Below are 72,089 nucleotides of genomic sequence, written 5' to 3'. Positions count from 1 at the left end.
AGAGGTAAAGCGTCCTGATTTGCCTGTTTTTTAATAACAAGTTCATGGACAGAATGCGGCATAATAAACTCTGTGAGCGACATTTCAAGGTTGCGTTCATTGCCAAATTCCACGATGCGAGAAATCTGTAGATTTCGGCGAAATTAAGAAAACACGTTTCTTCAATAGTGAGGTGTTTCGGTTTCTTCAATACTGGACTTTATTCTCTTCTACAGTATAAATAAGATGGTTAACGACGGGTAACCAAAAAGAAATCTGCGGTTAAAACTTACGTTAATGGTAACATTGCAAGACCTCCATTGTTGTGCCTGTAATGGCAATTGCCATAAAACAAAGTACAGCTAAGAGTTGTGTCATTCTTTAAATTCTGTGGGATTCTTTCTGATCTTTTGCGTATTTAATTGCGCTTGAAGCTCTTGTCGCTTAAATAACTCATTCATTTTCGTACGTAGCTGCTGTGCCGGACAGAGTTCGCCGCCAATTTGTTTTGTTCTCCCCAAGCCACAAGGCTCTTTATCCTGCTGCAAATGCCAAAGTCATAACTACGGTCACTCATTACCCAGCAACGTCATTGCGACCAGACGACCGCATGAAAACAAATCCTCTCAGGATTGTCCAAAGAAAGCCCAACACTGCGCATATCCTCTAGCGATAATACCGCAGGCTCTTATCTTTCAGTCACTATCGTCTGCCTTTATTTTTTTTTGTGCGTCCATATTGCGCTTCCTGTCAGCTTATCACCTAGCTTATCTTGGCACGGTCACCGGTTGTATTTTCTTGCTCTTTACACCAGCTGACACGTCCCCGTTGACGATAAAAAAGACGAAGGGGCCGTGCCCACACCAGAGCTGCCATCGCCTGAAGCGAGAACGCCAATCGGACACGAAGTTTTCCATTGTGAATCTCTGAGGAAGACAACGACCATGGCTCACAGGGCAGGTATTATTGCAGTTCTCACAGCGCTGGTCGCTGTAACCCTTGCAATTCCTGGAGGCTGGTCGACGAAGGAGCCCTCATCCAGCCCCAAGTACAAGGAACTGGCCCACTTCGCTGTCGCTCAGCGTACTGAAGGTCTGCAAAAGTACGACACAGTCCTCGAACTCACAAAGGTGGAGACTCAGGTACGTAATGAGCTTTGAAATATGAAACTGTGAAATGTTGTTGATGTACAGTTTATTGGTTTGCTTTACAGCGAAAGAAAATATTTTACTCTTACTCCTCCCAAAATATTATTGATGGATACGAGAGCTCCCGCAAAGGCACTTACTCTGTTTTTGCAAGGATATACAGTTTTTTTACTTTTATTGCGCAATTTTAAATGCAATAAATTCTGGCTTTTATCTTTCATTATGCACTTTAATATTATTTTTTATATTCATAAAGACCATACATTACTAGACCCTGCCAATACTACAATACATTAAGTAATGCGTTTGTGAATTAGTGTAGTCACACATCCCCAATTTTAGACATCCATATTTGCTGTGCCTGGTGTTCTGCCTTCTGTTATTGTATATCGTAACAAACACATTTCGTGCGCCACTTCTCATTGCCACGCATTTATAGAAATCCTCTAGATGTTGAAATTCCAAATACATTTATGAATCCCTGCACAGCCTACGCTAAATTATTAGAGTAGTCGCATGAAGCACACATAGCTCCGATGTGTCCCTTAAATTCTGTCCGTCCTTTGTGGCAAATCGGTTTTGTTACTGATGCCAAACAATAATAACCCAAGGCAAAAAAAAAAGGATCACAGAAATATACAGGCTTGAAGTAATGAAAAGTGGGCGAACAAGGGTAGCATTAGGCTGGACACCGCGTATTCACAAAGGGACATTCCTTCATCAGAGCGGTAACTCAGCGTACTAACTATACATTTCAAGCGGGCGAGGATTTCAGATGGAAAAACGCGTGCTCGTGCATGTTTACGGACAGCGTTGAATGGGCAGATAACGCATTGTAATGACCGTTCCCTGCGATAATGCCCTTGTTGCGCCGCATGTACTTGTATAAATAAAGAAAAAATAGCATAAAAATATAAATTGTCTGGTTCATAATCTGCAGGTCGTTGCTGGCGTTAACTACCGCCTAACCTTCACCATTGCCGGATCCGATTGCACAATAGGTGAAGTTGAGTACAATGCTGAACGTTGCCCGGCGAAGGATAATCAGGTAAGCATTCACATACTTCCCTTCTCAATGTTTTGAAGACAGAAAAAGATAAGAGAACAAGGCACGCAGTTCAACTAGAGTAACTGTCCTTCTGCCTACTCTGGAGTGTGTGTCTGTGGAGGGAGGGGGTAGAGGCAAAAGGGTAGCAAATCTGAGGATAAAACTATAAAGTATACGAAGAGAATCTACCCACATAAGTACTAGAAAATGTATCTGACGACTAAATTTTTCAGTCAGTTCCCGTTGTTTTTTTTTTTCAAAAATGTTTTCGTACCTACCAGAGCTGATGTTCGCTGACGTCATGATCCAATATTTTTTTTTTTTTTGCGTAAGGGGACGGTTTTCAATCTTTTCGAGCTTTGCGCTGCATGTTTTTCTTTCTGCAATAAGCGAGGACAATTATACAGAAGGTCCAGAATGACCTCTTTGTAGCCAACAACTTCACAATCTCTGATACGGAAACGGCGGTTGGCAGTGAGTCGCATATATCTTGCATTTCTGTGTGATGAAATAATTTGACATGTGAGGATATTTCTCGTACAAATAGTGCGGGATTCGGTATGAGCGGCCTACGGGCTCAAAGGGATTATGGGCCGCCTTTGACGTTCCTGCCACGCAAGCAAAAGAGCGCTTGCGAAAATGTTGTTGTTTCTAAAACGCGGCGGGGCGTTAGAAGTAATGACGGTCATGGTCACGTTTAGCAAACGTTGCTGTAAGACTATCTTTTTAGAAATATACGAACTGATGCAATATCGCTCTTTTGAACTCAGCATTCTGGGTAATTGTTCTTAAAGTTTTCAAAAAGACATTTTTATAATATGAAATTCTGGTGTGATACTGAATTCTAGAATTTCACGGGAAGGTGGCACGAGTTAAGCTGTTATTATAACGATGGTAAATTTACATCGCCGCCACCTATATGTAGAGTGTCCCAAATTGTGCACAAAGATTTAAAAATATGCAAATGCCATGTATCTGGACAGAATTAAGGTTATGTTGTTCGCCGTCGCTCGACGATACTCAGATTAGTTCTTGCATCGCGCCTAAATACATAATTAGCCTAAATTAATTATTCAACTTCTGAAACATAATAGACGAAAAGTGTCCATGAGAAAATTGTAGAGCAACTTGAAAAGCTCCCGATACAGCTTTCTATTGCTCTATACATGCTACGTAAAAGTGTTTTTTCCAAGCGTGAAAGACCCCCGCGAATACACGCAAAGTGCCTCCAGCGACCAGTCGCGCGGCAATGTTGCATGTATTCGCGGGCTTCTTTCACGCTCGGAAACGCACTTTTATGTAGCATGTATAGAGCAATAGAAAGCTGTATCGGGAGATTTTCACGTTGGTCTACAATTTTCTCATTGACAGTTTTCGTCTAATTATAATATTTGAGAAGTCGAATAATTAAGAGTAATTATGTAATTTTGCGGAATGCAAAACAAATAGCTGAGTATCTCTAATTGACGGCAAACAACATTACCTTGGTTCTACATGTCCAGCTACCTGATATTTGCATATCTTTATATCTCGGTACATGATATTTGAGATGCCCTGTACACCAGTGGACTTAAGTAGCAAGTAAAGTTATGTCTGATATACTATTGTAGTAAACGTAATGGTTCCTGAGCTGAGCGCACCGGAAGCTTAGATTTAGTGAATAATGCTTTTGAAACGCTTCTTGCGGACGCAAACACGCCATAATGTTGTACATTCACTGTTGTAGATCTGCGCTGTACGGTATTCCTTCTTCATTTTGTTGTCACGCACTATAAAAAAATTTGACGAAAAAATGGACAAAAAGTACCTCAGTTTCAGCAAGATATCCACAACCTTTTACCTAGCCAACTAGATTAAACAATCATGTTAGTGAGGTACATGGTGTTTTCCAACAAACATAAGTATTCATAGACACTGTGATGCACACATGGGTGCAATTCTACTTTTTTCGCAGCATAAAAATTCACATCTATTCTCGGGTACAACTAAAGAAGCAGGTGAGGCACCACCCAGATGACCGAAGCGCGGCACCCAATTCCCGCTGCAACTAAGTAAATAGTCCCGATGAAAAAATCGTGCTTCTAAAACTCGTATTTCACTATATACGGTATAAATGAGACTTTATATCTTGCTGGATGGATTGGTAGAGCTCTCCTGATTGTAATGCTACAGCACATGCCAGATCACGACAAAAAAAATAAGCCCCGTGCCTTCGGCAACGCTGCACGTCGTCTGCAAAATCCACGGCCGCGGGCGTGTGTTTAGAAAGTGCAGTCACTGGTTTAATTCACTTTGGAGCAAAGCAAAACACCATGGAACAAATGCACAGGACGCTTGTTTGCAGTGGTGTGTCGCCGCTGAATACTACTACTGCTGTGAGGAAGAATCTTTAGATGTAGACGTACGTGAGCGGCCTGATCGGCCTGGAGGGTCCAGCCAACTTCTCGCGCAGAGCTTAACCAGCCCAACACAGAGCTAATATTGCTTTAACCACGTGCAAAACATTTTACACATTTAAAAACGACAGCGTGTTAACGATTACGCTCCTACGCAAACCTTACACCAGAAGCAAAGTAGAGTACACTTGAGTAATGCTATGTGGGCTCTGTGATTGTCTGGTTGAGCTCTGTGCCACCAGGCGGCAGCACCGTTCAGGCCTTTCACATCTGCGCCTCCTCTCATCCCGTAAAACGCCCAATGCACTTGCGCTTGCGTTTACCCGAATGCCGGACACGCTATACTCAATATTGTGGCAGTAATCCTTTGGCGTGAAGCGACGGCCACCATGAAAGTAAACAGCAGTGAACAAACACGCTGGACGTTTGTTTGCAGCGGTGTGTCGCCGCTGCAAACAGTATTGTAAATCGCGTATTTACTGACAGACTTGTTTGCCTCTTCCCACAGCTTGCAAGATCACGCAGATAAACACGTTCATATTGTTAACGAGATACGGCAATACGCTGCAAATATTTCGGCTAACTAGTCAGTCTACGGAATTTTACAATGAACGTATACAAAAGAAAACGCAAACATGCTTCTATGTGTAGCAGTTTTGATGGGAACGCTTGCTTGAGGCAGTAAAATTACAACATGCCTACATTTCGTCCTCTTGCCAATGCTGCTTTAATCAGGGCATCCCTTTCTTTAGGTCACTCGAATTTATGCGGGCGTGCGGTCTGTACCCCAGTAAGAAATTATGACAATTATATTTCGATCATGTTTTTATTACGCCTTACTTTCAAAGAATATCGGGTCACCAGAGTCATAGAAGTAAGCAGCAACATATTTGTCGCTTGTTACGCCTGTCTGCCTGACATTTCTCATTTCGCTGCCTATGAAGAGAAACAGATGTATTCGGAAATACCACGGAATTTTGAGCACTAACCTCAAGGCCCTTTTTGGAGGTACCAGTAAGAGAGCGAGGAGAATGCTAAGCACCACACAGTCGACCTTTTTATTCGACGCACTACGTAGCAACTTCGGCATTGCTCCGAATTTCGTCATTCATTACTGTGTATTGGTGGAGTTTTCTTTACAGGATCCAGCTGTATATTTAAATGCCGAAAATATTCACCAACCTGAACTGTTCTGGGATGAGACTTCATCATTGACATCTGGTTTATTTAAACTTGCACTTGTAAAATTTAATACGCAATTGATTTTTGGGGACGCCGCCATAAAACACATTCGCTGGAAAACGATCATATTAAGCTTCCTTGCAATGTGAAGCTATCTCAGTATTGATATATTGCCGACGAATGTATTTTTTTTTCATTGCAGGCAAAGGCAACCTGCACTGCGGTGGTCTACGAGAGGCCCTGGGAAAACGTCCGATCCCTCACTTCCCTCAACTGCGCTTGACTTTGGAATTTCTTGCGAAGCCTAAAAGAAAACTGTGCACTGCATCCATCTTTCCCACAAACAAGTGATTGTAGATGTGTATAAGGTAACACAAGGTTATGCAATGCCATTAAATTATTAGCGTACGATGTGTAATAGTTACCAATGGTGAATTGCGCAGGCCAAGTAAAATAAAAGTTCGTGATTTAGGCGAGCCCTATTCATTGTGGCCACTTTATAACGGTGGATTGAGGGCAACAAATAAGGAATTTATGCATATATATATATAAATATATATATATATATATATATATATATATATATAAATTTCTTACTTTCCTTATCTATATTCCTTATCCTTGTCTGATGTATTAATTCCTGAGCTATATATATATATATATATATATATATATATATAGGAACTTCAAGGTGGAGGATGCGCGTACGAAAAAAAAACGATACTTTATCTCCGACGTTTCGGCCGGGGTCCGGCCTTCGTCAGGGAAAGCCGAAGGCCGGACCCCGGTCGAAACGTGGGAAATGAAGTATTGTTTTTTTTTTTCATCCGTGTGTCCTCCATCTTCAAGTTCCTGTTCAACTACCGGTTCCCGGCGTTACCTCACTTCATATATATATATATATATATATATATATATATATATATATATATATATATATATATAGGAAAGTAAGAAGCGCAACTTGATTTGATTTGATTTAGTGATTTCCATTTACACACACACAAACACGGCTTGAGGTAACCTCACCCCCTTGATTAGAATATGGCTGCATAGCGTAACACATCGAACACTATATGTATTGTATTTATATAGTGGCCATAAAACATTGCAGTTACACAATATATGAAAAACAATGAAATATTTCCAGACATAATAACAATGCAAACAGACTACGGCATTGAAATGATTAAATGATATGCACTTGGTGGCAGACAAAAAAAGAACATGATACATTATGAAACATTCACAAACGCGCTCTAAAGAGATGAAAGCAATGAAGTTTTAAATCCTGACATCGATAAATCGCGGTTATCTTAGGTTAATTTACCTAACTGCTTCGGTCGGTGGACCGACCTTTTTCAAGGGATACAGGAAATTCTCGCAACAGTCTCTTTATATCTTCAGGTAGAGAACACGCATGCAAAAAAAGAACAGAGAAGAGAAAGAAATAACAAAAATAAAAAAAATAACAAGAGACCACGAGGGAGACAGCCGATGGCCAGAAAGATTATTTGTCGGTAACGGGGTTCTTCACGTTGCGTTCCTGTCATCATTGGCAGTGGACAGGAGTTTGGTATGGTCCCCATTAGCGTGCTTTTACACGTGAGCCATCATTGGCAGTGGAAAGGTCTTTGACACGGTCCCCGTTACACGTGATTTTACATGATCAACGACGATTCACGGTGCATTCTCGTCAACAGTGGCAGAAAACATGTCATTGACACGGCCGCTGTTACGCGTGCTTTGACATACATGATTGACGCTGCTCCCTGCCATTTTGAGCTGACCGTGCAAAAAAAGAAGGCACGAAGACCTGGTCGTGCCAGTCAAAGAAAAGGGAAAAACACGTTAGAAAAATCCCTGTCGAAAGAAGAAGGTGTACTGAAGGGACTGGGCCACGGTGCTGGTGAAGGAAGAAGACAAGCAACGCTTGCTCGCCCGCTTCGCCATAGCTCCCTTTTGACTTGTTTAAGTCTACCGTTCAAACGCCAGATCGAGTGCTGCTAGGCAAACATCCCCATTGCATCTGGTGGAGGCGCTGGGTTTCTCTTCCACATCCTGGAACTCCGCAGTCGGACGCTACCACGAGCTCCTGCGATGAATGATCCCGGACCGTCCCAGGCTGCTCCTCCCATACCCCCGACTATTGTCTGCCCTGGCGTCGTCCGGCAGCGCGATCCTGCTATATTTAGCGGAGCAGAGGACCTCGACGTCGAGGACTGGCTGGCCGAATACGACCGTGTAAGAGCATATAATAAGTGGGCCGACCGCGACAAGCTCATTAATGTAGGCTTTTATTTGACGGGCGTGGCAAACCTCTGGTTCAGAAATCATGAATCCAATTTTACCACCTGGTCCGCTTTCACAAGCACTTTGACGGAGGTTTTCGGCCGTCCCGCCGTTCGCCGCCTTCGTGCTGAGCAGCGATTGCGTGATCGCGTTCAACGCACTGACGAGAGCTTTACCAGCTACATTGAAGACGTGCTCTCGCTCTGCCGGCGCGTCAACTCATCCATGGACGAAGCTGACAAGATAAAGCACGTCATGAAAGGCGTCAATGACCACGCCTTCCAGATGCTCGTCGCCAAGAGTCCCCAGACGGTTGCCGAGGCAATTCAGCTCTGTCAGCAGTACGACGAGCTGCGCAAGCAGCGTGCCACAACACGTTGTGCTGCTCAGCAGGATACCGCGGATCTCGCTCCCTTGGATTTTAGCCGCGACGCTGCCTACATTTCTGCTTTAATGCCACAAATAAAGCAGTTCATCCGCCAGGAAGTCGCGCGGCAACTGTCTCTGGCGACTAGCCCTCCTGAGCCGGTGACTTCCTTGGCTCCTTCGCTTCGTCAGGTGCTTCAAACGCAAGTTGCTGAGGCGCTACCACCTGCCCCTCATCCGCAGCCCGTTGTTGGACCACTGACGTACGCTAACGTTGTCGCCCGGCCTTATGTTCCTCCGGCTCCTGACGCCTACCGGACCACCGGAACTTTCGATGTGCCGCCACCACCTTCACGCCCAGTTCCCTTTCCTTACTCGGCCGCTGGAGCCCCTGTCGTCAACCCGTGGCGCACACCCGATAACCGGCCAATATGCTATTCCTGTGGTTTCCCGGGCCACGTAGGACGATTCTGCCGCCGTCGCAACTACCGCTTCCCTGACAGGGGGAGCGCCTCCGGCTACATGCCTGCTCGACTTCCGCGTCATGATGTGTCTAATCTTCCTCCGGACTCGTCTTCTAGTCGCCGCCCCTTCGATTCACGCCGGTCGCGCTCCCCACGTCGTCGATCCCTTTCCCCCATGGTTCGTCGACTCAGTCCTGCCCGCGAGGAAAACTAACAGTCGCAGTTCCCGAGGCAAGAATTGCGTTTACGTCGAACACTTCAAGGCCTCATTTTTCTCCTGCGAACGAAATTGAACTGTCCGTCGATGGCGTCACCGTACACGCACTTATTGACACCGGAGCCGCCGTTTCTGTTATTAGTGAAAAGTTTTGCCGCCATTTGAACAAAGTGACCACCCCACTTACTTATCTATCGCTGCATACGGCAACATCGCATTGCATTCAGCCTTCAGCATCATGCACAGCCCGCGTCGTCATTCAAGGCGTTTTGTATGTTGGCGAATTGTCGTTCTATCCAGTTCCTCGCACGACGTCATTCTTGGATGGAATTTCCTATCTCTGAACCAAGCTGTTGTCGACTGCGCTCGTGCCGAACTTACGTTATCAGTGCCGTGCTTTGACCCTGACGACCACCATTCTACTAAAGTTGTTGCTGCCACGGACATCGACATCGCACCTTTCTCAGCCGCTCTGGTCCCTGTGTAGTGTGACTGTCGCGAACTCATCTGTTTTGTTTACGCTGTCAGCCTCTTGTGCGAGCCGTCGGAACCTTGTGCTTCCTTTTGCTATCGTCGCTTTTTCCGGCGGTTCTGCTGCCCTTTACGTGTGCAATCCTTCCGCGTGCCCTTCATCCATACTCCGCGGCGAGTGCCTGGGGAGCTCTGAATATTTCGACTGCGTCCTCCCGGCTACAATTTTTGACGATGCGGCATCCCTCGCACTTTGCGCCGTCACTCCTCCTGGCGCGACCGATGCCCCTGTGGACGTCTTCGCTCATGCCGTCGACTCGGCACTCACACCTGTCCAGCACGGGGAAATTATCAAGCTCCTCCAGCGTTTTCGGGCCTCATTCGACATTGGCCAACCGTCCTTGGGTCGAGCGTCAGCAGTCGTTCACTATATCGACACCGGTCAACAAACGCCTTTGCGCCAGCGTCCGTATCGTGTGTCGGCCGCTGAACGCCGGATCATCAACCAGCAGGTTGACGACATGCTGCAGCGTGGCATCATCCAGCCCTCTAACAGTCCCTGGGCATCTCCGGTTGTCCTCGTTAAAAAGAAAGACGGCTCCATAAGGTTCTGCGTCGACTATCGCCGCCTTAACCGCATAACGCGCAAAGATGTCTACCCTCTGCCGCGCATTGACGATGTCTTGGACAGCCTACAGGGTGCGGAATTCTTTTCTTCACTGGATCTGCGCTCCGGGTACTGGCAAGTGCCGATGGCAGAGGCCGATCGCCAAAAGACAGCCTTTGTAACACCTGATGGCCTATATGAATTCACCGTCATGCCCTTTGGCCTCTGCAGCGCGCCTGCCACTTTCGAACGAATGATGGACACCATTCTCCGAGGCCTGAAGTGGAACACGTGCTTTTGCTACTTAGATGACATTGTAGTTTTTTCTACGACTTTGCAAAACACCTCAGCCGCCTCGAGCAAGTCCTTGCGTGCCTCACCGCTGCAGGACTGCAGCTAAATTTGAAGAAATGCCACTTCGGCGCTCGCAAGCTTACTATCCTCGGTCATGTGGTCTCAAAAGACGGTATCCTCCCGGAGCCTACGAAACTTAGTGCTGTATCCGCGTTCCCGAAACCAACTACCCTGAAAGAGCTTCGCAGCTTCATCGGCTTATGCTCCTATTTCCGCCGCTTCGTCCGCAATTTTGCCTCCATAATCCCCCCTCGACTGCGCTTCTTACCGGCCGTTCCGAGCTACCGGACTGGTCCCCGGCATGTGACGACGCATTTCAAGAACTGCGCCGCCTTCTCACTTCACCGCCAATACTGCGCCACTTCGATCCTTCTGCTCCAACTGAGATTCACACGGAAGCTAGTGGTGTCGGGCTAGGTTCTGTTCTTGCACAGCGCAAGAATGGCTTCGACGAGTACGTCGTAGCGTATGCCAGCCGCACCCTTACCAAAGCTGAGGCGAACTACTCCGTTACTGAAAAGGAATGTTTGGCCATTATTTGGGCTATCGCAAAATTTAGACCTTACGTGTATGGGCGCCCTTTTGACATCGTGACCGATCATCATGCCCTATGCTGGTTGTCTTCACTAAAAGATCCAACTGGTCGGCTCGCTCGTTGGGCATTGCGCCTACAAGAATACGAAATCCGTGTTGTTTATCGCTCCGGCCGCAAGCATTCAGACGCAGACGCTGTTTCCCGGTCACCCCTGTCACCTGATCCTATCTGCTCGTCTATTTCCGCCTGCGATGCCTTCGCCCTCAACATTTCCGACATGCCATCAGAGCAGCGCAAGGACCAAGGATCTGTTCGCTTCTCGACTTCCTGTCTAGTCGGTCGCCAGCGCCGATCTCTCGGACGCTCCGTCGCCAAGCCACGCACTTTATTATTCGGGATAACCTCCTCTACCGCCGCAACTACAACTCCAGCGGTCGCAAGTGGTTGCTTGTTATTCCCCGACAGTTCCGCTCCGACATCTGCGCCACGTTCCACGATGACCCACAATGCGGCCACGCTGGGGTATTGAAGACATACTCTCGCCTCCAGGTTCGGTACTACTGGCGTGGTATGTATCGTTTCGTTCGCCAGTATGTACGGTCATGCCCCCTGTGCCAACGCCGCAAGACGCCACCTAAACATGCTGCCGGCCCCTTGCAGCCTTTACCATGCCCCGCTCGAGCGTTCGACCACGTCGGCGTTGACCTATACGGTCCGCTTCCCAGCACTCCCAGCGGCAACCGCTGGGTTATTGTTGCTATCGACCACCTTACGCGGTACGCTGAAACTTCAGCCCTGTCATCTGCCACGGCAAAAGACGTTGCTCGTTTTATCCTTCAGAACCTGGTATTACGGCATGGAGCACCTCGAGAATTACTGAGCGACAGCGGTCGCATTTTCCTCTCTGACGCCATTACAGCGTTGCTAAAGGAGTGTCGCATCATTCACCGCACTACCACGGCATACCATCCTCATACTAATGGCATGACAGAGCGTTTTAATCGCATCCTTGGCGACATGTTGGCCATGTATGTTTCATCTGACCACTCGAATTGGGATCGGATTCTGCCTTTCGTAACGTACGCATATAATACTGCAACGCAAAACACCACTGGATTTTCACCTTTCTTTCTTCTTTACGGACACGAACCTTCATGCACAATGGACACAATTCTACCCTACCGGCCGGATGCTTCGGAGTCGACGACTGTTTCCCGAGCGGCTGCATACGCGGAAGAATGTCGCCAGCTCGCTCGCTCGTTCACATCCCAGGACCAGTGGCGCCAAAAGCATCGCCACGACACGTCCACTACAGCTACGTCCTTTACTCCCGGCTCGCTGGTCTGGTTGTGGGTGCCGTCTACTCCACCGGGCCTTTCCTCCAAGCCGCATTCCAAGTACCATGGTCCCTATCGGGTACTGCAACAAACATCCCCAGTCAACTACCTCATCGAGCCTATGGACGCGTCTTCCGACCGGCGTCGTCGCGGCCAGGAAATTGTCCACGTCTCCCGCCTAAAGCAGTGCCATGACCCCCCTGTCTTCTCCTGCCCCTAGGTCGCCAGGATGGCTCCTCTTTTGGAGGGGAGTGATTGTACTGGAGGGACTGGGCCACGGTGCTGGTGAAGGAAGAAGAACACAAGCAACGCTTGCTCGCCCGCTTCGCCATAGCTCCCTTTTTACTTGTTTCAGTCTAACGTTCAAACGCCAGATCGAGTGCTGCTAGGCGTACATGCCCATTGCAAAAAAAATAAACTGCAAATATAATGTGAATAGCGTGGCGAAATGAACATGAAATAAAGAAATCACAGCATATCCACAAAGTGAATGATGATGAGTGGGCGAAGCACCGGGGGATCATTCGGGTAAACCAAAGCTACTGACGAGAGATAAAGAGAGCGCGCGTCGGGAACGAGACACCCAAGGTAGTTTTATCAGCTGTATAAACTTGGGACATGCAGCAGCACCAGCAACGCGCAGAACTGTTGTCGACGCCGTCGGCGTTTTGCCCGCGTCCGCACCGAACGCGCGCAAAGTGGAACCGGAACCGGAAATGGAACCGGAAGTGGAAGCGGAACGCTATCTAGTGAACACTTAATAAAACTACAGGTGGCTACATACTACTACTACTACTACAGAGGAGGGAACGACCCACACCCGAAGGAGCTTCGCCCCTAAAAACAAGGCACAGTAATGTGGGTGGGTCGGTGCGCTCCCCCAGTGGAGTAGTGGACGTTCTTTCAACATCACTAACGCATTCGGCTTGCCTGTATATTATCATCATCAGCAGCATATATTTATGTCCACTGCAGGACGAAGGCCTCTCCTTGCGATCTCCAATTACCCCTGTCTTGCGCTAGCGTATTAGTGCCTGTATATGCGGGGATTCAATTATTATTTAGCTACTCTAACTTATGGGCTAAGAATCGAGCGGTTTCCCACGTGTTCCTTTAAAGCGAAGCTGTATAGGCTCACAAGTATCGGCGGAGTTGGTGGTGGTGGTGTCATGTTGAAAAGTGGGCCGACCCTGGCGATAGTGTAGAAAGGGTCCAAGCTCAATACCACATACCAGAGACAAAAAAGAGAGAAACATCGTGAGAGAGAAAGAAAGAGAGATAGAAAGAAATAGAGAGAGAAAGAAAGAAAATCACCACGAAGGTCAGATACACACATGACAAGCTTCGCTTACGCCCATTTTCTCAACAGGGGAAGGACTGGTGTTAAGGGAAGCTTTATAGGTTCACAAGTGTCGGCGCCGGTGGTGGGGGTATCACGCTGAGAAGTGGGCCGATCCTGGCGATAGTGCACAAAGGGTCCGAGTTCAATGGAGCATACCAGGGACAAAAAAGCACGGAGAAAAAGAGAGAGAGAGAGAATGAGAGAGAGAAGGGGAGAGAGAGAGATAAAGGAAGATAAAGAGAGATAGAGGGAAGAAAGAAAGACGTACAAAGAGAGAGAGAAAGAAAGGAAATCATCACGAAGGCCAGATACACACAAGACAAGCTTCGCTTACCCCCATTTTCTCGACAAAGGAAGCGCTGGCGATGTTTTCTAAATACGCGTGGTCCATTGAACAATATATATATATATATATATATATACTGTGAGACCACGAAGTCGAAGATCCCGCGCCAGCTGGAGAACCGTCCCTTCGTGTCTGGCATGCTTCGTGTCGGGCTGCTGGTACTGTTGATTGCCCTTGCCTTAGCGCGTGACAAACTGGTGAAGGTGCTGGGTACTATAATCTATGCACCAACCCCTACGAGCAGCAGGAGCCCCAGTCCTGTACCGGAGGTTACGCCTGTACACGGCGCCAGCAGAAGGATCCATACACAAGCCCCTGAGTTTGGACTCCTCCCCGAGACAATGGCAGCTCCGACCACCCCCACCGGTATGGAAGGCACTGCGCCAATTCATTGTACGCTACTCAATCCGCGTACGCCGAAACCCTTCCACGGTGCCATGCATGAGGATGTTGAAGATTGGCTGGTGCACTATGAACGTGTTGCCTTGTTCAACAAGTGGGACGACGCAGACAAAGTGAAAAACGTATATTTCAGCCTTAACGATGGCGCACGTGTTTGGTATGAGAACCGTGCAGATGCCCTAACTTCCCGTGAAGAATTCAAACGCCGTGTTTTTGAGACGTATGCGAGCCCTGATCGCCGAGAACGAGCTGAGCGTGATCTCCATTCTCGTACACAAATGCCGAACGAAGGTGTCGCAATGTATGTCGAGGACATGACGCGCCTGTTTCGACGAGCCGACCCCAGCATGTCGGAAGAAAAGAAGGTGCGGTACCTGATGCGCGGTGTGAAAGAGCAGCTGTTTGTCGGTCTTGTGCGCAGTCCTCCCAAGATTGTATCAATAATTTCTTTCCGAGGCCGTCACCATGGAACAGACTCTTCGGCAGCGGGCACCATCATACGAACGCCAAGTGAACGCTGCCTCACCTACGGACTTCTTCGGAGCTCTCGGGGGCCATGTCGATTTCTTTTGAGAGCTCATTCGTTCCGTAATCCGCGAAGAACTCCAGAGACTGTCGCTACCCTCACAGCCGACGCTCAGCTCGTTGTCCAGCGTTGTCCGTGACGAAGTGCATCATGCGCAAAGAGTACCAGCCTTCAACACAGAAGCTCAACCGCTAAGAACTGACAGCCCCCGCATGTTGTATTCGCAAGCTTTGCGGCAGCCTGCTCCACCTTCCTCCCCGCTTCGCACCGCGTCCCCGGCCATACTACAGCCCGACCAAGCGGCCTCCTATTACCACGACCACCGACAGGCCCGAAGGAAATCAGACGTGTGTCGGGCACTGATCGCTGTCCCCATTGCTTTCACTGTGGCGAAGCTGGGCATCTCTACCGACAGAGCTCATATTGAGAGCTCGGACTACGCGGATTCCCAGCAAACTCGCCGCGACCTAGGTTCGGCCAGCGTCCTCCTGCAATTGAAGAATACGTTGCCCAGCAGCGCGGATCCTCATCAGCTCGACACCAGTCACGATTCCATTCGCCGCAGTGAATAGGTACGGCGACTCGCCGTACCTATTCGAGCGTGGTGCAGGGTCGGTTGCCCAGCCCGCGCCGGGAAAATTAACCACAGCGGCATTAGGGGGCAAGGCCGCTCTGTCTGGACGTGCTCAAAGAACCCTACTGACGCGTACGCGGACCGACGATACATCGACGAAGGCAGTACCTGCTGATTACAGAATTTCCTTGGACATCCCTGTATTGCTCGATGGTCGTGAATTGGCTGCTTTAGTGGACACTGGAGAGGATTATTCAATAATCAGCGAAAAACTGGCCACCGTTCTAAGGAAAGTGCCGATGCCTTGGAATCAAACGCCAGTTCGTACAGCTGGCGGGCACATCGTCACACCACTCGGCATGTGCACGGCACGAATAGAGATTCGCGGCTCTACGTTTGTTGCCTGGTTGAGCATTCTCCCTCAGTGTTTTCGAGACCTCATCATCAGCATGGACTTTCTCAGGGAGCACGGAGCTTCATCGACATTCGACAACGCCTCGTCACTTTCTCGACAAAAAACGCCGTAGCGACGACGAACACCATCCACCCTCCAGCACCTCTTCGTGTCATCGACGACGCGGTCACGTTATCACCGCGTGCAAGTATCGTGGTTCAAGTGGCATGTGACAGACTCTTACACGGTGAAGCGGTCGCAGAAAGCAATCACTCTCTCCTGCTTTCTCAAGGTGTTTGCGTAGCAAGAAGCCTTATTGATCTTCATGATGGCCACTGTGAACTTCTTGTCACGAACTTCAGCTACGAACACCGCCACCTTTTCCCCGGTACTGTCGTCGCCTACGCCGACCCGATCACCGATGTCACTGAATATTTTGCTTCTGAGGCAATCGGCACTGCTGAAGCACCTCTACGCAACGTCGACATTAGTGCAACGCTTCCTGAAGACAACAAACAACCCCTGCGTGAGCTGTTGCTCGAGTTCCGCTCTTGCTTTGCACGGTCTTCGAAGATACGTCAAACGTCGATTACGAAACACCGTATCATCACCTATGACGACAAGCACCCCATACAGCAGCAGCCTTATCGTGTTTCCCCCACTGAACGACATGCCATTCAAACGCAGGTGAAGGAAATGCTTCAAGACGGCGTAATACAGCCTTCATGCAGTCCCTGGTCATCGCCAGTCGTGCTTGTTAAAAAGAAAGATGGCACGCTTCGGTTTTGTGTTGACTACATGCAGTTGAACAACGTCACAAAGAAATATGTGTACCCGTTGCCTCGTGTCGGCGATTCTCTGGACAGGCTGAGGCGCGCGAAGTATTTCTCCTCTATTGATCTGAAAAGTGGCTACTGGTAAGTTGAAGTAGATGAGCGGGACCGCGAGAAAACTGCCTTTGTGACTCCGGACGGCCTTTACGAATTCAGAGTACTCCCTTTCGGCCTCTGTTCCGCTCCAGCCACATTCCAGCGAATGATGGATACTGTTCTCGCTAACCTCAAATAGAAAAGCTGCCTCGTCTATCTCGATGATGTCGTTGTCTTTTCGGAAACATTCGACGAGCACCTTCGACGCCTTCGGAATGTACTCGAACCCATTCGATTGGCTGACCTTACCTTCAAGCCGTAGAAATGCCATTTCGGTTACGAGGAACTGAAGTTTCTCGGTCACGTCATGAGCGCGGCAGGTATCGGGCCGATCCGGGGAAGACTGCTGCCGTAGCTGCCTTTCTAGCTCCAACCGACAAGAAAAGTGTCAGACGATTTTTTTGGGCTTGTGCGCATATTATCGACGCTTCATTGAAAATTTTTCGAAGATTGCAGAGCCGCTATTTAGCCTTATGAGTGGCGGCGCACCATTCCTCTAGACTGATCAACAACAGACCGCCTATGCCGAGCTACAACGTCGATTGTCTTCTCCTCCCGTGCTTGGGCATTTCGATGAGGACGCTGACACAGAAGTACGCACTGATGCCAGCAATATTGGTCTCGGAGCTATCCTGGTGCAAAGGCAAGACGGGACTGAATGAGTTATAGCCTACGCGAGCCGCACTCTGTCACGCGCGGAGTCCAATTATTCCACCACAGTGAAGGAGTGCCTCGCGGTCATTTGGGCTACTACAAAGTTTAGGCCGTATCTCTACCGGCGGCCATTTAAGGTTGTGACCGATAATCATGCTTTGTGCTGGTTGGCCAACCTCCGAGACCCTTCTGGACGATTGGCACGTTGGAGTCTGCGACTCCAGGAATTTAACATCACCATCGTATACAAGTCCCGCAAAAAACATGGAGATGCTGACACACTATCACAAGCACCTGTTGAATCTCAGAATCCTGACGAGGAAGATGACAACGCCTTCCTTGGAGCCCTCAGTGGGCCGGATCTGCCCGCTAAACAGCGATCGGACGCTGAGTTAAGGCCCATCATCGATCACTTAGAAGGCGACATCGCGTCCATTCCTCGCCCTATTTCGCGACGCTTGTCGTGATTTTGCCTACGAGAGGCCATCTTATACAAAAGAAACGCAGGTGCCGGCGACAAACCGCATCATCTAGTAGTGCCGCAAGCCCTTCGCGACGACATCCTATTAGCCTGCCACGACGAGCCGACATCTGGTCACTTGGGCTACTCAAGGACTCTAGACAGGGTACGACAACTGTACTACTGGCCTACACTGACTGCTTGCGTCAAACGCTACGTGAAAGGATGTCGTGAATGCCAGCGCCGAAAGTCACCACCCTTCAAGATTGCAGGCCTTCTACAACCCATCGACCCTCCGCGTACGCCGTTTGATCAAGTTGGAATGGACCTTCTTGGACCATTTCCCTTGTTTTTCTCCGGCAATAAGTGGATCATTGTCGCAACCGATTACATGACGCGTTACGCTCAGACGAAGGCAACACCACGCGGTACAGCATCTGAGGTTGCCGAGTTTTTTTATGGATCACATTGTGCTTCGGCATGGCGCACCGTCATTCATCACTGACCGAGGGACGGCGTGATCCGCATGTGTGGAGCACAGTGTGTTAGCGAAAACTCAGTTGCATTTCCGACACCTGATCGCACAGAAGCAAGGTAGAAGCAGTAATGGTTTCGTATTCGTGCGCGGTCGCTGAGGAGAGGTATGGCGCGCCGCCGTGAGCGCCATCTCGTTTCTCTAAAACAAACTGCTCCGCGAAAACGGTCAATACGGGCAGAATCAAAATAGTCAGCTGCGCTCCGTGTCTCTGTCATTAGGTGACTTGCAGTATTTCTGGCCCCACATTCACAAAATGTTTTCTTTTGTATCGCTTAGCTTCAAGGCGCAATTAATCATTTGTACAATAGCACTTGATTGTAGCACTTGACATGTAGCACTTGACTTGTAGCACTTGACTTGTAGCACTTGACTTGTAGCACTTGACTTGTAGCACATGACTTGTAGCACTGACTTGTTATCGGCGTCTGGAAGCTATTGAGAAAGCCCACCGCGAAAGAACGATAAGGAAACAAATAATTGTGGTCACATGACTTTCCGCTGGCCTTGACCGCTTCCTATGTCTCCACTACGGGATACAAAGAATCACCTTACGAAGTAGCTTCGCGTTATGATAATGATGACGATGGTGATCTATTTGCATCCATCTTTTAACCGGGCCATGATAAATAATCAACTAGTCTACTTGATTTAATCAGGTATGCTATACATTTCTTCCGTTGTAGCATCTTGGATACACTTCCCTTATAATTTTAATTTTTTCCTCCATCAAATCTTTTCTATCTACCTTGTACCGCTACCTATGCCTGTAACGGATCCGGTAGTACCAATCTGTACCCTAGTTTTTACCTCAAATAGTCTAAACATCTCTTACTTATCTCGGCTCCTCACCGGTTAATGCTTCTTTCCACTTTAAATCTACTCGCTTGTGGAAGGTGTGTGTTACCTACGGGTCTCACTGGTTTAATCCCTCGCTTTCCATAGGGATGAGCGGAGTCTACTTCATAAGGATGGGTTGAGTCTACTGAAGGCCTCCTTCTGGACTTTAGCCATGTTCCCGAGTCTTTTTTTTCTAGTAATTTTAGTTCTGCGCTTCCCTGATTTCAAAAAATGCCCCACCTATGTTACCCTGCGCAGCCTCATTTGTGGTTTTACCGCAGATTCCCAAAGCCAACCGGCGAACCATTCTTTCGTTAATTTTTAGCCCCGACAAGATATCCGATTTAAAGTACAGAATTGTACGTGCGAACGTTAGCGCTGGTTCCATTACTAATTTTCAGATCCCACACAGAGCCGCATAGTTAGTGTGGGCCCAACGCGCTCTATGTTTCATTATTGCTGCATTCCACTTCCCCTTTAGTTTCAGATTAGCTTGCTGGGTGCTTGAGTAAGTGTTTGTTTGTTTATATAGACGCTGAGGTATTTATATTGCTTGACTATTTTTATCACTCGGAGTTGAATTGACACCACGTAATTACTCGTCTCTTTAAAGATCTCAATTCACGCTTTCTCTGTGTTAAACTTAGGGCCATAATTTGTCTCTGTCTAGCCACTCCCCCTCCTCTTTTCTATGGATCCATACTGGGTAGCCTCGAGCCTTCCGTGGCTTCTAACAAACGCAAGAAAGGGTCTTTGCAGTATACGTGGCCGTTAATTTACAGCTACTGTGCCCATCCATGTCAATGGGGTTCCAGCAGCGGTGCAGTTACCCTGTACCCATCGCTGACGAAGTGGCGCTTTACCTTTTGACAATAACTTTCTGTATTTTACAGCGAAGCTGTTAAGGGCTCACTCTTCGGTGGTCGCGTCCAGGTGTAAAAAATAATGTCATTGGCCGTAAGCTGTATGTGCGAGTGAAAGGGCGCGAGGGCGAGGGACGCGCGCATTCACGGGGAGCGAATGCACAGCGAAGAGCAAACGCGACGTCCCAGTGGAAGGAGAGCGGTGGGCGAGGAGGGCATCGAGGCACCCTAGACCATACTACAGTGGCTAGAAGGGAGAGCTGTGACGAGCGGAACGCAGCGCCTACGGGGCGCATTGAAGCTGCCGGTAGAGAACGGCGAGGTGGCGCGCGCCGCCGTTGACACGTCGCCCGATGCGAGTCGCGCCGGCTCTGCTGCTTCAGTGACGCCGCCTGCCTTGACGTGTGGAAAGTTACGTTGGTTTATTTTTGGCTGCATAAAGTCTACATGCGTACTAATAGTGCGAAAACATTGTTTCGTGTCTGGATGCTACTATCGTACTGCTGCCCAATTTTTCCTCACCGTGCACTGTCTTAGTTTCTCTGATGTGGTCAAAGCTCCCAGCAGTGGCAACTGTGAAGGGGGCGATCTGACACTTCTCCTCAGCATTGAGGATGCAGACCATGAACTGAACGCACTGCTGGATAGTGGGACTGCTGGAGAAGCTTCTCACATGATAAAGAAATCCACAATGCTTTATTTACGCAATACATACCGCAGGAGCACACGGACGGTGAAAGCAACGGACGGAACACAACGCTAACAACTGAGTGTTGATTGGACGAGAGCAGATATATATATATATATATATATATATATATAATATATATATATAGACATATATGTATATATTGTATATATAAAGGGAATGTACAAGGAAGAAACACACACAAATCAACCTAGCAAGTTTACCTGACACAGGCGCCTATCGCGACAAACACTCAGTTCTTAGCGCTGTGTCCCGTGTGCTTCTGTGCTACTGTGTAAATAATGTAATACCAGCTAGCCCACCAGACTGTCGTTTTGAATCCGCAATGCTACCCGACCATGATTACCGTGAAAAGATGAGCGACTCGCGGCTAGTCTTCTGCATGACAGGGTAAATACCCTGTAGTCTGTGTGCAAGAAATGTTTTGACGAGCTCCTTGTTGCCACCGGCAAAGCCATGGAACAGGTGGCGATGTTCACCAATTTCTGCGTCAACCATTCACCCTTTGGAGAAGCTCTTCTCATTTGTATAGACGCCCTTGAAATCACTGTTTTCGATGTGGTTCAGTTACAACGACCTGCACAGAGACAGCTTGGAAGAGCTTGTCTACTGTCTGCACAAAAACGACGTCATATTGGGCTGTACACCTCATGGCCCCAGCCTTACCAACCAAGTTACAAAACTTGGTTTTTGGTCATCCGTTTTACCTTGTACACGAAGGCACTCAACAAAGAGAGAGTCTCCCGTGAAAAGAAGAAGCACCTGAAGCTCAGTCGCGTCACTTAGCAGAGAATAACTTAAGGCTGACAACGTTCTGTTTGAACTGCTTGTGAACAATTTAAAACATTTTTTTCTCGCGATAGAAAAAGGGCCAGCTCAGGTGCATCGCGTAGCAAAAATAATCGATGACGGGAAATTGTTTGTTTAAATGGATTGTGAGCCACTCTTCAAAAATTAGTTGTTTGCGTAAACAGTGCATCAAAAAATAAAATGTTTGCTGCCAAGTTACCACTGGGAATTTTCTTGCTTTGCGTTCGATAAGGTGTCAGCCAGAGTAAATCGTCTAAAGCAAGCTACATTCTACCATCGACGTGCGCTCAATCGGATTGTTACCTTTCAATTACGAAAGGGCTAGCATAGCCACTCTATTGGCATTTGCCACCATGCACGAGCGAGTGTACATATTGCGAAGAATTCTTTTTTTTTTTGTTATGGCATATTCGGCTGCGCGCGCGGACAATCGCATTCCACACCGCGCCCTTGCACTGCGGCTGCTGGCCGCCATCGCGGCCGACTTGTAAGCGTGTGTCAGCGCCACCTGGCCGTTTCCTCCCAAAGGGGCACGCGCGAGCCGGCGCGTTCAACACACTTCCCCATTCTAGCCACTGTAACCATACCCTCCTATTGATCCTTTTCGCGGCGCAATTTGTTCACGAGAAACGAGATGGCGGTTTCGGCGGCGCGCCATATGCTGCCTCACCGAAAGCGCACGAATACGAAACCATTACCGCTTCTGCGCTGTTTCTGTGCGATTAGCTGTCGGAAATGCAAATGGGCTCGATCACGCGCTATACTCCATTCATGCTGGAAAATGTGGAGTGGTGAATTGAAAACGTGTGCAGTAGTTGGCTGCAGAAATGGTGACTGGCATATTAAGGAATGGAATGAGTATGTGTGACCAATTTAGTTCACGGACCGTTGCTACATACGGACAGCCTCTATTGCAGGCCTTTCTCGATGTACGACTTTCCTTGTGGATAAAAAAAAATCACTTATCCGCCAGCGTTGTATCGCTAACCCCCACAGAAAAGACTTCAACCCCGGACGCCGGCAACAGTGAGCACCGTTCGTTATATAAACAATCACAAAGGGAGCAGTGCCGCTTCCTGGCATAGTAAGTTTCGGGGACGTTATCTACACACATCGACCTCAACTCGCACGCAAGCTTACGCACACTCTATCGCAAACGTATTAAGAATATGTGAATGGGCGCACACTTCAATCAGTGCGACAAAGCATGGGTGACCGCGAGTACACTGACAGCACACGAATGGTCGAAGCTGAATGTTTCGGCACGGTCCACAGGAGTAAGCGAGTTACTATGGATAATAGATATTTGCTGTAAGTACAGAACAGCTACGTTCCAAGCTTTGTGTGCAGCAAGACTAAATATATTGTAACTGTGCACACCTGCGAGCGATTAGGCAGAAAATAATGAGGTTGTCACCGCACCGAAGACCTTCACTGAGTGAGAAACGTGAAAAACAACTGCTTCAAATTATTTGCCAAATAAACAACGATGAGCAAAACACACTGATCCTGATTCAATTCATAATCGGAAAGCTTGGATAGCTTAGAATACATTTTAGCCTAATTTTTAGAACTAGCACCATATACGCTGCTCGCGCTGTTTGGGCAAAGCTTAATGAGTTCAAAAGCGCTTTTACATGTCCTCTGAAGCTGTCGCCAAAAATTCGTGTCGACCACCCAGTCAGTGTCTGCGATATCTTCCGAAACAGAGGTTGCCTGAGCCGCTCCGGGCGTCATGTACACCCATTGTAAACACGGAGGCAACGGAGGCAGCTGAGGCAAGCAATGGACACGTCACCACGTGATCAAACATGGCAGCGCCCACGGGATCACCGCGAAGAGGGGGGATATACTTCATCCCTGCCCATCGGCGCCGAGAACGCAGAGACCCGGTTGTCGCGCTTAGTTTCGTCACTCACGACCAGTTGGCGGTGTTACCCCACAATAGAACGATAACACAAAGGGCAGTGTCTTGCTATTTGAGGCTCGAGCCGGTTGCCTGTGGACCAAAACATACCGGAGCAAATATTGGGATCTAGATGAGGCATGTGTATGCTGCAGTAAAGATCCAGAGACGACTCAGCACATCCTAGTGGAATGCGACGGGATCCACCCAGCGAGAACCGTCGGTGAAGTCCAACTCCCAGAAGCGCTTGGGTTTAAAGTGGAAGGAAACATCAACAGATCAGCCGTAGAGATAAGCAAGAGCCGATTAGAGTACTGGTGGAAAACAAAGCAAGGAAAAGATGGATACGACCTGATCTCTTAAAATCATAGGTAGTGGTACAAGGTAAATTTTTGAAAAAAAAAATGTCACAGTTTCGCCTTAAGGGCGAAGCAATGAATGCGATAGCAACACAGCAATGTCATACGAAGTAAGGTGAGCGGCTTTGGTAGCAATATGAATTGTAGTAAACATGAGCTGATTAAGTAAGCAGATGTGCTGCGGCGTAAGTAGACCGACATGAAAAGAGACTGGATGACCACGAGAAGGCGCGTGTGAAACGGTGGTGTTGATGAGAAACGCTTCCCGTGGGCAGCGCGTGCGAAGGGACACACCTGTAGCGCTGCACTGCCGATCCGGTCAGCATTGCATGTGTAGCGTGCGTTGGAAAATGTGGCCCGACTATTACTAACTGAATGAACAAGCGTGGTGTGAGCGCGCACAAACAAACATGAATAGATTACACGGAATGACTGCAGACAACGACTGTCAAAACGCTGGCAGCAAGCGCATAAGCCGCAGCTGCGAAGGTACGTGCGGTCTATCGCTTCAACGGAAACTGAGCGGCGAATGCACGGCGCATAAAGGTCAGAGCTGTGTGGAGATAAGAGACGTTGCGGGCGAGCGACGAGCGCGGTTGTTGGCAGAGTAGAAGTGCGCCCCCCCCCCCCCCCCCCGCCGCTCCCTCCGGCGCTGGCTACCCGCTTCCTTGCTTGCGCGTGGGAGATTGAGTGCGTTCGCTCTCCGTGATAGCGCGCGTCCCCGCACGCTTCCGCTCGGGCATACGGCGCGCGGCGAAGATTTTATCTATAGGGAACCTCACGGCGACGGCGACGGCAGAAATCCGGTTGAAGTGTCCATATAATTGCTATCGCAATAAAAAAAAGAATGAGAGGTATAGAAAAATGCTAGATGAAGAACATGTATAGTATACCTGATTAAATCAAGCAGGCTACGTGACTCTTTGTTGCCGCCCCGTTTCAAAGGGGATGCCAATAAATCATCATCATCAGAAATACAGGACGCTCTACCGCGGCGTGCGCAGTAGCATAAATATATATCACGTTATTTTTTTATTGGTGCCGATTCTATCGTTTTACAACATCTGCGGGGTGTAAGCGGGCCGGCAGTCGGGTGACGAACAGCGTTTATTGCTGCTGAAACGAAGTAGATATAGGAAAGAATGGAGGCGTAGCAGGTCACGTGATATTAACGAAATGGCCGTTGACGTCAGAGTGACTCAGCCATGCTACATCTTACCTTTCTTAGGGAAACAAATAATTACCATGGTCTTCTGGTTGTGGGTAGCGTCAGGGCTCCCGGCGTGGCCTTCTGCTTCTCCGTAGCTCTTGAGCGGGCTGGGCGTCGTCTAGTCGTTCGGACCCGACACGAGGACTCCCTTCGGGATGTGTAGGTGCGTCTCGCAAATGCTCGCGAGTGCGTCTAATTTCCTGGCCCTCTTCAGTCTTCACCACCACGGAGCGCGGCGTCTCAGCTGGCCTCAGAAAGACCGCAGGTGTCCAGGTCTTCTCGTGGGTATCGTATGCAGTCACTCTCTGGCCAGGAGACAGGGGTGGCAGGTTCCTGGTATGGCGGTTGTAGTAGATCCTCTGGCGTTGGAGCATTTCCTGGGGACGGTTATAAACGGCTCGGTTGGGCACAATTTCCGGCGCCAGGTGGCTTGCGGGTACGGGCAGCAGGGACCTCGTCTTCCTTGCCATCAGTCTCTGCACAGGGGACTTCAAAACAGCACGGCGCGGAGTATTACACCATTCAAGCAGAGCCATCTGGAAATCAGGCGTTCTAAGAGAGCCCTTTAGTAGTTTTTTTGCTTCTTGCACGGCCCTCTCTGTCATATGATTTGAGCGTAGATGATATGGGCTTGACGATACGTGGGTAATGCCGAGCCCATATAAAAGTTTGAATTCTGTGGTGTTGAATGGCGGCCCGTTATCGCTGCACAGTTTAAGCGGTAATCCATGAACCGAAAAAGTTCGGTGCACCAAAACTAAAGCTGGTTAGCGGTGGTCTGACGAAATTCTTTTATTTCAAAAAAGCAGGAATCGAAGTCAACAATAATGGCAAACTGCCGGCCACCGTAAAAGAATAGGTCCATTCCGAAAGCGTCCCAGGGCAAGTTTGGAACCTCATGGCTCAAAAGCGGCATCTTTGCGTTTCGTGGCTGATGCTTTTGGCACATTTTGTAGTTTCGGCAAAATTGCTTTATGTCGTTTGTCATGCAGGGCCAGAACATGACGCTTCGTGCCCGCGCCATCATCTTATCGGCGCCGGGATGTGCGACGTGCAAGAGAGCCAATATTTCTGCGTTTATCGAACTTGGTATGGTCACCTTGTTGCTGCGAAACAGACGACCGTCTTGTGCGTCTATCTCCTCCTGATAAGACCAGTAGGGGCGGATGACTTCTGGAACGTCGTGCTTGTTGTCAGGCCAACTGGTCAGCGCATATTCCCGCAGCTTGGAGAGAACAGTATCGTTGTTTGTTGCTGCGAGAATACTTTTTAGACGAGCTTCTGAGGCTGAAACAAATTCCAGCACATTGACTTGAAACTGAGCAGTTTCCTCGCCCATGCTCACTTTTCTCGGAACACGCGATAAAACATCTGCAAGAAAAAGTTCTTTGCCTGGCTTGTACAGCAGTTTGATCGGATAGCGCTGCAAGGTCAGCCTCATGCGTTGCAACTAAAGCCCCTATATTTATAAAAGTAGCGCCATCCACTTCCCTCCTCCTCCGTTCCACTATCGCGCTCGGCGCGACCAGCGCGATCGAGGCGCGATATCGACAGTGGCGCCGCCTGCGTCGGGCCTGCCGTGGCAGACGACAGCTAACGCCCTACCAGAGGAAATGCGAGGAAAACTTCGATCGCGCCCTGCGGAGACGTTTTTGAGGCGCGATTTTGCTTCGTCAGTCAGTAACTGGTCTTAATAATGCCGTTTTGGAAGTAGCAACGCGACGATGCGAGACGGCGCAAATATCAATTGTGCAGCAAGCGTTTGCGCACGCCGGATGGTAAACATAAAAAGCCTTTTGCCCTCGCCTTGTCGGTTGCGGCAACTTAAGGCGCAGCAGCATGCCATCACAACGAAGTTCTTGTCCATAACACGTTTGATCCGTTTGTGCGTACAGCACTTTCGTCGCACAGGCCCGAGAATGGCAGTCGGAGCGCGCTGAAAAGAAAAAAAATATACAAAAGCACGACGCGAACTTCCAGGTGACACGGATTGGCCAATGGGGGAACGGAGGAGGCTGGGGCGACAGGAGGCGGCTAAGAGAGGGCGAGGAGGAAGCGCCGGGGTGAGCGCGGTGGCGGCAAGATCTAAGAATGGCACTACTTTTATAAATATAGGGGCTTTAGTTGCAACCGGCGGGGACACTGATGCAGCGGCTTAAGTATCGGTACCAAAGGCCTGTGGTCGGTCTCTACAATCACTTCGGCCTGACCAATACGTAGTCATGAAACTTCGTGCAACCATGCACTATCGCCAGCATTTCCTTCTCGATTTGTGCATAGTTTTGGTGCGCCTCTGTGAGCGACCGGGACAAAAAAGCGATGGGGCGGCCGTCTTGCATTAGAACTGCGCCGACGCCTAATTGGCTTGCGTCGACCGAGAGAATGAAAGGCTCTTTAGGGTGGAAGAAAGCCAAAACGGGTGCTTTAATCAAGGATTGACGAAAGGTGCCAAAACTCTTTTGTTGCGCCTCTGCCAAACCCAAGCAATATCTTTCCGCAACAGTGTTCGAAGTGGCGCGGTTACCACTGATATGTTGGGAATGAATCGCTGCACGAAATTCATCGTACCAAGAAATAATTGCAGCTCTTGTTCGTCGGTTCAGGTATTCCAAGTATGTCTTGTACCCTCTCCGGATCCAGGCGTAGGCCTTCTGTAGTGAGGATGTGCCCCAGATACCGGATCTCCGGCTGCAGAAACGCACTCTTCTTTGGGTGAAGTCGAAAGTTGTGCTGTTGACAACGGGACAACACAAGTTTTAAGCTGTCGTCGTGTTCGTCTTTACTTCTGCCCCATACTAATACGTTATCCATCACAACCGCCACACAGGGCAAGCCTTCCAAAACACGGTGCATTGCTGCTTGGAAAACCTCTTGGGTCGAAGCTATTCCAAACGGCATGCGAAGGAACCGATAGTGACCATACGGAGTGCTCATGGTGTAAAGTTTGGAGCACGACTCGCTAAGCCGAATTGGCCTAAACCCTGAAGCTGCATCAAGCGTGGAAAACAATTTTGCTCCGGCAAGCCTAGGAGCGACATAATCTAACGTTGGCATCGGATAGTTTTCAAGGAGTATGGCTTGATTGAGCAATGTTGGATCCAGGCAAATTCGAACTTTGTCTCCTTTAACAACGGTAACCATGTGGCTGGACCATTCTGTAGGCTCAGTTACCTTTGTTATGACGCCTTGATCCTCCATACGCCGAAGTTTCACTCTAGTCTTGTCCTCCAGGGCCATGGCGACTCTCCGAGCCGGTACGATGACACCCACGGCGCCGGGCTTGAGTTTCATTTCGTACTCGTAGCCCTTCAGCTGACCCAGTCCTCTGAAGACCACTGCAAAAGGTTCTGCTGGCTGGTAAAGTTGATCGACCTCGGTGTGCTGTTCCCGGCCGATAAATCCAAGGCGTTCGCTCGCTGAACCGCTCAGAGTCACTGGTACATTTTGCTCTGCGATGTAAAATGTTTCGGGGACCACCCTCTCATTGGCTGAAAGGCGCAGGCACACTTTTGTTTGGGCGGTTGACTTGTGGCCGAATAATGCTGTTAACGCAACCCGGCAAGCCTGCTCTGGAAGATCCGGTATAGCTTTGCGACGTCCCGCTTTGAAATGACGCAGGAATTTGCCACCGTGTCTAATTTGCATGTCATTGATTGGCTTTCCATGTCTACCGTCGCGCTCCAGTGGTCTGTGTTGACTGCGCTCACCGTTAACGTTTGCAGAAAAAAATCGTCGTCGTCTGCGCATAGTTCCCGTAGTTCTTTCCTCTTGTGGGGAAAGCTTCGCGAAGGCGGTGCCGATTTGCATGCTCGGGCGAAGTGGTTAAACCCTCCGCACGTATTGCATGTTCTAGCGGTGGCGGGGCATTTCTCGCAGCGGTCTTCGCGATAGCCACAGCTGCCGCCGGCATCACCTTTCGTTGCGACTACGTTAATTGCAGCGTCCTGACCTATCTCCGCGACTTCATTGGTTTCATGAAACTGCTGTTTCCTTTGCTCTTGCGTGCGACAAATATCGATAGTCTTCTTGTATGAAGGGTTTTCCGCAATCAATTTTTATGCTCTTCTGCCTCAAACGTGAAGGTGCTGTATACCTTCCTGCCTCTTTGCTAGTAATCACTAGCAACGTGGCTGCTTGCACTTCTTTTGCTTGTTTTGTCAACTGGATAGCAGTGGAAAATAGCTTGAACTCACTCGTCCAAGTTTTCCATCCAAGCCAGGCATTGTCCGATGTGTCCAGGGGCTTTGGCGGCGGCGAGACAGTTGACGGCAAAAGGGCTGGTGGCGTGGCCATTTCAGCTAGGCACCGCTGCCACCATGTAAGCGGGCCGGCAGTCGGGTGACGAAGAACGCTTATTGCGGTTGAAATTTAACGAAGTAAATATAGAAAAAAATGGTGACGTAACAGGTCACGTGATTTTAACGAAATGGCCGTTGACGCCGAGTGACTCAGCCATGCTACACGGGGGTTTAACACCGACACAGAAGCATACAAGCCGCTAAGAATTGCTTCTGCCGCAAAAAAAAAAAGATAAAAGGAAAACCACAGCTCTCATCTGTACTACTGTGAAGCTTCATTTTCCTTCTGCTTATTCTTACATATGTTTTGTATGTCTGTGTGGAATCAAAAACCATATCGGCTGTACTAACTGCACTTTTATTGCGATCATTCGGATTTAACGTTAGCGGAGCTTTCGTGACAGAAGCTTCTGTGAAAAAACTTTTGCGATGTCATTCCTGTCCGTTATCTTCAGCGCAAAATTAGTGGATAGAGGGCGGAATAACTTCCTCAGCGTGATCTCTAACAGCTTCTCGTGATTGTCAGGCACTGAAGACTTCAATAGTTCACGGCCTCGCAGCACTTGAGCCGCATTCACGGCAGTCAACCTCAGCGCCTGCTTAAAATTGCTTCGCTTAGCCAGCACTACTTCAACCTACTTATGAAAAGAGATCACCACAACAACGGGTTCGTCTGACGGGTACAACTGACCACTTCTGTCTTGACGGCTAATCAGAGAATCTGATGGGGCCGAGGACTTGGGCTTTATCAACAAACTTAGGCAATCTTTTCAAGACGCCCGCTCATTAGCAGCTCTCGACAGGTACCCGACAGCCATCGCTAGTGCTACACATTCTGGCGAACGAAGCGTTTCTTTGCGCCGGGTAATGTGGTTGAGCAGCGCTGCTATCGCCTCTTTTGGAAATTCTTCCGATGGTTCGGACATAGTGCTTATGCTCAGTTGCCGGCGTATGCGACGAGCATGTGCTATCTTGTGTGTCCATCATGTTGCTGCTTTTCGATGTTGACGCAATGCCTGTCTTCAAAGACTTTCCTATTCCACACAAAACGGCTCGTGCGTCTGTCTAGTCGTTTCTTCCAGCTGACCTCCTCAACCACCCAAAAAAAGATTCAATGGCGTCAGACGAAAGCTTTCTAGTCAGAACAAATCGAAAGTGCATGTCTCTAAGCAAGTATCTGACGCATTCCACGTTTGACGCAATCCAATATTGAGCCACTTAGCTCGAAGTGGTCCATCGCTCGGAATTTCGTGAAATCAGATACCCGGGACCTTTCTCTTACTGTACGAGGTGCATCCAGGTTCAAAAAATAACGTTATACCATTGGGTATCAACTCGCAATACGCCCTATCAAATCACTTTAAGTAGCATAACTCACTCGTGACCCCGATATCTGCTTTTCGGCCAGAAGGCTCTCATTTGCGTTGTGCTTATACGTCCTCAATGCGGCACCGACAGTGTCACCACAGTTAGTCCTTCAATACCCTGCCGTAGCTCACCGCGTCAGTAGAAGGCAGAAGACAAGTTTTTTGAAGCGAAAGCTTCATTACGCTACCTCGGGCAACCGTCGGCGACTCAGCAGTTTTCACCTTGAGAGCTAGAGGTCAAACCACAAGAGAGCATTAAGGCGGGTCGATAGTCCATCGGCACGCGGGCGAGCGTCATCAGAAGCCGGGCGCGTCGGAGTGCATTGGCCGCGCGCCCGGTTACGTTGGCGGCGCCAGTACGTCGAACCACCGGTCGAACTATTGCCGACGTTGTTCTCGCCAACGTGACGTAACGTGTGCTCGCGTTCACGCTATGTCTGACTATATTCAGGCCTTTACGAAGCCCTGAAAGGAGACATTGCTGCCGTTGCCCGAGTAGAGTTGAGCCCGGCTTCGAGTTGCAACCAATGTAACAGGTCACAGGTAACATGTTTACTGATGACCGCAGTGTCTTCATGGACATAAAAAATGATGAATAAACACTGTATTCATTGCAAACATGTCTGTATATCATTGTGAAACCGCACCTCAGCCACAGCTCGACAATGGGCCTAGCCAGGGCAGTGAAGCTTTCGCTATCAACCAGGGTTAACCAAAGCTTCACCACACCAATTTTATTCCCCAACCGTGGACTGCTGCAGAAAGGTGATCTCTCACCAAACGAACTGTCGGTAGGCGAGGCAAATGAATATTGTCTTGATTTGACACTAATGGAGACGCGCACACGCAATTTATCCCTCCTCTAACTATACACGGCGGCAAGCGAACTATTCTGGTCTAGCAGCACCCATAGCGGGCCACCTGCGAGGAGGTCAGGCAAGGAGGTTGAACGGCATTCCCGGAATGATTGCGCAAGCACAGAAAGTATATAGGAGGCTATACCTAGATTGTGTGTGTGCGTACCCGCTCTCCAACTGCGGCGCATGCGCGCAGCCCTGCCGGCCTCTGCCGCCTGTGCCGCCGACTCTCTCTGGGCTCTCGCGCGCCTCTCCCCTAACAGTGTCGACAACGGCGTTTAGCCGTTCCTTCACGCAGACATCGCGCTAGCGCTCTTATCAATTGCCCTTATGACTCGCCATGGCCCGGCCACGTGCCGTTCAAAGGAGGAACAACGCAACGAGTGACGGGGAACTGGCGACTCAATCTCCCACGCGAAAGGAGGACAGCGGGAAGGCAGCGCGGGAGGGAGGGGTTACGGCTTCTGCCCTGCGAACAACTTTGCGTGGCGCTTGGCGGTCGTGCGCACCGCATCTTGAAAGCGATCTGCAACACGACTCCTACAAGGTCGATTCACATACGTAGCGAAGTTTCAGAACAAATTCTCACCGACAACAGCAAGGGTGGTTACGGAAGCAGCGATTGAAGCGCGACTATGTTTGGAGGGAAGAAACATTGGGAGTGAAAAAAGCGTTTGATAATTAAAGACAGACACAACTAGATTCAATGAACGAAAATAAAACTACTAATCAATTTTATATACGCATGGCGAGAAAAGAAGAGAAAACTGTATTTTACTTGATCATTATCAATAAATACAGCACCCACCGTAAGAGCGCCCATCGATAGGGGTGGACGATCGTAAAGACGACGCCGACGGCAGAAATCTGCTTTGGCGTGTCTATACAATTGCTATCGCAATAAAACCTGCACTCACACCTTTCGCCAATGAATCCTGTGCGCTAAGCCACGCAAAATTTGAATTGAAGCGCACGCCACACTTTAAACGAACGCGCAAGTAAATAAATAAAAAAAAGCTCGAATGAAACCGCCGCGTTCAAGTAAGCAACGCCATTCAGCACGACTAAATACCAGCTGGTTTGCACAGTCTTGCCAAGTCTTGCGCCAGAATCACTGGTTGGTAGGGGTCACCAATAACGAATTAATAAATTGTGCAATTGAAATAGTTACCATTTGTGGTTCGAATGAAACCGCCGCGTTCAAGTAAGCAACGCCATTCAGCACGACTAAATACCAGCTGGTTTGCACAGTCTTGCCAAGTCTTGCGCCAGAATCACTGGTTGGTAGGGGTCACCAATAACGAATTAATAAATTGTGCAATTGAAATAGTTACCATTTGTGGTTTTTGTACTGCAAGAATAGTTGAAACAAAATATTTACTCCTATGAGAGTATTTTGATTGAAAAATTTCGAACGTTTTTTTTTTTTCACATGGATTTCCTAGATTCAGTGTTTTTCCCCTGCTTCACCTAGTCGCGCTTCAATCGTTCACCACGAACTGATATCGCTGGCGATAGGTTTTGTCACGCTTTTCGTTCCAACCCTCGCGACCTATATAGATGGACCTTTGGTTGTGTGCGGTCACACAAACAACGCGCAGAACTGTTGTCGACGGCGGCGGCGTTTTGCCCGCATTCGCACCGAACGCGCGCGGCGTTGGTGAAGTGTTTATGAAGAACGTGCCAACCTTTGCCGTACACCTTATGGCGGTGTACCGTTACAGCGTACTAGAAATTCTAGTACACTGTAGTACCGTAGCGACCACAAGGCCATGGTTCCTGTGGGGACTAAATAAATGAAAACCACACTGGATCACATATATTTCTCATTATTTATTAGTTGAAATAGTCAATTACACCATCACATCTTAATAGTCATATTTGGAAATATATAATTCGCATCGCAGTACAGCTTCGCTGGTCTTTCATCTCCACCCCATTGGAAGGACTGACAGTTTTTGCATTTGAACGCCCATAATGAGATCCACAAAGTTCACGCTGTGATTGACTGTCTCCAAAAGCAGATTGAGGCTCGCCCGTTAGCATCTACTAAATTTGGAATACAGTTGAATACGGCCCCTCTCACTGAGAATAATGGCCCCGGTTGAACATTGGATGCAATAATGGGGCCTAGCGTCATTGCGTCTCGTCGGTCGACCATGAAAAGTCGCTGCACCCCTGTGGTTAAACAGACCATGCCGAAGACCCATAGTCCGCGATTTTTAACGCCACCGTGATTTTGGCGGCTTGGCGTAAGGTTATCGCGCGTCATCAGACAGCCTCGACTGTACTTCCGCTTTCCGCGAAGAAGGCACTCGTTAACTTGTACTATCTTCCCCGAGCCACCGAGTAGAGGTCGCTCCAGCAGCTCGTTCCTAACGACCATCTTCCAGTCGGCGATGGCGGGCTCCGATAGAGGAAACACGCCGCTGGTCATCGTCCTCAACAGACACACGTCTACGCCTTTGCTCACGCAGTACGTGAGCCAAAACACTTGCCGCTTGGAGAGGTGGACTGTTCGGAAGGCCGAGGCGGTCCGTGTTCACGAAGTATCTTCCTTCGCCTCTCTGCCCGTGCAGTACAGCAGTACTGTGTAGCTGCGAAAACTGCTTTCAGCACCTGTTGCACCGGAAGGCAGCCCGGCGTCTATTCTGAGTCTTCCTCTATAATGTGACCACTTCCACTTGGCACGTTGGTTTGTCCGGTTTGAACCCCAAGTTCTTGCAGGTGCCCCAGTACTCCGATGATGCCGCCGGGCCAGGCCTGGCGCTGGGGTGCGAAGGACGCACAGCGCTTGAAGCCGGAGCGAGCGGAAGCAATCGCACGATTGCTTGGTGTTGCCTCCACAGCCCAGTGCCACTAATCTGTGCTCGGAAAGCATAATTTGCCTGCCACGCTGTCTCCGCAGACGAGGGCCTTCACCAAACACGCCACACAGCCAGCGCACTGACGTTGTGAACACGCGAGGTCGACCCTGAAACTCTACGTCGGTCATGCAAGTCATAGCCTCCTATAAATATAGGAGGCTATGTGCAGGTGAACAGGTTCAGACGGTCATATTGACGCTTGCTGTCGCTGGATGCGACGACACAGGCGGCTGCCGGCGTCGCCATGTTCCTGAGTTCAACTCTAGGAGGGTTTCGCAATGTACGGGTCTGGCACGAATTCGCCTGTTAACCAAAACCATAGGTCACGCCCCGCGCGAGACGTGTCACCCTTTTGTGAGCACCCACCACGGTTGGGCCACGCCCAACTTATTTTTCGGCAATAGCGACGCCGTGCGGAGCTGAGGGTCATCAACAATCTTGACAGCCGAAATACAAAGCGCACAACACACTGTCATCGCTGAAGTACTGAGCGCCACTATCAAAAACAAAGCGTCGACTTTCGCTGGCTTATGCATATATCTTCTCGGGTTGTGAGGGCTCCACCACGTGGTTTTATTGCCTGCATTGTGGCGACGCAGCGCACAGCAAATAATTATCGGCACGTCACTGTAACTGCTTGCAAGGCGTCGATGCGCCGTGGTGGACAGCGATGCTGAGGAGTGCATAGTGTTCTCCAACGACAACGTATCGCTGCTCTGTCATCGGTGATGGATCGGAGCCGCAGTGCCGCACACATGGTCAGCGTAGAGAATCCCTCGCTTTCCTAGACCCGGAGCGATGTATTTCTTTATAACAAGTGCTGTACCCTAACAGTTGCGACACCTTCCTCCGTTCGAAGTCTAATTTCATAACTGCACACAAGAGCCCTCACCTGCGAGTGCTGCGGTGTTGTTACGATATCCATCTGCGATCACTCTTAGCTCCAGCAGAGGCAATCTGCTAGCACCTTTGATTGCACAATACACTCAAATACTGCGTACATGCGCACAGAGGCAGCTTCACTGGGCAAGCGATGACAAGTGATGAATTGTGTCGCTGTGCAGCACGCTATTCTTCGCAATGCAACGCCGACGCTTCAAGAACACAGATCAATGGGTACATTTTCACTGTGCTGCGCCACTACGGACCCTAGAACACCATGCCCTAGAATACCGGACAGCAATTTTGCAGCGACAGCCGTTGCTCCCGTTTTGTGGCTAGAGTGTAGTTTTTAGTCAGTAAAGTGGCGGCTTTAATAGCCTTAGTGAAGCGCCTCAGGTGAACAGCCATGCTCCGGCGCAGCGTTGCCATTCCTCTAATAGACAGGGAATGGCCAGATCATTGTCATGACTGACTTTATCCAGAATAGTACTGCAGCGCCCCTGGTGACTTGTCACCGTATGAACTCCCTCGTGCGTGCAACCTCTAGAATTTATCCGCTTGTAAGCTTCGCCTCATTGTCGCCATTTGCGGAAAGAAGTGCAAAATTTATTAATTCGCTCGATCTCCATTTGTCATCAGAAATCTATTGCATTCATAACGAAAAAAAAGCAGATACTTTAAGAAAAAAATATTTGTTATTTTATTTCTTGTATTTTAACGTATTCGATCCAGGGAAAGTGTAGGTGTGAGAATGCGCCGCTTGACTGTTTGCATTCGACGAAGAATAGAAAGATAATGCCTGAAAGAGGAGGCTCGCCCTTGACGCGTCCGAGAAAGGTGTGGCAAGCAGCTCACAAGGTCGATCCAAATGGCCGCGAAGCTTCGGGCGAAAGGCGGTTCAGAACCGACATCAGCAAGGGTGGTTATGGTAGCAGCGATTGAAGCGCGACTATGTTTGGAGGGAACAAACATTGTGAAAGAAAAAAGGCGTTTTTTTTTAATTAGAGCGATACACAGATTCATTCAACGAAAATAAAATTCTTAATCAATTCTATGTACGCATGGCGAGAAAAGAACAACTCTATTTTACTTGATCATTATCAATAAATGATAATGATCTTTTTCCAGCGCCAATCGTAGGCGCGCCCATCGATAGCGGCGGGCGTTGACTTCGTTATGACTTGCAATGCAATGCAGCTATTGAAGTGGGCAAAAAGGGGCACTCGTAACGTTCACTTGTTAAAATACGCCCCCCTCACGTGTGTTGCTTTGCTTGCCGACGTTTGTCTGAATTTGGTGATGCGGATAGTTTCATTGTTTCTTAACCTGTTCAGTAAAAAGTAGTGAGTTGCGACCGCCAGATAATTGTTCACTTTAGTTGTTTTCGTGTGACAGCGCTGGCCGATGGGCTTGGCGTCCGGCAAAAGGACGAGCACTCTACGCCCAAAGCGTTCGTCGGCCTCCAAACAAAGTATGTTCTGCGCAAGGGTGCGGTTTCGACACCCGTATGGCTGAACTTTTCCTGCATCCGTTTCCGCGCTGAAAGCTCGAAACGCCCATCACGTCGAATGGCGGGGCCTTTCATTATACAGCTCTAATGGCAGGCCCCCGAAAACAAATTTCGCGCCTTTGAGAACAAAATGACGTCACTTCTGTTGTTAACAGATATGGTGTCACATTATTTTTCTTCCACCGGAAGTGTTCTCTCCTCATACAGATGGCGCTAAGCCCCATTAACCGCCGATGAACCGCCATGTTTTGAACGTATGGGCTTCTATGGAAGCTTCGCTACCAGGTGCAAGCTTCCCTACCTTCCAGCTCACATCAACTGTGCAGATAGACAGTGGGAGAGTCACGGTATTGCTGAACAAATACGCGGCGCTGGCACGTTTCTTTGCGGTTTTCGGTGCTTGAAATGTGTAAGCACTGAGCCGCGCATGGTGTGCTCATGTTGTCATACGTGGCTTTATCTCAGCATTTCTTTTTGCCTGCTGTTCTTGCGCGTTCCTTGCTATCTCCGTTCACTGACTCCCATCGAGAAAACTCGGTTAAAACTCGTGCGAGCGAGAAATTCGGCGCATCCTGCATAGCACCCAAGAAGTTGCAGCGAAGCCCAAACCATAGGAAACCAGAAATAGAAAAGTTTACGTGAGTAAAAAAAAGTAGGCCGCCTTCTGGCAGCTGGTTTCAATTTGACGGTCGTCAACGCCACACAGCCGAGTCTCCATTGCAAACTCTCCTCCTCGCGCGTTAACGATAGCGACACACGACGCGTACGCAGCGAAATCCAAGAGCACACCCCGAGAGACGCGCTGGCCACGTCGCCGGCTGGCGCCGCGACCTCGGAACGACTTCAAGATCAAATCCACTGTTAATGTAGCTTCATATTCTGCCGAAATCCTGAGCTTGTGGAGTTCAAATTCAGTGCTAATGCGGCTCCACTAACGTGAAACCTGAGGAAATGTGAAGCAGTAATGCGCTGGAGTAGTTCAAAAGCGTAGCAGTTTGGGCGAATTGGTATGTCATGACTTTGAGGCTTGTAGCACAGCTCAGAACGAGCGAAAAGGAAGGTAGAAGGGGTAATGAAAGGCGCTTACCCTGTTCTCCGTTCCCTTTCCTTATCCGTTCTGACTTCCTTTTTGCTTGTTCTGAGATGCGCTACAAGCCTAAAATCGGTGTAGGGTGGTGACGCCTTCTCTTGCGCTGCGCTGGTACCAGTAAGGCGTTTCGGAACCGATTTTAACGAGTTTCTGCTAATTATAGCGCTTAATTCTTAATTATTCCGGTCCGTTAAATTATTCTGAGTCATGTTTGTTTATTTTAAATCAGTTTTGATCACTTCTGCTCTTGTTTTGACCCTGTTTTGAGCACTTGTTTGTGAGCGCGATCACGACAGATCACACGCGACGCCGACAGCCCGGGCCCCAAAAGGGCTTCGCACTTGAAAGGTTTTGGTACTGTAACACAATTTACCGAGTTACTCATGACCATTCTCATTACATCGACTTAAGTAATCAAATTGACACCAGTTTCATTGACTTCAGCAAAGCTTTCGACACTGCATTACACTCTAAATTGCTTTTGAAACTCCGCAATATGATAAATAACCCTCAGTTGATGTCTTGCATTGCCAGTTTTTTTGTTTCTTTGCGTTCCCAATTTGTGTGCTATGATTCTGCGGACTCGCCTGTTGTCGACATCACCTCAGGTGCCCACAGGGACCTGTACTTGGCCCACTACTATTCTTATTGTTTATTAACGACCTTCCAGACCGTGTTACTTCAAAAATACACCTCTATGCAGATGATTGTGTAATGTACAGCCCAAGACTTTTCACCGTCAGCTGCTCTTGCTGAACTAACCTTCCAGTTTCTTTTTAGACGGCGGCACATAGAATCTCTGAAGATTTTCTATTCTTATAAGAACTCTCTTTCTCACCTATCAGATGCCTCCCTTTGAACGCCTGCTTGCCCCACTTCAACTAGAGCTTATCATGCCTCTAATATTAGACCACTCCATCAATGCACTAACACTTTCAAATACAGTTTTTTTCCCGTATGAGTGAACAGTGTAATTCGTTGCCTGCCCAAGTTCGTTTGCTACCCATTTCTTATTTTTTTAAATGCTATTGCTGATGTATAGTTCCACAACATTTTTCTATCTCTATGTTTTGTATCTGCATGGCGTAATTAGTTTTACTCGCCTGTACACCCACTCCTGCCATAGCCCTAACCGGCTGCAGTATGCATAAATAAAAAAAATAAAAAATCCGCACCTGATGACGAAAGTGTGTTGCATTGAGGATATTATGTCATCATTTTTTTATCACAGAGTAATTCCGTAGAATACAAGGCCAGCAGCTAGGCTGCCTGTGGGGGTCATAAAGATCGTACAACTGTGCGGCATGTACTTTATTCGGAAAGACAGCAGCACCCATGCATTGTCATAGAAATCCTGGTGGGCTCTTCAACAAAACTTTCCTATAAAAGCGTCAAGGTTTTGCGGCGGAACCTCACTGTTAGGAGGAGGCGCTGCAAACGTTTTGCGTGGCAAAATAACCTGCCTACCGGCCACCCGACACCGCAAGGACTGCCGCGGGCCTCCGCAATAAGGGGTAAATTAGGGTGTAAATGAGTTCAGGCGCGTGCATAGAGACAGACATGCCACATACTGGTTAAGTTCCCAATTAAAGGTAAACGCTTTAAAAAAAGAACGAAGAAAAAAAGGCAGGGAGACAGCCTAGGAAAATTTGAACAAGAAAGAGTGAAATAATAGACGTGAGTTTTAAATATAATTTAGAAAGAATCATCATTAGCCTATTCATGTCCGGTGCTGGACGAAGGCCTGCAGCGGACATGAATATGACCTGTTATCTCCACTTACCCCTGTCTTGCGCCAGATGATTCCAACTTGCACCTGCAAATTTGCTAACTTGATCACCTCACCTAGTTTTCTGCCATCCTCGACTGCGTTTCCCTTCTCTTGGTATCCATTCTGTAACTCAGTTATCCACTCAGGACTCAGGTCCACCAGTTATCCATTACATGGCCTGCCCAGCTCCATTTCTTCCGCTTAATGTCAACTAGAATATTGGCAATCCCCGTTTGTTCTCTGATCCACACTGCTCTCTTCCTGTCTCTTAATGTTAGGCCTAACATTTTCCGTTCCATTGAAAAATTGTTAGCAATTAAAAATGGGGACTTCAAGTTCACAAGATCAGGTCGAACAGTTCCCGCTTGACCTAATTTCAGAACCGTCCAATTTATCAGCGCATTTAAACTGAACCAAACAAGAAATTCGATCCCATGTTTCGGCGGCGGTACAGCAATTATTCTATTGGCTGAAACTTAAGCGCTTGTGTTGTTCTGAACCCACATCTATTTTAGCTTCACTATGGACTCACCAATAGAAATGTGCGGCCTTCTGTGCTGAAACCGCTATATTTGCCGCTATGTGTCCAAGGCTAGAATCAAATTAGCTAAATGATAAAACATTCATGCTAAAATCAAATTGAAGGCAAGATACATTGAAACAGATAGTCCATTATAGAACCTTTATTCGGGATATCATTGCAGTTTAGCACATTTATCCATGCTGTCTCGTTAACGGACCTGATTCTTCATATCTCCCAGAATCTGACACAAGGGCATCACATTCAAACGATTCCATTTCAAGCTTGTGCAGCCAAGATCTTTCCCAGAATATTACCGTACAAGATTGTATAGGTACCTGAAAAAAACACGTAACAAAAGTTTAGCCCCCCGCCTACCTATTTGTTTTTTTAATTAAAGTGACTTACCTTAAAACCTTCAGCCACTGAGTGTCGTATGAACAGTAAAACTATTCAAAGCTAGGTTCGCAAGTATCCTGGGCAAGGCAAAGGTTGCAATGGGGCAGCTGAGGAGCGAGGGGTATTCTTGCGGCGTTGGCACGCGAAGCAGGAGCGCACACATCGGCGGACGAATCGGTACATTCCGCGCCAGTAATAACCGAGTCGCAGGCACGCGTATGTTTTTAGTACTCCTGCATGCGCGCATTGCGGGTCATCGTGAAACACTGTCCGAACGTAGATGACGTGGGACCACGAGTAGCCATTTGCGGCCGTCCGAGAGGTAGTTACAGCGGTATAGGAGTCCGTCACGAAGAGCGAAGTGGTATGCTTGGCGACGCAGTCTACGGTCAGAAAACGGGTCAGAAAATGGCGCTGATGGGTTGGACAGAAAAGCCAGCATAGAGAATCCATCGATCCTTCTGCTGCTCTCAGATGGTCTGTCCGTGGCGGTCAGGGAGGACTCACATATTGGTACCTTCGAATAATTGGGCTGGTCTGACACAGAGGAGCGGGACAGGGCATCCGCGTCCGAATGTTTACGGCCAGAGCGGTACAGCACTCGAATGTCGTTCTCTTGGAGGCGGAGCACCCATCGAGCGATGCGACCTGAAGGATATTTTAAGGACGACAGTAAGCACCGGGCATGATGGTCAGGTACTACGTCGAATGGGCGGCCGTAGAAGTGAGGGAATAATTTAGTTATGGCCCAAATGATAGCCAAGCATTCTTTTTCTGTAACGGAATAGTTGGCTTCCGCTTTCGTCAGTGCGCGGCTGGCGTAGCCAATGACGTATTCATCGAAGCCAGTCTATCGTTGCGCAAGAACAGCACCAATGCCAGCACCACTAGCATCCGTGTGAATTTCTGCCGGTGCGCTGGGGTCGAAATGACGGAGAATCGGGGGTGAGGTTAGAAGACGACGCAGCGTCGTGAATGCGGCATCGCCAAGTGGCGACCAGGCCGAGAGGTCGTGGTTACCCGCGAGAAGCTGTGTCAAAGGCGCTATTATGGTGGCGAAGTTGCGGTTGAAACGGCGAAAGTATGAGCACAATCCCATGAAGCTGCGGAGTTCTTTGGTGGTCTTTGGTCTTGCGAATTCGGTGGCTGCTTGGAGTTTGGTAGGCTCTGGAAGAACACCATCCTTCGAATCAACGTGGGCAAGGATGACTAGCTGTCGGGCGGCGAAGCGACACTTCTTGATGTTGAGCTGGAGTCCAGCATCGGCGAGGCAAGTGAGGACACGTTCGAGTCGGAGCAGGTGAGAAGAAAAGTGCGGGGAAAAGATGAAAATGTCATCGAGATAACAAAGGCATGCCTGCCATTTGAGGCCACGGAGGATGTTATCCATCTTTGTTTCAAATGTGGCAGGCGCTTTGCACAGGCCAAAGGGCATCTCGGTAAATTCATATAGGCCGTCAGGCGTAACGAACGCCGTTTTCGGGCGATCTGACTAAGCCACCGAGACTTGCCAATAACCAGATCGTAAGTCTGAGGACGAAAAGAATTCAGCTCCTTGCAGGCAGTCCAGTGAGTCGTCGATACGGGGGGGGGGGGGGGGGATAGACATAATTTCCGGGATATCTTGTTCAGGCGTCGATAGTCCACACAAAAACGAATTGTCCCATCTTTCTTTTTCAGCAGCACTACTGGAGAGGCCGAAGGAGTGTGGGAAAGCTGTATTACGCCGCGTTGAAGCATGTCGCCTACGTGCTCGTCGATTGCACGGCGCTCTATCTCGGACACACGGTATGGACGCTGCATTAGTGGCACATGGCTACCGTTGTCGATGCGATGAACGACTGTAGCTGAACGTCCTAAACATTGTTGTTGGAGGTCAAAAGAAGTGCGAAATCAGGTAAGGAGGTCGACGATCTGCGCGCGCTGACTCGGAGTGAGGTTCGGATCAATACACCGAGCAAACGTTCTGTCACATGCTAGCTCAGACGCAGAGAAAGGAAGAGCCATGGCGTCAACCTGAAGAGGGGTCGAGTCAGCAGGCACATTGTAGGGAAAGCTCGTCTCAAATTCGTCAGCAGACCCGAGGCACTCGCCATGGAGTCAGTCAGTCAGAAAACGGATTCGAAACGTAAAGTTCGCTGGAGCCCAGGCGAATCGGAAGGATGGCAAAGGGAAGCAAGAAGGGTTGACGGCGTGCAGCAAGTTTTGACGGCGTGCAGAGAACTGTAGAATCGTAGAAACCAGCACAGGAAACGGGCACGAGGGCGGAAGAGAAAGCAGGGATATCGGTGTCGGCGGCGACGAACATTCTTGCAGAAGATAGAGGCAAATGTTCAGAAAGACTTCCGCAAAATGGAGTCAGCGCAAGTTCTGCATGGGCACAATCAATAACTGCGCGATGAGAAGAGAGAAAGTCCCATCCTAGAATGATTGCATGAGAGCAGCGGGGAAGAACAACAAACTCAATGTGATATAAACTGTCTTGTATGGCGACACGGACGGTGCAAGTTCCTACAGGCTCAATTGGCTCAGCGCTTGCTGCACGTAGCGAAATGGAAAACGGCGTCGCGACCTTTCGGAGCGTACGGCGAAGCTGGTCGGCAATTACTGACACCCCGGCAACGGTGTCGACAAGCGCGTGAACGGCGATACCTTCTGCATAAACTTCCATGACGTTCGCAGGGAATAAACGAGGGCTTGAGCAGTTTGATGAGATCGCAGTTCTTGCCTCTGGAACTGCGCCTTTTAGTTTTGCTCCACAGCTGGAGGGCGGCGGATAATGGGGGCCAGGGAACGTCGACGGAGAGATGGAGACCGACGAGTGGTGGAACTTCGAGGAGCAGGAGACGAAGAAGCGAAGTGCGGAACAAGTGGGACATAGCGTGACGGGGAGTCAGGTGCATTCCCTTGTGGTCCGGCAGTATCGGGAGGGTACCAAACCCTCCGTCGGCAAAATCATGCCACGTGGCCAGCAAAGCTACACGCGTAGCAAATGGGCCGATTGTCTTGGGTACGCCGTGGATTCTGAACAGGGGGCCCAGGCTGGGGTTCACAATGCAGAACGGGGCTTAGGGGCTGCGGAGGCGCGCAGAAGTCGCTTCTGGGGATGTAGATTGCAGCTGCAGAAGGCGACGCGTAGAAGCCGCTTGTGGGCATGTAGTGTGAAACCGCAGGCGTACTGGCGACGACGGCAGCGTACGTGAGCGGAACGGGCGCTGGAGGTAGCTAAAGAGCGAGAGGTAGTGCGTCGCGGACTTGTTCCTGTATGACCCGACGTAGTTCCGGAGACAAGGAGGACTCAGACGACTGGGTAGCAGGCAAAAGTGACAGTTGACGCGCGACGTCCTCTCGACCGAATTGTTTAACTTGGTCGAGGAACGAGGAGTGGGTGGCAGCAGCATTGAAACTGTCAGTTAGGGCCGAAACCATGTCGTCCGGCGCGGCAGCTCCGCGCGTACTGAGGCGTTGTTTGCAGAGCTTGTCGTAGCTCTGGCAGGGGTCATCACCTCGTCAAAGTTCGAGGATTTTTCGCCAAGAGCATCTGGAAGGCATCATCCTCTATGCCTTTCATGACATTCTTTACCTTTTCATTTTCTGGCCTAGTGGGGTTAATGCGCCGACAGAGGTCAACGACATCTGCAATGTAACTGGTGAAGTTTTCACCCTTTTGCTGAGCGCGACCACGCAAGCGTTGATCCGCACGAAGGTTTCGCACAGCAGGGTAACTGAAGGCTTCTTTGAAACAATTAGTAAATGCTGTCCAGGTGGAAAGGTCAGATTCATGATTCCGGAACCAGAGATGAGCGACTCCGGAAAGATAGAAGATGTCGTTAGTCAGTTATCTCTGTCATCCCATTTGTTATGCGCACTCACTCGTTCGTATGAGGAGAGTCAGTCCTCGCGTCGTGGTCGTAGGTGCCGCTGAATACAGGAGGATCGCGTTGGCGTAGAGCACCGGAGCAGGCAACCGGCGATGCCTGCGGAGGATCGGGCTGCGTTCCGTCCTCAGGCATGGCCGAAACGGGAGGGAGCGTCCGGCTGCGGAGTTCCAGGTCGGTAAAGGGCCCAGCACGTCCACCAAATGTAGAGAGGCGCTCTGGTTTAATTAATCAGAGCGTAGAGTACTGCAGCGAGAGGTCACACAGCTCAGGCAACACAGGCACAAGGCTTCGACCAACTCGCCATTGTCGTCTTTCTCGAAGCAGTGCATACTGCTCGTTCTTCTTCAGTACAAAACATTTATATGTTGTATGGGATGGACTGTGCTACATGAAACATGCTATTAGAGCAAGAAATGCAATTTTTATCATCCCATCCACAGTAGACATAGCTAATAGAGCGAACTGCGTCACTCTGCCAGATATCTTGGCTAACCACTATCACTCGCAATGAAATGTTGTTTAGACACGGAATTTTGGGATAATTGATTGGTATGATTTATAGACGCTGCGGTTGTTCCATATTTTTGGACTAAATTATATACCGGTTTATTACAACATGCTTGACACCATATCTACATTGACACCATATCTCGCAAGAAATCGAATTTTACAATTTTTTTTCACTTTGCAATCACCACACATGACACACATGCATGGTCGCGACGGTGTACAAAGGTAATAATTGTTCATCGAAGTTATTTTTGTAAAATTTATATTATAATGCAAGACCAGTGTAGGGCGTCATGGCGACGAGGTGTCCCATCGTCAGTACATTTAGTCGAAGAGTGAAGTGACGAGACGAGCGGCTCATGCCTCGTCGGCCAGCGTCATGCCTTCCTGCTGCCAGATGTTCTTTTAAGAGCCCTGAGTTTGCGAAATATAATACTAATAATAGAAATATGTTTATTTTTCATAATCAGACTGATGAAGGAAGTTGTAGGTAAAAGTACCTCTTCGTTATCGTCTTTCTTCCTTTTGTATAATTAAAGCATGCTTTAAAATGTACAGTATTATATCTACTACAATTATAATATAGTACAGCAACAATTCATTTGTGAACACCCGAATGGTAAAACTATTCATAATGATTTTCTGAAGGCTGTACAATAATCGCAAACTATTCTAACAATGTTAAATATCTGATCCAAATTATTTTTGGCGGTATTTAATTCATGCTCGATTCGCTTCTGGAGCTATTTGATTCGTGTTTCGTTCTCTATTAAACGCTGCTATTTGCACACACTTAGTGCAACTAGATTATCAGCCAAACGTGTTCCATGGCGCTGCAACCAATAGCCTGCAGTTGAAATATTTGCCTTCCATACAGCGCCTTCAGATGTCTTCAAGATGCACTGAGTTGTCATCAGACTTGTTCACGTTACAGAAAAAAAGTTACCGATTACAATTACAATTACGTCTTTGAAATTACGTCGTCGGGAGGCAACTCTCATAATAGCAAGACGTGCTCCTGTATCGATCAGTGCAGAGGCAGGATAGCCGTCAACGTCAACGTGAAGAAGATTTTGGTTCGTAGGTAACGAGATCAGAGGATTTGAGGGCAGGATCAACAACGCAGCTTCCCCTCCAGAAGCTGCATTGCCTAGTTTTCCGGCTGTATCCGGGAGGCAATAGGCGACGACGAGAAGCGGCATGGTTGGGGCGAACGAGACTGGTGGCGTCGAGGTGAAGGCGAGCGGCCGTAACGAAGGTTCGGAGCAGGGGCATCAGTGGCAGTAGGTTCATGGCGGGTAGCATAGGGAACAGAAGGTCCAAAGGTGCAGGAATAAGCGGCTGCGTATGTCCGAGGAGGTGGTGGCCATCGGTTGCGGCAGTGACGAGCGACGTGGCCGATGCGATAGCAATGGAAGCAAATAGGCTTGTCATCAGAGCTACGCCATTCGGACGGCTTTCGATATGGGGCAGAAAAGGACTGCCGAGAACGAGGAGGGCCGCTAGAGAACTGAAGAACGTTGGGTTGAGTCGTTGAACACACGGACTTCAGACCCATGTTCTAAAATTCCTGTCTGACGACGGCCTGAATTATCGCAATCGTGGTTGCTGGCGGATTGGGAGGCATCGCGGAGAAGACTGGCGAACAGACGGCCTTGAGCTTACGGCGAACAATACAGGTTACGTCGTCACAGGTGGTGGTCTGACACGGTCGACCATCATAAGTCGACGTAGCAGCAGTGTTGGGTAGCTGCGTGATATGGTGTGTGATACGGTGGCTCTTGGCTTGTGCACGCCGACGGCATTCTTTTATCATGGCGTCGATAGTAGAGACTTTGCCGAAAACAAGCACATTTAAAGCATCGTCGGTGATGCCTTTTAGTACATGTGCCACCTTATCTGCTTCAGTCATATTATCGTCAGTTTTGCGGCAAAGAGCCAAGACGTCTAGGATGTATGAAACCTACGGCTATCTAGATGTCTGGACATGAGAGGCAAGAGCCTTTCTCGCGGTAACGTTGCGCCCAAAGGGGTCGCCGAACAGTTCCTGTAGCTTTTCTTTGAAACTGTCCCAGCTGGTTGTCTCGCTATCTCTCGTTTGGAGCCACACGTGTGGGGTGCCGCAATGATAAAAGATGACATTGGCGAGCATAATTGTTGGATCCCACCTGTTATTAGGACTGGCTCATTCATAGAGTTTGATCCATTCATCAACTTCCTGTCTCTCCAGGCCAGAGAACACACCGGGGTCGCGATATTGGGCAACCGTGACAATTGGAGCAGTCGCACGAGCCGCAGTCGTTGCTGATGCAGGCTCGTCACCGGGAGGCATGGCGACAAGCTCGATGTACCGACCGCTATGGAGCTCCGTGGCATAGACGGGGTTTGGAAACCTTCACCAGAATGTTACGTGTGAGAAGACACCGACAAAAATATTTACACTGGAGCTAGACAGCCAGGCAGACACTCGCTTGGGCCAAGAGCCCAGACACACTTCATCATCGTTCTCGCGGCGGCTCGTCTCTTGAGCATCTGTCGATGGTATCATAATAATATAAATGATTACTGTTACCAAAGACTACCCCATGAAAGTACCTGACCAGTTAAAAAAATGTGATTCTGTATTTGAACGTTGCCTTCCTGGCCATTTTAGCATTGACGCTTATGTATGAAGATTACACCAGATTCGAGATATGCGTTTCCGGAGCATGCAACAAAAACGCATTGGTGTAGCAGTAACTTTTGAGCTCCAATGCATAAAAACCGCTTAGTTTAAGTAAGCTGAACCCTAGTGCACGTTCACCGCAATTTTCACAGCGGTTATCTCCAACAGATTTGGTAATAGTTACCAAATCCGTTGCAAGTGGAGGTCCCTTGCGACATCACTCGCTTCAATTTGCTGCACCCTCACCACCAACGAAGAACTTTTAGAAGCGCTTGCAGGTGACACAGAGAAACTTAATACAAGAGATAAAATCATAGGTCGAACTTCTAGAATTGATGTTAAAATCCTCAAGTTTGTCATGTTCAGCTGATTGAGGTGAAGCTGCATGACGCTGATTGTCATAATAAGGTGACGTGGGTACCCGTTTTCCTCCCTTTTGACATGTTTATTTCCGCCAAATATAAGTGCTCAAAGATCCGTCGCCTGTTATAGCTTTGTTCTTCAAATATTTAACTGGTTGTATATATTTCGTAGCTGAAAAAAAAGTTCTTGAAAAAAAGTGAGCGTTACCGAATAAACAAAGTGATCATTGAATGAAAAAATTATCAGCAAACGTAATTTATTACAAGTAATTATTGACACGTAGTTCGTAACGTGAAAGTCTGGTTGTCACACACGTAACTGAAGCATAAACTAAAGTTAAGCTATGAGAAGTTCAAACAAGTAGGATGCGTTAGCGAGTAATTAAGTATTTATAAACCAAACGAACGCGTCTGCACCAGCATGTATGCTGGTGCACACTGCCCGAAGCGACGTGAATCAATGTGAATGGCTGATCTCACTGCCGCGAAGCACCAGGCACCATTTGTCACCACGTGGCGTGTTTCGCAGGGTTTTGTCGTAGCATTGGCAAATGGTGGCACAGTTCAGTTGCAGTCAAAATGGGAATTGCGTGTTTGTGACCAAACTAAGCCAAATTAACTAAAAGAATGCCACCACCTTGAACAAACTAAGAGCGGCTACCCAACACTGCTGCTACGTCGACATGTGAGGGTCGACCGCGTCAGGCCACCACCTGTGACGACGTAACCCGTATTGTTCACCGCGAGCTCGAGGCCGCCTGTTCCCCAGCTTTCTCCGCGACGCCTCCTGATCCGCCAGCTACCACGATTGCGATGATTCAGGCCGTCGTCCGACAGACATTTGAGAACATGGGTCTGAACTCCGTCTGTTCCACGTCTCAGCCTCCTCGTCCCAGTTCTCAAGCGGCCCTCCTCGCCCTCGGCAGTCCTTTTCTGCCACATCTCGCCGCAGCCCGTCCGAATGGCGTACCCCTGATGACAAGCCGATCTGCTTCCACTGCTTTCGTATCGGCCACGTCGCTCGTCACTGCCGCAACCGATGGCCACCCCCTCCTCGGACATACCCCGCCGTTTATTCTCGCACCTTTGAACCTTCTGTTCCCTATGCCTCCCGCCATGAACCCTCTGCCGCTGATGCCCCTGCTCCGAACCTTCGCTACAGCCGCTCGCCCTCACCTCGACGCCAGCAGTCTCGTTCGCCCCAACCCCGTCGATTTTCTTCGCCGCCTATCGCCTCCCGGATGCCGCCGGAAAACTAGGCACTGCAGCTTCTGGAGGTGAAGCTGCGTTGTCGACCCTGCTCTCGAATCCTCTGCTCACGTTGCCTACGAACCAAAGCCTTCTTGACCTTGACGTCGACGGCTATCCTGTCACTGCACTGATCGATACAGGGGCCCATATTTCAATTATGAGTGCTGCCTTCCGATGACGACTCAGAAAGCTCCTCACCCCAGCGTCGGCACGCGTCGTCCGCGTTGCGGATGGAGGTACTGTCCCTATCGTCGGCATGTATATCGCACGTGTCAGCATCGCCAGCCGCTACACTCCTGTCCTCTTCACCTTGCTTGCTCATTGCCCCTACGACCTAATTCTCGGGCCCGATTTTCTTTCTGCGCATTCTGCTCTTATTGACTGCTCTGCCAGTACCCTTCGCCTTGAGTTGCCGATTCTCGCAGAACCTCCTGATGAACCCCAGTGCCGCTTACGCCCCAACGGCTTTATTCGCCTACCACCAAAGTCAATAGCCTATATTGAACTGTTGGCTTTCCCACCTGTTCCTGATGGCGAGTACCTCGTCACTCCTCGGCCCGGCATTCCGCTACAGTATGACGTCACCGTGCCTCACAGTATTCTTACTATTCCTAATAACTGCACTCTCATGCCTATGTCTAACTTTGGATTGGCAAAACAAATTCTCCCGCAAGGTATTTGCCTTGCCAACGTTGATTGCCTCGGCGACCCATCAAGTGGCAGCTTTCTCAACCGATGGTTCTTCCGAGCTTGGCGTGCCCCTCGCGCCAGCCTCGGGCGTCGCTCCCAACATAAAGAAAATGGTTGCGGCGGACCTGTCCTCTACTCAGGCTGACGACCTTTGCAATGTTTTATTGGCCTACCGAGATATTTTCGACTTCGACACTCGCCCTTTAGGCCAGACACTCGTGGTCAAGCATCGGATTCCTACTGGCGATGCTACGCCTATTCACCAACGACTATATCGCGTTTCTGCGTCGTAACGCCGAGTAATACTAAATTAAGTGACTAAAATGCTAGATAAAGATATCATTGAGCCTTCTTAGAGTCCCTGGGCGTCACCTGTGGTGTTGGTTAAGAAGAAGGACGGCACGTGGCGCTTCTGTGTAGACTACCGTCATTTGAACAAAATTACTAAGAAGGACGTCTACCCGCTCCCACGTATCGACGACGCCCTTGACTGCCTTCACGGTTCCAGCTATTTCTCTTCTATTGATCTTCGCTCTGCATACTGGCAGATTGCTGTTGACGATATGGACGCAGAAAAAGCCGCATTTGTAACACCTGATGGCCTATACCAATTTAAAGTAATGCCGTTGGGGTTATGCAATGCCCCTGCCACCTTTGAGCGTATGATGGACTCCATGCTCCAAGGTTTTAAATGGTCCACGTGTCTCTGTTACCTCGATGACGTCATCGTCTTCTTGTCAACGTTCGAGTCTCACCTTGAGCGTCTAACAGCTATGCTTGATGTATTTCGAAACGTGAAGCTGCAACTCAAGTCATCCAAATGTCGTTTTGGCTGCCACCAAATTACTGTTCTGGGCCATCTCGTCAACGCTACCGGAGTGCAGCCTGATCCCGATAAAACTCGCCCGGTCCGAGACTTTCCGGTTCCGAAGACAGCCGCAGTCGTTCGCAGTTTTGTTGGGCTATGCTCGTATTTCGTCGCTTTGTTCAAGATTTCGCGGCAATTGCTAGACCCCTCACTAATCTTCTGAAGAAAGGCGTACAATTTCCCTGGGGTACTTCAGAAGCCACCGACTTCTCTCGTCTCGTCACTCTTCTCACCTCACCACCCATTCTCGCCCACTTTGACCCTGATGCCCCTACAGAATTGCGTACAGATGCCAGCGGTCATGGTGCAGGTGCCATCTTAGCCCAGCGTCAGCGTAGCCAGTATCGCGTTATTGCTTACGCAAGCCGCCTCCTATCACCATCGGAGTGCAACTATTCAATTACGGAAAGAGAATGCCTTGCTATAGTATGGGCAGCTGCGAAGTTCCGGCCTTACCTTTACGGTCGTCCTTTCTCCGTAGTCACTTACCATCATGCCCTCTGCTGGCTCTCATCGATAAAAGATCCTACAGGCCGGCTTGGTCGTTGGGCTTTGAGGCTGCAAGAATTTTCACATTCCGTGGTGTACAAGTCTGGCCGCCTGCACCAAGACGCTGACAGCTGGTCGCGTTAGCTCTGTTGACAACTCTGACTCCTCCAATAGGGACAGTGCTGCTTGCGGTCGATGAGTGCAGCTCTCATCGACCGTTTGGAACACTCTCCGGCCGATGATACTCTATGTCTCCTTCGTCCTCCGCTACGGTACTCTGCACCGTCGTAGCCTTCATCCGGACTGCTCTGAGTTCCTACTTGTAGTGCCTAAACATCTCCGCTCAACCGTTCTAGAAGAGTTTTACGACGCACCAACAGCAGGACACCTCGGCGTATCTCGAACCTATGACCGAGTACGTCGCCGTTTTTTTCTGGCCGGGCCTAGCCCGTTCCGTACGGCGTTACGTCGCGTCTTGTGAACTTTGCCAACGACGCAAGAAGCTTTCCCAGCTCCCCGCTGCTTGCCTGCAGCCGCTCGACATCCCTGCCGAGCCTTCCATTGTGTTGGCTTAGAGCTTCTCGGCTCCTTTCCGGAATCTACATCAGGAAACAAGTGGGTTGCCCTCGCAGCGGACTACGCGACCCGCTACGCCGTAACACGCGTTCTTCCGACCAGTTGCGCTACTGACGTCGCGGACTTCCTCCTACACGATATCTTTTTGATGCATGGTGCTCCACGTCAAATGCTCACCGACCGTGGCCGTACGTTCTTGTCCAAAGTCGTTGACGACATCATGCGTGCCTGCTCAATACAGCATAACCTAACCACCTCCTACCACCCACAAACGAACGGCCTCACTGAGCGTTTGAACCGTACTCTTACAGACATGCTATCGAAGTACGTTTCAGCCGACCACCGTGACTGGGACCTGGCTCTACCTTACATTACCTTTGCGCACAACTCTTCCCGTCTCGAAACTGCTGGCTTTTCCCCGTTTTACCTCTTGTAAGGCCGAGAACCAACGCTCCCACTAGACACTGTGCTTCCGTCCCCCACAGCTTCAACTAGCGATAATTCCCGTGATGCAATCGCCCGTGCTGACCATGCTCACCAACTTGCGCGTGCTCGTCTGCAAGTGTCTCAAGAAAAACAGAAACAACGCTACGACCTCCGTCACCGTGATGTGCATTTTGCATCCGGCACCTTAGTGTTTCTTTGGTCACCATCGCGTAAAGTTGGCCTTTGTGAAAAACTGCTCTCCTGTTACACAGGCCCATATCGCGTGCTCCGCCAAGTGACCGATGTCACCTACGAAATTGTTCCAGCCACGCCCACTACGTCCTCCGCTGTGACCACCAGTGATGTTGTCCACGTCGCCCGACTCAAACCCTACAACTCTCCAAGCGCCTTGGATATTTAACAGCACCGTGACGGTGCTTTTGCCGCCGGGGGGGGGGGGGGGTAGTATTACGATGGCATCGAAAGATGTTGAAGAGACGAGCCACCGCGAGAAAGACGATTAAGTGTGTCTGTGCTCTTGGTGCGAGCGAGTGTGGGCCTGGCTGTCTGGCTCCAGTGTATATAGCCTGTAAATAGCCTCTTTCGTTTGTGTCCTTCCGCACGTAACATTCTATTTAGGTCCAATGCACTTTGCGACCGCCGGTAACCACTCGGGAAGCATTATTTCACATTTGGCTCGTAATTACAGTAATGTAAACCTAAACTCATCAGTTTTCTTGTTTTAGTTTAGAATAGGCATGACTCGCTTACAGAGCAAACGCCATTGGAAACTGTGATCTAAGAAAGTTTGTTGGATCTTTTTGTTACGCGATAGCATTAATTATCAGCTCGGGGAATGCGCACGCTACCCGCGGTAGGAGCAAGGTAGCAAAGGCTTATGCTGACCCGATTAAGATGCTGGTGCGAGCTGTGTAATGGCGGAAGTAATCCATTTTAATGACAAATTATGGGAAAGTCAGTACTGCAGCACAAGGCTACGCAATTTTGCTTTATCCACTAATTTTGTCCGCCCTTGTATCAGACGTTCCAGACCGCATTTTGTTGCAATGCCGCTAAAGCAGTGCATGCTGTTTAATGTTCCGAAGTTTCGCATGCTTAATTAATATTCCGCAGTGACCACATAGTTTCTTCTGAATGGCATCCGACTTCTTTCGTGATGTGCTTAACGCATTGGGTAGCAACAAAATCGGAATGTCTGCGGCAAACGGAGTGGGCGACTGAACACGCAGCTAAACAGACAAACACACTATTACAGCGCAGGCAGCCGCAGTTGAAAGCCAAATTTCGCAGTTCATTGTCAAAAAAGGGCCTCAAATTGTTATGTATGCGCCATCAAAATGGAACAGCAATGACGAGAAGCCAACGCCGTACAGGCACGTATACACACTGATGACAAGTAGACGACGCCAGGAACAATCCACACTCAGCGTAGTGACGACTACTTGGCTCGATTTCGCAGGGAATAGTACCCTGGAACATTCCGTACATACTGGTCGAAAAACCATCGCAATCGCTTTTCATGAACTCGTGTAGAGCAGCCGACCGCTTCGAGTTACCTTCACGTAGCGAGCGCCCGGCGTGGCAGTGGAGTCTCCCCATTGACGCCGCACGCGAGGGGGTGATATCTGTCAAGATATCTGCTCAGCGGCCGATTTAGGCACCGCTGGCCTCCTTGAAGCCCTTGGGTTCAGCGAGAGTAGGGGGAAAGCAAGGACGTCCACAATAGCGACATTTAAGGGCCGGTTCCAAGGTTGATGCAAGAAAAGTAGGGAAACAACAAACAACAAACAACGGACAATAACAAAGTTCCCAATAGGGGTTCAGAAAGTTTTTTTTTTCTCTTTTTTATCATAGGTAGGGTATTAGGCAATATAGCAACGAGCTTGGTGGCGCCACCCACTGCCCCATTCCAAAGGGGACGCTCCTAGTATCCATCCACTCATCCATCCCGGGCAGTGGCGTAGCCAGAAATTTTCTTCGGAGGGGGCTCAACATGCAGCGCGGCCTCCTCCTTCCAGAATTTGTCGAGGGATCAAATATATGAATAATAACTGCATTGCCAATATCATTTTATATTAGATGCTGCAAACTAATTATTGAACGCTGCGTACTGCCAAGACAAGTCACATATGTATTTTTTCATAACAGAATATATTCCTATGTCCTAAAAATTGGGGCAGAAATAACCGATATGAAGCGTCCGCGTTTTCATGTCTATTCAATAAGGAAAGAAGATATCACGTGAACTTTATACCTATATCAGTTCAAAACCAGCAACGCAGTGCATGCAGCTGATATTAAAAACGTAAATGCCATGAAATTAACAAGTTGAGAACAAATATGTGTGACCGATGGTGGAATTGAACCTCTGCCGTCGAGCACAGCAGCTCGGTGCTTTAGGGCCAATCAGTGACATTATTTTTCTCGTTATTGCAGGTACAACTTCAGTGCATACAGTCGCGATGATAGCCATATTTCCGTACAACTGGCTTTCAAATGCGAAGCATTTCTTGGCGAACATTTCCTACTTTGACAGTATCTATCTATCTATCTATGTATCTCTCTACCTACCTGTCTATCTATCTATCTATCTATCTATCTATCAAGCCGCCTGTGTCTTTGTGCTCTCATGGTCGTTTCGTTAACTTGGTATGTACGAAAATGGCCATACTACAAGAGCCTATGACGAACATAAATGATAGTCATGACATGAATATCATGGCATGCGTGTCATGTAGGTAATGAAACAGCCGCCTACGTCATGGTGCTCTCATGGTCGTTTCGTTAACTTGGTAGGTACCAAAATTGGCATAGTATGACAGGAGTGTATGACGAACACAAGTGATAGGTTTTGACATTAATATCATGCATGACATGCGTGTCATGTACGTCATGACAATGACACTGAAACCACTGAAATGGGTTTGGACGTGGGTACTAAGTGAAGGAAACACTACAGGATGCTGGTAGAAGTCATAGTCATGAGCTTGACTCAGAAAAAATGACAATGACTTACCGAAGAAAGATTACCACTCAAAAAACACTGGAATGCGATCGGACGTGGGCACTAAGTGAAGGAAACACTAAAGGATGACAGTAGAAATCATAGTCATGAGCATGACTCAGCATAAATGACAATGACTCAGCGAAAAAAGAATAACACTCAAAAGCCACTGAAATAGGGTCCTGACGTGGGTACTCAGGGAAGGAAACACTAAGGGATCATGGTAGAAGTCATAGTCATGAGCATGACTCAGCAAAAACGTGAATAACTCAGGGAAAAAAGATTAACACTCAAAAGCCACTGAAATGGGTTCTAACGTGGGTACTAAGTGAATGAAACACCAAAGGATGATGGTAGAAGTTATAGTGATGACCATGACTCAGGAAAAAAAGACAATGGCTCAGCGAAAAAACATTAACACTCAAGAAACAGTAAAATGGGTTCGGAAGTAGGTCATAAATGAAGAAAACACTAAAGGATGGTAGTGCAAGTCATAGTCATGACCATGACAGAGCAAAAATGACAACGAATCAGCGAAAAAAACATTAACACTCAAAAACCACTGAAATGGGTTTGGACGTTGGCACTAAGTGAAGGAAATACAAAAGGATGGTGCTAGAAGTAATAGTCATGAGCATGACTCAGGAAAAATGGCAATGACTCAGCGGAAAACGATTAACACTCAAAAATGAATGAAATGAGTTGGGATGTGGTACTAAGTGAAGGAAAAGGCTAAAGGTCGAAGTCAAAGTCATGAGTATGACTAAGGCTTTCGCCTTAAAGTCTCTTAGGTGTAGCTAAAGTGACTCCTGAGTACTCATGACATGAATGTCATGAGATGCGTGTCATGTAGGTCATAAAAGAGCCGCCTACATCTTGGAGCTCTCATGGTCATTTCGTTAACTTGGTAGGCTCCCCGCACACTGCTTCGCATAACATTGATTTCCACAGGGCGTGGGATCTGCCGGCTTTTTAAGCACACCCAGCAACATCAATAAAGAGCAGAAACGTCAGAACGTAAAACTTTCTCAAACATGCAAGTTCATCTAATAAGACGAGCCAGTGTGTCGGGTCAGATTCAGCTCCGTAGGCCTCAGGTTGTATGCAACACTTTCAATAAAGTTTTCACTTGGAGAACGTGCATTAACCTCCAGATGACGTACTTGAGTCCTTGTTTTCCAGAAGCTGCGAAGGCCGAGGACCTTGAACATGTCGTAGGGGACACCGTCCTCATTGCCTATAAATAATAATCCTATTCCGTTTGCTGTTATGCGAAGTTCATTTTTAAGCATGCTCTGAAGTTAGCTTCCAAAGAAATATTGCATCCGAGCAATCTATGAACGCCTGTTCTATTGTGTCTGGTTTTCTGCAGAGGATGTAGTTGACTGTGCATGCCACAGATATTTATCCTGCACCTATGTTAGGTATGTAAACGAGCCGGTATGAAATATGAAGAAAAGTCAAGCAAATGCCAAGCACACCAACGACCAACGCCACCATTACGCGCATAATTATACCATTGCAAAGGCTGCCAGCTATTTCAAACACTCAGCCTTCACGCCCTGTGCCAATTTCTCGTCTTCTGTCCTTGGGACACCTCGCGCTTTGAGGTACTGTGTTGGACTGCACTACCTCTGGGACCAGCCCACTTTCCGCGGTACTTTCCTCGTAGCAACTCATGCTACGCAGAAATTGTGTGACGTTGTACCATCTCAATGCTCACCCAAGTAAACCATCTCTACCATCTCTTCGGTGGAGAAAAATTGTCGCCGTCGTGTTACCGTACACCACATGACAGCAACAGATAAGTACGATTGTAAAACACAATATAGACGCGGATGCCGTTACAATCCGTATTTCAAAGCGAAGCTTTATATGTCTAGGCAAAATCGTATGTGGCCAGGCTAAATCACCAGTGTACAGAAAGCTATTATCATTAGCATTGGCTAGAGCGTCGTCGTCTTCTTCCGTAGCTTGTACGTTGGCAACCTTCGGTTTGCACATGTGCTCGTGTTCAGCACACGCTCGTGCCACTGCTCCCGCGTTCGTCGTCGTCGTCTGCTTCAGCAGCTGGCTGCGTTGCCATTTATCGATCCAGCGTAGAATTTCACTTCTCTTCTGTCGTCGCAATGGGGAGGTCGCGTTTACGGGGGTATGAGCCATTGCTCAAGGGGGCATTAGCCATTAATTGTCTTACGTATCGGAGAGATTTTATTTTGAAGCAATCAAATTTCAAAGAATCGCAAGCGGCAATGGCAGGCGAATGCTGTTAACCACACCGCTGAGCAAACTGGATACATCGAACGCAAGCGACCACGCCGGTCTGCGGGCATACCGTCAGTGCCGTCGTTCTCACCGTCGCAGCCGAACCTGTGCGTAACCTTATAATTGAGAAATACTTTATTTAACCCTCGGGATTAACCCACTCATAAACACCAGGGCCACACGTTTCAGCTTCGCTGGTTAAATATCTTCACGGAAGGGAAGGGCCAACAAATTTTTTTCTCGCCTTCGCTCCTTCGCTACCTATGTAATATACAACATTGGTCATATCGTAAGTTCCCGTTGAACGACCAGCGTACGAACCATGCCTTTGCCGCCATACGGTCATCTTCATTGTGGTCGTCATCGTGCTCCTATCGGTACACGAGCTCGCGACCCTCCTACACAGCTAATCAATTTACGCAAACATGTTGGTCAACCTGGTATCGCTTTTCAGAATCCTAAACATTGTGAATAGTCGGATTCTTGCAAAATGCTTGACATTACATCCACTTTCAGAGTGCGCGGGATCTGCACATAGTTTTCCTTGTGCATGTAGTTATCAGCTTAAGCGTTTCTGACGCGAATATTGCTACACGCGTGTGGTATTTGATTGTTTGACCGAGGCCGCGCGGACGCCATCACTCGAGAAATGAAGAGGAAGAACGAGCTGTGCTCGCGCTGTGAACCTGACCGGTGAGCGCTGCAACCTGCTGTTGTAAATCCAACCTGTAAATAGTTGCCCGTCTTACTGCCTCGTTCTTCCTCTTCTTTTCTCGAGTGATGGCGCCCGCGCGCCTCGGTCAAACAATCAAATACCACACGCGTGTAGCAATATAATTGGGTGTGGTTGATTATCGTCCGACGTATGTTGACGGGAAAAATAAGCGAGAGATGGGGGAGTATTGGCGAGTATATTGGGGAGTACATGGATGTTATGGCGAATCATAGGCAACCGGTGACGACGAAGTGGCGCCTGCCGGACCTGCAGAGTTCGGTGATTGGGGCTGTGCTTGACCAACGATGAAATAAAAATGTGGGAGATTATCAACCACATGTCTTCCCACAAATTGGTGACCCGGATGTGATCGGCACGGCACACGCCGGCCACGGCTCTAACCAGGCCATGGCTCTCACCAGGCCACGGCACTCACCGGTCACGGTACAACGCCTGCCACGGTGCGAGCACGCCGACCTCGGTACGGCACCGGGCTCAGTGAAGCATCGGCCACGGCAAGCAGGCGCGTTCATTTCGATGACGCCAACCCTCCGTTCTCGCCCTGAAGTCGCTCCTTCACTCCTCGGCTCTCTCGCTCTATAGAGGAGGGCGCTATGGCGAGCCATCGACATTTAAACGGCGACCACGAAGTGGCGCCAAAGGGACGCAGCTCCACGCGCCGCGTGCTAGAGTGAGAGCTCGGGCGAGGAACAATCGGACCTGCGGCGTTCGGTGATTGCGGCTGAGCTTACCGACGATGAAATAAATATGTGGGAGATTATCCACCACACGTCTTCCCACAGATGTCATGCTCACTGTTAACGTTGCGAATATAAGCCTTGCATGAGGCAGTGCAGCAATAAAAATTGGAGGACGCTTAAGCCTCGCCTTTAAGAGTAGAACGCGATAGCGTTATCGCGACCCGTTCGCATCGCATCTTTCGCATATGGCAAGTAGGCTTCATTCACTGCAATACAGAACGTGGGAAAGCCAGCTTACAAAGACCAAGCTTACACCGATACCCTTAAAGACGGCTTCACTTTTAGGCTGAAATGCATTGCTGGAAAGACGTTTGTCCAGGGGCAATATAAGTGGTTTTATATTAAAATGTGAAGGCCCTAGCACCCATTTTTATTATTTTAATAATTGTTTGCTATTGTCCCGACGCGCGCAGATATGGCAGAAATGCCGGAAAGGGGGTTTGTGTTTGAGTTTCCTCGTAGAAGAATTACGTTTTCTCGTACATTCAAATTAACATCCGACGCCGATTGGTAAACAATCTGACGGCGAAATCTGAAGCGGAATGTTAAAGTCGTACTTCACCATTTTTCTGACGGATTTCACTGGGAGAAATTAAATTTTTGTTCACCAAAACCTTGCACCACGTTGAGGGCCTGCGCGGTCGATGTAGTTGGATGATTATCTCCGCCACTCGCGATCACACGCGGGTTGCCGACGCCGGATTTTCTGCGACCCGGGGCCCTAAACGCTATCGCGTTAATAATACGCATTAGCAACGTCAGTGTGCTCGTACATTTTCGGCATGTCTACACGAAGCACCCATTGAGTAAGCACAATTTGAGGAATAGGTATTTGCGGCGCGATAAAACTCGCGTTGAAGCTGCTAGCACAAGCAGTCACACGCGCTTTCCTACCCAGTTAATCGCGGCATTCCTGAGATTTCAGTAAAGGGCTCTAGATGGCACCATATCTAGAATCGCCGTCTTTCTATTGCCCTTCCCGTGTTGTAAGTCACTTAACACGTGCGCCGATGTGCAATTAGTGCTTTTTATTCTTCCTTTGCTTAATAATTGCAGCCGTTAGGCATGCTCAATGCGAAAAGAATTATTTTCTTACTTCAGCCCCTTTGATTCTGTCCGCCCGCCCGCCCGCCCGCCCGCGGGGCCCGCCAGGCAGACAGACAGTCCGCCCGCCCGCCCCCCCGCGGGCGGGCGGGCGGGCGGGCGGACTGTCTGTCTGCCTGGCGGGCTGCCTGGCGGGCGGACTGCCTGCCTGCCTGCCTGCCTGCCTGCCTGCCTGCCTGCCTGCCTGCCTGTCTGTCTGTCTGTCTGTCTGTCTGTCTGTCTGTCTGTCTGTCTGTCTGTCTGTCTGTCTGTCTGTCTGTCTGTCTGTCTGTCTGTCTGTCTGTCTGTCTGTCTGTCTGTCTGTCTGTCTGTCTGTCTGTCGTGGTGCCGTCGTTGTCATACCATTTTCGTCACGCTGTCGTTTCCCCGTGGTGATCACAACAGTATCACCATCCAACGGTCGTCATGCATTCGTCGTCACGTCACCTTCGCCAATCCATCCACTGATTCCTTTTTCGTAATTGTATCGTAACCATACGCGCTAGTAATTCAACCATGATTATGCTGCGGTTGTCATTCCATCGTCGTCGGGGCGTCATCGTTTCACATACGCTTCAAAGCAATCGTTATGATACCATCGTCATCATTCCCGCTTCAGCATTCCGTTCGTCGTCATTCCGACACCGTGGCGGCGTCGTCATCAAACAGTCGTCGTCATCTAATTGTCTTGATGTCGCGTCGTCGTCATCACACGGACACCGTTTTGCCAGCGTCCTAGCTTTATAATTCACATCTCGTTGTCGTCATGCCGTCTTTGTTGCATGCCTTCGTCGTTCACTCGATATCGCTTCTTCATCATTCCATCATCATGGCGTCGTCGTAATATACCTCCATTAGAGTTTACTAGAATGTGGGAGTGGTTCCACCTGCCGCTGTGGCTCAGTCAGCTAAGGCGTTGCGCTGCTGAGCACGAGATGGCGGGATCAAATCCCGGCCGCGGCGCCCGCATTTCGATGGAGGCAAAATGCAAAAACTCCCGTGTGCTTGCGTTGTAGTGCACGTTAAAGAACGCCAGGTGGTAAAAATTAATCCAGAGCTCTTCACTACGGCGTGCATCATAATCAGAACTGGTTTTGGCACGTTAATCCCCAGAAAGAAGAAGGGGGAGTGGGTCCAGCGGACGCCTTCGCAAGCGCCGAGGGTGAAGCAAAAACGTTGAAATTGCGGCGGTGTTGCTGTCGCCTTATTCTGAATCTCCGGCCAATAAACTTTGGCTCCGGCTATTTCGGTAGCGCTCATTGGCTGAGGCGAGCTCACGGGCTGAGTAGCTGTCGTCTGCACGATGCAACGGCGTTGTTGCGTCGTTTGCATTCTTTCCGCCGCTCTTTTTACATTTTATTTACAATAGATCGGTGGGGAATAATATCTGTATTGCCGTCACGGAGTATCCACCTGTCAAAGCTCCATACAGCTGCGGTACGGTTTCCGACGCGAGAAGCGTCCGGCCGGTGCGCGGGGCCGCTCGTTCGGGAGAAAGCGATGGTGGCGCCACCAACTTTTCAATAAAAAAAGTCTCATCGGGGAGCCTGCGTTGGACCCACTCACCCAATCGAGTACACTCTACCTCCATGCTCATGGCGACCTTGGTAAGCAATTGTCATAGCCAAGTGTTTCGATATCAGAGTGAGCGGCATATCCGGGAAGCAACACAAACCTCACAATTACCACTACACGTGTTAAATAAACATGACTTCAGGAGTATTGCATGTTGGTACATTGATTGACTGCTTTTCGCATTACTGTCAATCATCATCGTGAGATGAGTTATGCAGGATGTTTATGTGCTATGCGTTTTTGTCTAGATAGTCAGGCTGAGGCTCCGTCAAGAATATATGGGTTGATTGCTTAGCACTTCTATTTGCTGAGTTTTCCGTAGTTTTTGTTGTTAGAATAATCATTTCATAATGCCATATTTGTAGCGTGTATCTAATCAAGGGTAATCCCAGGGTCGGACGGAACGCTGCTAATGTGAACGACAGCTAAGGTGCCAATTAGTGCGAGAGAGTCTTGAATAAGGGGATCAGAATTTTAATCAGAATTGAAAGATGTTGTAGGAGGACGTGACGGCGGTCGTATCAGCCGTGCCGTCGTTCCTACTCAAAAAGGCGAAGGCGGCGAACCCAGCGGTGGCTGCGACGACCAGCTTCTAGAACTACACTGCGTGTTGTTGTTGTTGACCTGAGTGGCTGTGGCACTTACCCACATTAGGGGATTGGCCATGAATTGGGTGGGTATATTCGGTGTATAAAAACAAGGTAATTAACGATTAGAACACTGGAGCATAGAAAGTTAGAATTTGTGATAGTGGCAGAAAAAACTAATTAATAGTAGGTAAAAAAAGAAATAAATGAATAAAACAATACTATGGTGGGGAGGGGGACAATAAGTTTAGCATAGTAATCGATTAGATTCAATGCGATAATTTTGGATTGCCAAGGAAGCATTTCCGTGGCTGAACCCAATAATAGAGGCTCCAAAAGATAGGATCACAGGCTTCGATATATCTAGGCCAATATTGCGAAGCGGTATTTCCAGTAGTAGTTTCCTTATTTCAGAAAAACGCCTACGTGCCTAAGGCTTGCGCCTCGAGCACGCGCTGCACTTCTTTATTTTTCACTTCCTTGACAGCTGTGGGCGCAGACCAGAGCGCCCGCGTTGAGGCGTCGGTGGGCGCTACAGTGTAATAACAATTTCTACAAATTATTTCATACAAATAAAACCAAAGGTAAAGTCTTTCCCGGTGCGTCCCAAAATTCCGGCCATTTTAATATCCCTGCACTACAGTAGAATGTCAATAGGCTAAATCTCAGTTTTCAATATTTCCCGAAAATTGTTTGCATAGTCGGTACAAGAAATCACTTTTTAGGTAAAAGAACACATGGGGGGCTTCAAATGTTCAGCGCATATCACTTGTTCTAGCGCGGAAAGCTGCAAAGTATTTTTATTGTAGCTTCTTCCCCAGAACTATAACAAGCTGCTGCCAAACATATCAAAGAACACGAAGACCTTTCATAGCTTCCTCTTATTATTTTTGTGAAATTTTTGTGTACTAAATATTTTTCTTCATTTTTTGCCCTTGTGTATCCCCTTCTACCTTGGTTTGACAGAGGTCGGCAGTATTGTACAAATAGTTACATAAATAAATAAATAAATAAATAATAAATAAATAAATAAATAAATAAATAAATAAATAAATAAATAAACTACCTATGCCAACAGGAAGTCTGTGTACATAACGAGAAAAAAATACCTAGAGTAACCGACTAATATTTTTGGTATTGGTTTATATGTATTGATATTTTTGTACATTTATAACGCCTAAATACACAAGTGGTATCCAAGTGGCTTCGGATCCTGATAATTTCAAGCATATAACGTCTAATCCGGAAACTATGGTTTTTGTACCTATTTCTAGCTACTGAGGTTCCTTAACACTTCACTCCATTTTACCACAAAAAATTGCATATCCAAACGGAGTTGCCTAAAGTACATCTATTATAGACTCCTGGCATGAACTGCCCAACTCTCATTTGTACTATAACAAAACAATACCACCAACCCTCGTTTCTTTTCTCACTTACACTTGTATGTCTTTAATATATTCGTTACTAACACCTCTATATATGCATTAAACAATTCCTGATTGTTTGCTCCCTTTCAAGATTGTTTTGTTCTTGATGTTTTCTCGTATCAGTTAGCCGTCGCAAGATCGTTCACAAAATACTTTGTCACCACTTTCTGAGAAATTTATATGCTATATTTTCTTCATGAGACATTTTATGCGACATTCGTCTCTCGTTATTACCCTGTGTGGGCAGACGAGCTCCTAGGCTGCCTTTTGGGGCTCACTACCTGTAACAATTTCTTCTTACCTCGACAAGCTACTGGTCGTTTATTTCCATGCTTATTATTATTTAGCTTGAATTAGATTTTGTCTGTAAGGTCTTCAGTTATTTGATGTGAGTTCGCGATGCTGAATTGGTTAAAAAGTGATTTTTTAGAGCTAGCCAATGAAAAAAATTACCAGAGATCCATAAACAGCAGACTTACCGCATTGAGTACTGGTGTACACTTCACGGGGATGTATTCATCACGTCCTGCAATGCAGTTTGACTTGGCAATGTCGAACATTAATTTGTAGCGATAACCTTCCACAACCTGATCAAAGAATATGAATCAATAGATAACGTGTCTGCAAATAAGGCGAGCGATATGTTTTTCTAAAGCGTTGCAATGCCTCAATCAAACGTTTTTATACTTCAATAAATACATGTCCTCCGTGAACGCCAGTGACAAAAGACGGTGAATAGACAAATCATTAATGGGGTTATTGGTAAGGTACGAACAGCGGAGGAAATCAAACAGTTGCTGGGTAAAACTGCTAGCAGTTTTACCCTGCGAGGAGCCAGAATCGGCCCCGTACGTAGACGCAAGGTGAACAGCCTGGCTAACTGGCACTTCTCTGTTCTGTTTAAAACGCTTATTAGGCGTCTCGCTGACAGGCGGCTGTTCTTGGTTAAATTTGTGCAGCGGAAAAAAATGAGCGATTCTCTAAGTCTAATTATGTAGCAACACAGAGGGGGTCGTAGAAGGGCTTCAGCCAATCTACGTGAACAGTGACGCGACCGCGGCAGCGCTGATCAGAAAACAACGACACGGGTTCTGCTTCACATTTCATGGGGAAACTTATTTGTATAGTTTATTTGTGTTTCTGTCCGAGTTATATTAGCAGGGACGTTTCCTTCGTGTGCTCGCTATAATACAGTGTCTATGTTATGAGAATTTTCCTTGTGTCCTGTTGTTCACGCTAAGACATAGGCGAGTAATTGGTAGGTACTCCCACCTTCAAACTGCAGTCTAATAAGTTATCTCAGTTCACTTTTATCTATGTAATCAAGCTAACAAAGGAGGTCGCCTGGTATGGTGCGTGACTCCATGCGCGAACTGCGCAGTTATTTCTACAAAAGCAACCAAAAGTTAACAAGGTGTTTCAAGTCACATGGAACGACGTGAAGGAGCAACTCTTGTATGCAAGGGTGCTTCTTATGAATGGGCTCTGTGAGGACCTCATACTGATAGAAAATGACATGTGTGACTGTGCTATGGAATGGTCTCTATATAGATTCACTACACATTAATACTACGCCTGGCACTGTATAAAATAATTTGACAATTTGTGACGAATTAATACTGAACAGGCATTCGCGCTGTATTTTTAGCTCGCAATAGCAATACATTTTGCTCATAATGTAATATTGCGGCTTCATACATAGATGCACGCTAACTTAGTGCTTCTGCTTCCAAGCTTTAATTTGGTGCCTTTTTTGTTGTTGTGCTATGCAAAAGAGCAAGCTCAGTTGCTTTATTTTGGTGAAAGTGGTTCAAATCTGGCAGCCAGATACCCAGATCTCATGAACCTCTAAACAGCGTGAAGGTTTTAAAGGAGAAATTGTTTTCAAATAGCATTATGACATGGTTGCACCTAAGTTCACTCTTTTTAGCAGAAAAGAAAACTTCTCACGCCCGGGTGAGAATCATGTCGGAAAGAATATACAAATGTTAGAAATTTGACAATACTTCACAAGCGGACAACATATCTCACAGACATGGGGCTACAATTAGTCTGCGCAGTTGGAAACTGTCCATGTGCACTCACCTGCTCTTCCCCGCCGTTTATATTATAAAGAGCGCAGTATGCGTCGTCTACTACGACGGGTTTGACAGCCAGCGCGTATTGAATCAGTTCACGGTAATGAGGATCACTCTCCGGTTCAATGCTATTCCAGCCACCTGGCAATTGTCCTCCGCAAATAAGGGCCTCAGCCAGAATCGCCAATACTATCAAGAGCAAGCTTTTGCTAGCCATTATCGTCTGGAAAAGAAATGACAAGCTTTCCAAACTGACTCTAGTGGCAACAGTGGCAACATAATATAGAGAACGAGGAGAAATATTGGACTGCGAGAACAATCTGATTTCGCCGCGCGATACCGGTGACGCGTGCACTGGTCATGTGCTCGACTTGTGCGAAGTCTGCTTTGACGGTAAGCCACCGAAATGTTGGGGGTGGGCCAAGTCAATTTAAGAAGTGGATCAGGTCTGCTTTGGGGTCACCTAAATTTTGGAATTGGTGAAAGTAAACTTTTGGGCAGGGCAGCCCAAATTTTGTGGTTGCGTCAAAACAATTTTGGGGGTAGGACAGGCCAGTTTTGAACGTGGGTCAACTAAATGTCTGATTTGGGCAACGTCAGTGTTTTAGGTTGTGGCCGACGCGGTGGCTGTTTACCGTGGAATTTCGCAGTGGGAAGCCGCAGCAGGTCCACAGCCGAGAACGCTGGTCACGTGGGTTTTGGTGCCATCGGAAGCTAACGCCGGACGCTTGTCGGATGTCCCGCTTCATGGGGCATCTAATGCTTTCGCAATAATAACGTAAGCCCAGCAAGTGCTTCCATTTCTTCTCAACCGTTCGCTGCCAGAAGCTGTCGTCGCGCCTTCTGACGAGTGGCGGTGCGGCGAGGACGAGCCGACCGAGCTCCGGCTCCTTCGGTTGCCGAAGGCACTAGTTGAGTGCGCCCGCAGTAATTTCTGAAGGTCGTTTCGGCGCCTTCCCGCTGTCGCGCCGAAAGAGCGGTCTGATTTCTGAATGCGTGTGACTCGTTAATATCTGTGGCTTGGATATCGTAAACTATGTAGGCTTGAAGGCTTTTGCTACTCCTTTAATTCGTGGGTGCACTGTGTTTTTCGATAAGATAGTTCAAGGAAATGCGTGCAAATTCACAAATTAAAATCGTGTTATACTTCGCTCAAAACAAGCATTTTCGCAGCGCTTAGGAATGGGGCACGCACGCGTTGACGATGCGGAGCGCTATAAAGGACAAACTATTCACTGCATAAATAATTTACTACTATGCTCTGTTGTGGTTAGGGCGACGAGTAAACGCCAAACAAACGCCGAGAAGGCACTGGCGCACGGGTTGACCTTTAAAGAGAAGTCACTTGTGACTCGATGCGTGTCGGAATGCGAAATCATTATGAGCGCCTCCTCTATTTCTTCAAAAACAGATGAGGCGCGGATAGTTCCTTTGGTGATTTTCTTCCCTGCGCGTTCCTTGTCCGCACAAGCTCTTGCTTGTGTTCTAAACTGCGCCTCAGTAAGGCCAAATGAAAACGCGCCAAATGTTTCAACGTGCTCGCTTGCCCGCGAGAAGCCATAGAGTGCTTTAGTTGAGCGACATTACGGTTCGCTCTGCTCCGGTTTGCTCCGCTAAGCCACAGCGGAGCAGCGGGAGATTTTCACGTCTCAGTTGTGCGGGTAGCGTTACGGTGGCTAGATGGGTAGGTGTGCCGTCCGTCGGGCACGAATTCAGCGCTTCTCCACATCATGACGACTAAATTGGCATTGCGGTCGGGGGTTTGTCGCAGGCGGCGCGCGTCGTCTGCTGCTGCGGCCACGTTACATTGCAACTGCGGCATATTTACCATCGTATTTAAACTGAAAACCACCTTCACATTGGCATCATACATTGGCATCATAGACAGTTACTACTTGCTAGATAGATAGATAGTTACAGTACTTGCCTTTTCCGTCACCTGTTTGCTTCCCCGTTTGAGATTCAAGAATATAATAGCTATTAACGCTTTTCAGTTCGGTAAACACTTTAAACTTGAGTCTACTAGGAGAAGTGCCAATTATGCATTGATGAAATAGTCATTCATCAGTTCTTCTAAAGCGAGAAAGGTGAAGTTTGCTTTGCAGAATAGATGTATACAGTAGTATGTAGGGACTGTATGCGAACGTGCAGGGCGTATTCTTATACCACGGAATGCGCAAGAAATGCTTTGGTTTGAAGAGATGTTCCTCCAGGAGAAACCACCAGGTTCAACTGGAGGGTTTTCTGGCAAAAAGCTGCATGCGCAGCTTGACTGTGTCCAGAAAACCCCTACAAGCAGTAGCACACGAGTGGTACAGGAAGTCTTCAACAAACACACATACAATAGTCACATTCAATAAAGAGAACATACACCATTTACGCATAGTGAGTCTAATATTATTTGCACAAAATTTGAACAATGAAATCGAAAATAAGAACGCTGATATGGTCATAAATATCTTCAGAAATAATAATCGTAATAATCAACCAAAACATGTGGCATCTACAAGCGAGGACATAAAATCACATTTCAACAAAGTATTTCCGCAGTTCAGCTTTGGTGTATCCTATTGTATGTTTATGCATGTTTAGAACATGGGGCAGGTTATAAGACAACATTTGTAATTTATAATTAGTGCGAAAACATGGTATATTCCATGTATTAGTAGTTCTTGTGTTTATGTTAGCACGACGCTTGTCCAAAAATGCCAGAGTAGAATAAAAATTGGCAATGGATGCCGTCGAAAAGTACATTTTTTGTAACAACTTAAAGTTATGCAAATGATTGACGCGGACAATCTTATGTGCTTCAAATGCATACTTGGCGGTAGTTGTATTATCAACATTGGCGATTATGCGAACAATTTTCTTTTGCAATACGAGAACTTTATTTATGTTTGTTTTGGTCATTGTGGCCCATACTAAACTGCAGTAGTTAAGGCGAGAAAAAAAAGTGCGTAATAAACTTGTAATTTACATTTCAAAGGTAAAGTTTCACGACATCGCGACAGAGCCCTGCAGACGGAAGAGAGCTTCTTGCAGACAAGGTCAGTGTGGGTATCCCAATTTAAATAAGAAGAAAAAGATACTCCAAGAATCTTGTGCGCTTCAACTATTTCTATTTGGTGATCATCAAAGTGAAGCATGCAGCGCGGTATTAGCGGTTTATTTCTCGCGCGAAATATTATAGCACTTGGACTTTGTAGGATTTATTTTTAACTTATTCATACTTGACCACCTAGACAATTTAATTAGTAGGTCATTACATTTCATCATTAAATCGTTAAGGTTAGGGCCTGACAGAAGTAGTGTACTATCATCCGCGTATATCACAAAATCAAGGGAAGGATCTATACTTACAATATCATTTATGTACATATTGAACAAAAGGGGTCCCAATACGCTCCCTTGAGGGACACCACAACTGATAGGCAAAAAGGATGAAAGTTCCTCATCTAAAGACACCGACTGGCTTCTGTTTTAGAGATATGCTTCAAGCAATGCGAGTGGTTTACCACGGATTCCATACATTTTAAGTTTGTTACAAGAATCATAAGATTTAAGCAGTCAAAAGCTTTACTAAAATCAAGGAAAAGCCCCACCTGTATACAAGTTCTCAGTTCATATTGCTCAAAATAATTTCCTTCATTGTTAATAACGCTGTTTCTGTAGATTTACCTGTTCTGAAAGCAAATTGTGACTCGGATATACTCGACGACAGCTTTTCTTGACATTGGAGCGAAGGCTACGGAGGCGGGGCCTCCGCACATTTGTGTTACTACGCAAGTAGTCAGGCAGCTTGCAGCCGATTTCAGTTGCAGTTTCGGTTTTCGCTAGCTCGCAGCGCTAGTGTGCTTAGCAAAACGTATGCATGCAAAATGGGAACGTCAGAGTTAAACTTTGATGAGTGTGCATACATGCAGCTAATTACTGTGCTGTATATATACTGGTACACAGAAAATTTTCCGCTGCTCAGAAGGCTTTCCCAGCATTATTCAGCCTTTATAACAGTGAAGCTTAGGTTCCGTGTTCAGTCAACAAAAGTGTGGCAGCCCAGGATATACGGGTACGCGCCCCACGTGATCGAATGTTAACGTTTACAGTATTAAGCCCTGGTACAGGCGAAATGGAAGGCCCGTTGCGGCACGATCCTGCCACGCGAGTGTCTTGTTTCAGTTTTGCTGCGTTCGGTTTACGCCCACAAAGACTGTCAGCAATGATCGGCGCAGACTGCGCCTCAGTGTTCGATGAAGCTTCACAATTGTTGTAGATCGTTTTGTTAAGATTGCGCGCAAGACGGGAACAGTCAAGCTTATTTCCGAGTTTGCGCCGCCACCAGTGATAAGGCTGGAAAGTTCGGCGTGATGTATAAAAGACGGCGCGTCCCAACGATGATCAGCTTTTCCACGACCGATGCTGTACTCGCGGCTATCAGGGCCAGTGTGTATTGGTGTAATGTGACTTTCCGTTTACCGGCCGACTGCTGCCTTCCTCAACGTCACGACCCCGTGGCAATATAATAGCTGTGCAAAGTATGCAAGATGACGAATATCGCCAAGCACACACCGCAGCTAAAATACGCAAGTACCATGATGCCGCTGAATTGGAAGATTTTAAGAGAGCTTACGCTTAATTGAATAGAGAGTGATACAGATTCTTTTATCGAGCTTCGCTGGTCAAGCACCGTCATGTAGTGTGATCGCCGTCGTTTTTTTTTCATCCCTGCGTATGCAGTACGTAGCAGGTATTGTCCATAATACCAATTGTTATTGGTAGAAAAAACATAAAGAATGCATAAAACAGTTCATATCTTTTATTGCATCACAGCCATACGCGAAAATTCTCTAGGCCCGTGTATTTAGATTTAGATGCCGTTAAAGAACCCCAGATGGTCAAAATTTTCGGAGCCCCCCACTACTCTCTCATAATCATATCGTGGTTTTGGGACGTTAAACCCCATCAATTAATATTAACATAACATTTTGAACTTGTGGCCCAGAACGTGATGGCCATATCGTTTTGCTGGCACTCCATGTAGACAACATTTTGCACTTGTGACCAGAACATGATAACCATATAACTCGTTGCTGGAACTCTATGTCAACATAACATTTTTGCACTTGTGGCACAGAACGTGATAGCCATAACTTTTTGCTGGCACTCCATGTCGACATAACAGTTTGCACTTATGACCAGAACATGATAACCATAACTCGTTGGTGGAACTCTATGTCAACATAACATTTTTGCACTTGTGGCACAGAACGTGATAGCCATAACTTTTTGCTGGCACTCCATGTCGACATAACATTTTGCACTTGTGACCACAACATGATAACCATAACTCGTTGCTGGAACTCTATGGCAACATAACATTTTTGCGCTTGTGGCACAGAACGTGATAGCCATAACTTGTTGCTAGCATTGCTTGCCATAAGAACCATTTATAATAAACAAATCAAAATAGCTGAGAGCAGGAACACATTGATAACGAAGAATGAGACGGTAGAATACATTCGGAAATGAGTAATTGAAAAACAAATCAATGACAAGAAGCGGTATCACACTTTCAGGTCCCATTGAGACAGCAATGAAACAAGGCTTGAAACACTATTGGCATGAGATCACACAGAAAAATGAAAACAATTTTGAACACTTCAATCCTAAACTAAGAAATGTGGTTCTCACTGATGCAGTGTATAATGTAAATGTTCACAGCCGTGATACATCATCACATCACAGCCGCCGTGACAGTACAGTGCACAGTACACGGCCGCAGACACAAAAAGCACAGGTTTGAGCCTGTCGCATTTCGATAGATCAGAAATGCCAGAGGCCCGTGTACATAAGTTTCGGTGCATGTTAAACAACACTGTGTGGTCAAAACTTGTGCAACCCTCTAGCACGGCATGTTGCATAATCACATCGTCGTTTTGGCACACAATATCCCAACAATTATTATCACATCACGGTAACGTAATCAGAACATAAACGAAGTGCAACGAAACCTAGAGAGATCAGCAGATTAAAATAAAA

The 72,089-nt window shown here is 48.0% G+C and overlaps 2 protein-coding genes across 2 annotated transcripts; one reads left to right on the top strand and one right to left on the bottom strand.

Moving 5' to 3' along the window:
- Positions 1 to 823: 823 nt before the first annotated feature.
- LOC119458599 (salivary cystatin-L2) lies at positions 824 to 6,224 on the top strand. Its single transcript, XM_037720439.2, has 3 exons — positions 824 to 1,121; positions 2,068 to 2,175; positions 5,956 to 6,224. The coding sequence occupies exons 1-3, from the start codon at positions 924 to 926 to the stop codon at positions 6,034 to 6,036; spliced, it is 387 nt and encodes a 128-aa protein (XP_037576367.1). The 5' UTR covers positions 824 to 923; the 3' UTR covers positions 6,037 to 6,224.
- Positions 6,225 to 40,570: 34,346 nt separating this feature from the next.
- On the bottom strand, positions 40,571 to 66,270 carry LOC125947019 (uncharacterized). Its single transcript, XM_049671291.1, has 3 exons — positions 66,061 to 66,270; positions 64,455 to 64,562; positions 40,571 to 40,755 (listed from the first exon to the last, which is right to left on the bottom strand). The coding sequence occupies exons 1-3, from the start codon at positions 66,268 to 66,270 to the stop codon at positions 40,612 to 40,614; spliced, it is 462 nt and encodes a 153-aa protein (XP_049527248.1). The 3' UTR covers positions 40,571 to 40,611.
- Positions 66,271 to 72,089: the final 5,819 nt, after the last annotated feature.

Source organism: Dermacentor silvarum, chromosome 7, assembly GCF_013339745.2.
Source record: "Dermacentor silvarum isolate Dsil-2018 chromosome 7, BIME_Dsil_1.4, whole genome shotgun sequence".
In the NCBI taxonomy this organism is placed as follows: domain Eukaryota; kingdom Metazoa; phylum Arthropoda; class Arachnida; order Ixodida; family Ixodidae; genus Dermacentor; species Dermacentor silvarum.
This window is presented reverse-complemented; position numbering and strand designations above follow the sequence as displayed.

Bases quoted from the DNA above. Each gene is read 5' to 3' on its own strand.
- LOC119458599 (XM_037720439.2), top strand. From the start codon at position 924: ATGGCTCACAGGGCAGGTATTATTGCAGTTCTCACAGCGCTGGTCGCT. The intron at 1,122-2,067 runs GTACGTAATGAG...CATAATCTGCAG, and splicing joins TCACAAAGGTGGAGACTCAG to GTCGTTGCTGGCGTTAACTA. The intron at 2,176-5,955 runs GTAAGCATTCAC...TTTTCATTGCAG, and splicing joins GCCCGGCGAAGGATAATCAG to GCAAAGGCAACCTGCACTGC.
- LOC125947019 (XM_049671291.1), bottom strand. From the start codon at position 66,270: ATGGCTAGCAAAAGCTTGCTCTTGATAGTATTGGCGATTCTGGCTGAG. The intron at 64,563-66,060 runs GTGAGTGCACAT...TTCTTTGATCAG, and splicing joins TAAACGGCGGGGAAGAGCAG to GTTGTGGAAGGTTATCGCTA. The intron at 40,756-64,454 runs GTAAGTCTGCTG...TGTTTTTTTCAG, and splicing joins GTACACCAGTACTCAATGCG to GTACCTATACAATCTTGTAC.